The 72,089-nt window shown below is 39.7% G+C and overlaps 2 non-coding genes across 2 annotated transcripts; one reads left to right on the top strand and one right to left on the bottom strand.

Moving 5' to 3' along the window:
- Positions 1 to 31,856: 31,856 nt before the first annotated feature.
- LOC130955275 (small nucleolar RNA R71) lies at positions 31,857 to 31,964 on the bottom strand. Its single transcript, XR_009076699.1, has one exon. It is a non-coding gene; the product is annotated as a small nucleolar RNA R71 (small nucleolar RNA).
- A 35,967-nt stretch (positions 31,965 to 67,931) lies between these two features.
- LOC130955160 (small nucleolar RNA R71) lies at positions 67,932 to 68,039 on the top strand. The gene has a single exon (XR_009076621.1). It is a non-coding gene; the product is annotated as a small nucleolar RNA R71 (small nucleolar RNA).
- The last annotated feature ends 4,050 nt before the right edge of the window (positions 68,040 to 72,089 follow it).

The raw sequence follows: 72,089 nt of genomic DNA, 5'->3' as shown, positions 1-72,089 counted from the left end.
AGACAGACTTTGAGAAATCATATTGACTTGCTGAGTCAATATTTTGTTCTGAGCCAATATGGCATTCAGAGTATCAATCTCAAGAACTCCTTTCTTCTGATTGGTCCCATTGTTCACAGGATTCCTTTCAGAAGTGTACATGAATTGGTTATTTGAAACAATTTCAATGAGTTCTTGAGCTTCTGCAGGCATCTTCTTCAGATGAAGAGATCCTCCAGCAGAGCTGTCCAATGACATCTTGGACAGTTCAGACAGACCATCATAGAAGATACCTATGATGCTCCATTCAGAAAGCATGTCAGAGGGACACTTTCTGATCAATTGTTTGTATCTTTCCCAAGCTTCATAGAGGGATTCACCTTCCTTCTGTCTGAAGGTTTGGACTTCCACTCTAAGCATACTCAATTTTTGAGGTGGAAAGAACTTTGCCAAGAAGGCATTGACTAGCTTTTCTCAAGAGTTCAGGCTTTTTTTAGGTTGTGAGTCTAACCATATCCTAGCTCTGTCTCTTACAGCAAAAGGGAATAGCATAAATCTGTAGACCTCAGAGTCAACCCCATTAGTCTTGACAGTGTCACAGATTTGCAAGAATTTAGCTAAAAAATGATGAGGATCTTCCAATGGAAGTTCATGGAACTTGCAATTCTATTGCATTAGAGAAACTAATTGAGGATTAAGCTCAAAGTTGTTTGCTCCAATGGCAGGGATAGAGATGCTTCTCCCATAGAAGTCGGGAGTAGGTGCAGTAAAGTCACCCAGCACCTTCCTTGCATTGTTGGCATTGTTGTTGTTTTCGGCTGCCATGTCTTCTTCTTGTTTGAAGATATTTGTTAGGTCCTCTACAGAGAGTTGTGCCTTAGCTTCTCTTAGCTTTCGTTTCAAGGTCCTTTCAGGTTTAGGGTCAGCCTCAACAAGAATGCTTTTGTCTTTGCTCCTGCTCATATGAAAGAGAAGAAAACAAGAAAGTATGGAATCCTCTATGTCACAGTATAGAGATTCCTTGAGGTGTCAGAGGAAAAGAAAAATAGAAGGAAGAGGTAGAAGAATTCGAACTTATCAAGAAAGATAGAGTTCGAATTGTGCATTGAGGAGGAGTGTTAGTCCATAAATAGAAGGATGTCAGAAGAGGGGAAGAATTTTTGAAAATAAATTAAAAAGATTTTAAAAACATTTTGAAAAAGACTAATTGATTTTCGAAAACTAAGAGTGGAAAAGAAATCAAGTGATTTTGAAAAAGATTTTGAAATAAGAAATTAAAAAGATATGATTGAAAACTATTTTGAAAAAGATGTGATTAAAAAGATATGATTGAAAAGATGTGGTTTTTTAAAAAAATATGATTGAGAAGATATGATTTGAAAAACAATTTAAAAAGATTTGATTTTAATAATTAATGACTTGGCTAACAAGAAAGATATGATTCAGACATTAAACCTTTCTCAACAGAAAAGGCAACATGCTTGAAATGTTGAATCAAATCATTAATTGTTAGAAAGTATTTTTGAAAATGGAAAGAAATTGATTTTGAAAATATATGATTGAAAAGATATGATTTGAAAAAGATTTGATTTTGAAAAATTTTGAAAACTTGAAAAAAAAATTTTGAGTTAAAAACAAAATATTCCCTCTTGTGCCATCCTAGCGTTAAACGCCCAGAATGGTGCACATTTTGGCGTTTAACGCCCAAAACACTACCCTTTTGGGCGTTAAACGCCCAGCCAGGAACCCTGGCTGGCGTTTAAACGCCAGTTTTCCTTCCTCACTGGGCGTTTTGAACGCCCAGCTTTTTCTGTGTAATTCCTCTACTGTATATTCTGAATCTTCAATTCTCTGTATTATTGACTTGAAAAGACACAAATTAAATTTTTTTGGATTTTTAATAATCAAAATGCAACTAAAATCAAATAAACAATGCATGCAAGACACCAAACTTAGAAGTTTGTATACTATTGACACTAACAAAATGAGAATGCATATGAGAAACAACAAAACACTCAAGACAAGAGAACTTAAAGATCAGAACAAGGAAATTATCAAGAACAACTTGAAGATCAATTAAGACACATGAATGAATTCGAAAAATGCAAGAAGAACAGAAACATGCAATTGACACCAAACTTAAAATGAGACACTAGACTCAACAAGAAACATAAAATATTTTTGGTTTTTATGATTTTGTAAATTTTTTTTTGGATTTTTTGAAAATTAAGTGGAAAAGAAAATAAAGATATCAAAATTCTTAATGAGAATTCCAGGAATCATGCAATGTTAGTCTAAAGCTTCAGTCTAAAGAAATTAGACATGGCTAGCCAAGCTTCAGCAGGACATTGCATTCAAGAGCTAAATTGATGAGAATAAATCAGCTTTGGTGATGATAAGAACATCACCCTGAAACACTAGAATTCATTCTTAAGAACTCTGAAGAAAAATACCTAATCTAAGCAACAAGATGAACTGTCAGTTGTCCAAACTCAAACAATCCCCGGCAACGGCGCCAAAAACTTGGTGCACGAAATTGTGATCATCAATGGCGCCATCAACATGGTACGCTCAATTGCAATCTCAACTCTTTATCACAACTTCGCACAACTAACCAGCAAGTGCACTGGGTCGTCGAAGTAATAAACCTTACGCGAGTAAGGGTCGATCCCACGGAGATTGTTGGTATGAAGCAAGCTATGGTCATCTTGTAAATCTCAGTCAGGTAGATTCAAATGGTTATGGATGATTTATGAATAAAGCATAAAATAAAGATAGAGATACTTATGTAATTCATTGGTGAGAGCTTCAGATAAGCGTATGGAGATGCTTTGTCCCTTCCGTCTCTCTGCTTTCCTACTGTCTTCATCCAATCCTTCTTACTCCTTTCCATGGTGGTGCGCGAAATTGTGAACAATACTTTTTCACAACTCTCATAATCCCTGGTCATGAACTCCAAGAACTTGGTAGTTCAATTCCATGGCATTACACAACTTCGCACAACTAACCAGCAAGTGCACTGGGTCGTCCAAGTAATACCTTACGTGAGTAAGGGTCGATCCCACGGAGATTGTTAGCATTGAAGCAAGCTATGGTCATCTTGTAAATCTTAGTCAGGCAAACTCAAATGTATATGATGATGAACGAAAATAACATAAAAGATAAAGATAGTGATACTTATGTATATCATTGGTGTAAGAGCTTCAGACAAGCGTATGAAGATGCCTTCCCTTCCGTCTCTCTGCTTTCCTATTGCCTTCATCCAATCCTTCTTACTCCTTTCCATGGCAAGCTCGTGTAGGGTTTCACCGTTGTCAGTGGCTACCTCCCATCCTCGCAGTGAAAGCTAATGCTCACGCACTCTGTCACAGTGCGGCCAATCACCGGTTCGGTTCCCGCTCCTACTGGAATAGAATCCCTCTTTTGCGTCTGTCACTAACGCCCAGCAGGTTAGAGTTTGAAGCACGTCACAGTCATTCAATCATTGAATCCTACTCAGAATACCACAGACAAGGTTAGACCTTCCGGATTCTCTTGAATGCCGCCATCAGTTCTTGCCTATACCACGAAGACTCTGATCTCACGGAATGGCTGGCTCGTTTGTCAGGCGAGCACTCGGTTGTCAGGCGATCAACCATGCATCGTGCAATCAGAAATCCAAGAGATATTCACTAAGCCTCAGATGCGTGTAGAACAAGAGTGGTTGTCAGTCACTTTGTTCATGGGTGAGAATGGTGATGGGCGTCAATCATCACCTTCATCAAGTTGAAGAACAAGTGATATCTTGGACAAAGAACAAGTGGAATTGAATAGAAGAACAATAGTAATTGCATTAATACTCGAGGTACAACAGAGCTCCACACCTTAATCTATGGTGTGTAGAAACTCCACCGTTGAAAATACATAAGCATAAGGTCTAGGCATGGCCGAATGGCCAGCCTCCCAATGATCTAAGATAGCATAAAACGAAGATAGCTACCAAAAGTCTCTAATACAATAGTAAAAGGTCCTACTTATAGATAACTAGTAGCCTAAGGTGTACAAAGATGAGTAAATGTCATAAAAATCCACTTCCGGGCCCACTTTGGTGTGTGCTTGGGCTGAGCAATGAAGCATTTTCGTGTAGAGACTCTCCTTGGAGTTAAACGCCAGCTTTAGTGCCAGTTTGGGCGTTTAACTCCCAATTAGGTGCCAGTTCCGGCGTTTAACGCTGGAATTTCTGTAGGTGACTTTGAACGCCGGTTTGGGCCATCAAATCTTGGGCAAAGTATAGACTATCATATATTGCTGGAAAGCCCAGGATGTCTACTTTCCAACGCCGTTGAGAGCGCGCCAATTGGGCTTCTGTAGCTCCAGAAAATCCACTTCGAGTGCAGGGAGGTCAGAATCCAACAGCATCTGCAGTCCTTTTGAGTCTCTGGATCAGATTTTTGCTCAGATCCCTCAATTTCAGCCAGAAAATACCTGAAATCACAGAAAAACACACAAACTCATAGTAAAGTCCAGAAAAGTGAATTTTAATTAAAAACTAATAAAAATATACTAAAAACTAACTAAAAGATACTAAAAACATACTAAAAACAATGCCAAAAAGCGTACAAATTATCCGCTCATCACAACACCAAACTTAAATTGTTGCTTGTCCCCAAGCAACTGAAAATCAAATAGGATAAAAAAGAAGAGAATATGCAATGAATTCCAAAAACATCTATGAAGATCAGTATTAATTAGATGAGCGGGGCTTTCAGCTTTTTACCTCTGAACAGTTTTGGCATCTCACTCTATCCTTTGAAATTCAGAATGATTGGCTTCTTTAGGAACTTAGAATCCAGATAGTGTTATTGATTCTCCTAGTTAAGTATGATGATTCTTGAACACAGCTACTTTATGAGTCTTGGCCGTGGCCCAAAGCACTCTGTCTTCCAGTATTACCACCGGATACATACATGCCACAGACACATAATTGGGTGAACCTTTTCAGATTGTGACTCAGCTTTGCTAAAGTCCCCAATTAGAGGTGTCCAGGGTTCTTAAGCACACTCTTTTTGCCTTGGATCACAACTTTATTTCTTTTCTTTTTCTTTCTTTTTCTCTTTTTTTTTTCTTTTTCGGTTTTTTTTTTCGCTTGCTTTCTTTCTTTTTTTTTTTTTTGTATTCACTGCTTTTTCTTGCTTCAAGAATCATTTTATGATTCTTCAGATCCTCAGTAACATGTCTCCTTTTTCATCATTCTTTCAAGAGCCAACATTCATGAACCTCAAATTCAAAAGACATATGCACTGTTCAAGCATACATTCAGAAGACAAAAGTATTGCCACCACATCAAAGTAATTAAACTGTTATAAAATTCAGAATTCATGTAATTCTTTTCTTTTCAATTAAGCACATTTTTATTCAAGAAAGGTGATGGATTCATAGGACATTCATAACTTTAAGGCATGGACACTAAGACACTAATGATCACAAGACACAAACATGGATAAACATAAAGCATAAAATTCGAAAAACAGAAGAATAAAGAACAAGGAAATCAAGGAACGGGTCCACCTTAGTGATGGCGGCTCTTCCTTCCTCTTGAAGATCCTATGGAGTGCTTGAGCTCCTCAATGTCTCTTCCTTGTCTTTGTTGCTCCTCTCTCATGATTCTTTGATCTTCTCTAATTTCATGGAGGAGAATGGAGTGTTCTTGGTGCTCCACCCTTAGTTGTCCCATGTTGGAACTTAGTTCTCCTAGGGAGGTGTTTACTTGCTCCCAATAGTCTTGTGGAGGAAAGTGCATCCCTTGAGGCATCTCAGGGATCTCTTGATGAGAGGGGTCTCTTGTGTACTCCATCCTTTTCTTGGTGATGGGCTTGTCCTCATCAATGGGGTTATCTCCTTCTATGTCAACTCCTACTGAATAACAGAGGTGACAAATGAGATGAGGAAAGGCTAACCTTGCCAAGGTGGAGGTCTTGTCCGCCACCTTATAGAGTTCTTGGGCTATAACCTCATGAACCTCTATTTCTTCTCCAATCATGATGTTTTGAATCATGATGGCCCGGTCTAGAGTAACTTCGGACCGGTTGCTAGTGGGAATGATTGAGCGTTGAATGAACTCTAACCATCCTCTAGCCACGGGCTTGAGGTCATGCCTTCTCAATTGGACCGGCTTGCCTCTTGAATCTCTCTTCCATTGTGCGCCCTCTTCACATATGATTGTGAGGACTTGGTCTAACCTTTGATCAAAGTTGACCCTTCTAGTGTAAGGATGTTCATCTCCTTGCATCATAGGCAAGTTGAACGCCACCCTCACACTTTCCGGACTAAAATCCAAGTATTTCCCCCGAACCATAGTGAGATAATTCTTTGGATTCGGGTTCACACTTTGGTCATGGTTCTTGGTGATCCATGCATTGGCATAGAACTCTTGAACCATCAAGATTCCGACTTGTTGAATGGGGTTGGTAAGCACTTCCCAACCTCTTCTTCGGATCTCATGGCGGATCTCCGGATATTCACCCTTTTTGAGTGAAAAGGGGACCTCGGGGATCACCTTCTTCAAGGCCACAACTTCATAGAAGTGGACTTGATGCACCCTTGAGAGGAATCTATCCATCTCCCATGACTCGGAGGTGGAAGCTTTTGCCTTCCCTTTCCTCTTTTTAGAGGTTTCTCCGGCCTTGGATGCCATAAATGGTTATGGAAAATGAAAAAGCAACGCTTTTACCACACCAAACTTAAAATGTTTGCTCGTCCTCGAGCAAAAAGAAGAAAGAAGAGAGTAGAAGAAGAAGAAATGAGGAGGAGGGAGATGGTGGTGTATTCGGCCAAAGAGGGGGAGAAGTGGTTTTTAGGTTGTGTGAAAATGAAGAAGGGAAGAAGGGTATTTATAGGAGGGAGGGGAGAAGGAGTTCGGCCATGTATGGGTGGGTTTGGGAGGGAAAGTGGTTTGAATTTGAAGGGTGAGGTTGGTGGGGATTTATGAAGGATGGATGTGAGTGGTGAAGAGAAAGATGGGATTTGATAGGTGAAGGGTTTATGGGGAAGAGGTATTGAGGTGATTGGTGAATGGGGGAAGAAGAGAGAGAGTGATGGTGGGGTCCTGTGGGGTCCACAGATCCTGTGTTGTCAAGGAAAAGTCATCCCTGCACCAAATGGCATCAAAATTCACGTTTTAAGCCATTTCTGGCGTTAAACGCCGGGCTGGTGCCCATTCCTGGCGTTTAACGCCAGGTTCTAGCCCTTTTCTGGCGTTTAACACCAGTCTGGTGCCCCTTTCTGGCGTTAAACGCCCAGAATGGTGCCAGACTGGGCGTTAAACGCCCAACTGCTAGGCTTACTGGCGTTTGAACGCCAGCAGCTTCTTCTTCCAGGGTGTGCTGTTTTTCTTTCTGTTTTTCATTCTGTTTTTGCTTTTTTTATTGTTTTTGTGACTTCTTATGATCATCAACCTACAAAAAAGATAAAATAACAAAACAAAATAGTTAACTATAAAACATTGGGTTGCCTCCCAACAAGCGCTTCTTTAATGTCATTAGCTTGACAAAGGACTCTCATGGAGCCTCAGAAATACTCAGAACCGTGTTGGAACCTCCCAACACCAAACTTAGAGTTTGAATGTGGGGGTTTAACACCAAACTTAGAGTTTGGTTGTGGCCTCCCAACACCAAACTTAGAGTTTGACTGTGGGGGCTCTGCTTGGCTCTGTTTTGAGAGAAGCTCTTCATGCTTCCTCTCCATGATGACAGAGGGATATCCTTGAGCCTTAAATACCAAGGATTTTTCATTCATTTGTATGATCAGTTCACCTCTATCAACATCAATCACAGCCTTTGCTGTGGCTAGGAAGGGTCTGCCAAGGATGATGGATTCATCCATGCACTTCCCAGTCTCTAGGACTATGAAATCAGTAGGGATGTAATGGTCTTCAACTTTTACCAAAACATTCTCTACAAGTCCATGAGCTTGTTTTCTTGAGTTGTCTGCCATCTCCAATGAGATTCTTGCAGCTTGTACCTCAAAGATCCCTAGCTTCTCCATTACAGAGAGAGGCATGAGGTTCACACTTGACCCTAAGTCACACAAGGCCTTCTTGAAGGTCATGGTGCCTATGGTACAAGGTATAGAAAACTTCCCAGGATCCTGCCTCTTTTGAGGTAATTTCTGCCTAGACAAGTCATCCAGTTCTTTGGTGAGCAAAGGGGGTTCATCCTCCCAAGTCTCATTTCCAAACAACTTGTCATTCAGCTTCATGATTGCTCCAAGGTATTTAGCAACTTGCTCTTCAGTGATATACTCATCCTCTTCAGAGGAAGAATACTCATCAGAGCTCATGAAAGGCAGAAGTAAGTCCAATGGAATCTCTATGGTCTCATTTTGAGCCTCAAATTCCCATGGTTCCTCATTGGGGAACACAGAGGAGGTTGGTGCACGCCCATTGAGGTCTTCCTCAGTGGCGTCCACCTCCTCTCTTTCCTCTCCACATTCGGCCATGGTTATGGCTTTGCACTCTCCTTTTGGATTTTCTTCTGTATTACTTGGGGGAGTACTAGGAGGGAGTTCAGTAACTTTCTTACTTAGCTGACCCACTTGTCCTTCCAAATTCCTAATGGAGGACCTTGTTTCAGTCATGAAACTTTGAGTGGTCTTTATTAGATCAGAGACCATTGTTGCTAAGTCAGAAGTACTCTGCTTAGAACTCTCTGTCTGTTGCTGAGAAGATGATGGAAAAGGCTTGCCATTGCCAAGCCTGTTTCTTCCACCATTATTATTGAAACCTTGTTGAGGTCTCTCTTGATTCTTCCATGAGAAATTTGGGTGATTTCTCCATGAAGAATTATAGGTGTTTCCATAGGGTTCTCCTAGGTAATTCACCTCTTCCATTGAAGGGTTCTCAGGATCATAAGCTTCTTCCTCAGATGAAGCTTCCTTAGTACTGCCAGGTGCATTTTGCATTCCAGACAGACTTTGAGAAATCAAATTGACTTGTTGAGTCAATATTTTATTCTGAGCCAAGATGGCGTTCAGAGTGTCAATCTCAAGAACTCCTTTTTTCTGATTAGTCCCATTATTCACAGGATTCCTTTTAGAAGTGTACATGAATTGGTTATTTGCAACCATTTCAATTAGCTCTTGAGCCTCTGCAGGCGTCTTCTTCAGATGAAGAGATCCTCCAGCCGAGCTATCCAAAGACATCTTGGATAGTTCAGAGAGACCATCATAGAAAATACCTATGATGCTCCATTCAGAAAGCATGTCTGAGGGACACTTCCTGATTAATTGTTTGTATCTTTCCCAAGCTTCATAGAGGGATTCTCCATCCTTCTGCCTGAAGGTTTGGACTTCCACTCTAAGCTTACTCCATCTTTGTGGTGGAAAGAACTTTGCCAAGAAGGCATTGACTAGCTTTTCCCAAGAGTCCAGGCTTTCTTTAGGTTGAGAGTCCAACCATATTCTAGCTCTGTCTCTTACAGCAAAAGGGAATAGCATCAGTCTATAGACCTCAGGGTCTACCCCATTAGTCTTGACTGTGTCACAGATTTGCAAGAATTCAGCTAAGAACTGATGAGGATCTTCCATTGGAAGTCCATGGAACTTGCAATTCTGTTGCATTAGAGAAACTAATTGAGGCTTAAGCTCAAAGTTGTTTGCTCCAATGGCAGGGATAGAGATGCTTCTCCCATAGAAATCAGGAGTAGGTGCAGTAAAGTCACCCAGGACCTTCCTTGCATTGTTGGCATTGTTGTTGTTTTCGGCTGCCATGTGTTCTTTTTCCTTGAAGAATTCGGTCAGGTCCTCTAAAGAGAGTTGTGCTTTGGCTTCTCTTAGCTTTCTCTTCAGGGTCCTTTCGGGTTCAGGGTCAGCTTCAACAAGAATGCCTTTGTCTCTGCTCCTGCTCATATGAAAGAGAAGAGAAAAAGAAAATGTGGAATCCTCTATGTCACAGTATAGAGATTCCTTGAGGTGTCAGAGGAAAAGAAAAATAGAAGAAAGAAGGTAGAAGAATTCGAACTTGGTGAGGTAGAGTTCGAATTGTGCATTAAGAAGGAGCAGTACTCCATAAATAGAAGGATGTGAGAGAGAGGGAAGAGGGTTTTCGAAAATTAAATTAAAAAGATGTTGATAATTTTCGAAAATTGGAAGTGGAGAAGAAATCAAGTGATTTTTGAAAAAGATTTTGAAATTAGAAATCAAAAAGATTTGATTGAAAACCATTTTGAAAAAGATGTGATTGAGAAGATATGATTGGAAAACAATTTTAAAAGATATGATTTTAAAAATTAATGACTTGCCTAACAAGAAAAGATATGATTCAAACATAAAACCTTCCTCAACAGAAAAGGCAAAAAATGTTCAATCAAATCATTAATTGTTAGTAAGTATCTTTGAAAAAGGAAAGAAATTGATTTTGAAAACATTTGATTGAAAAGATATGATTTGAAAAAGATTTGATTTTGAAAAACTTTGAAAACTTGAAAAAAAATTGAATTTGAAAACAAAATCTTCCCCCTAGCACCATCCTGGCGTTAAACGCCCAGAATGGTATACATTCTGGCGTTTAACGCCCAAAATGCTACCTCTTTGGGCGTTAAACGCCCAACCAGGTACCCTGGCTGGCGTTTAAACGCCAGTCTGTCTTCTTCACTGGGCATTTTTGAATGCTCAGCTTTTTCTGTATAATTCCTCTACAGTATGTTCTGAATCTTCAATTCTTTGTATCATTGACTTGAAAAGACACAAATTAAAAATATTTTTGGATTTTTAATAATAAGAACTAATCAAAATGCAACAAAAATCAAATAACAATGCATGCAAGACACCAAACTTAGCAGTTTGTATACTATTGACACTAACAAAATGAGAATGCACAACAAAACACTCAAGTCAATAGAATTCAAAGATCAAAACAAGGAAATCATCAAGAACAACTTGAAGATCAATGAGGACACATGCATGAATGCTATAAGAATAGAAACATGCAATTGATACTAAACTTAAGATGAGACTCTAGACTCAAACAAGACATATTTTTGGATTTTATGATTTTGTAATTTTTTTGTGCTTTTTCGAAAATTAAGTGAAAAGGAAAATAAAGGTATCAAAATTCTTAATGAGAATTCCAGGAATCATGCAATGTTAGTCTAAAGCTTTAGTCTAAAGGAATTAGACATGGCCGGCCAAGCTTCAGCAGGACATTGCATTCAAGAGCTAAATTGATGAGAATCAATCAGCCTTGGTGATGATAAGAACATCACCTTGAAACACTAGAATTCATTCTTAAGAACTCTGAAAAAAAATACCTAATCTAAGCAACAAGATGAACCGTCAGTTGTCCATACTCGAACAATCCCCGGCATTGTTACCAAAAGCTTGCTCAAAACTTGAACAATCCCCGGCAACGGCGCCAAAAACTTGGTGCGCGAAATTGTGAACAATACTTTTTCACAACTCTCATAATCCCTGGTCATGAACTCCAAGAACTTGGTAGTTCAATTCCATGGCATTACACAACTTCGCACAACTAACCAGCAAGTGCACTGGGTCGTCCAAGTAATACCTTACGTGAGTAAGGGTCGATCCCACGGAGATTGTTAGCATTGAAGCAAGCTATGGTCATCTTGTAAATCTTAGTCAGGCAAACTCAAATGTATATGATGATGAACGAAAATAACATAAAAGATAAGATAGTGATACTTATGTATATCATTGGTGTAAGAGCTTCAGACAAGCGTATGAAGATGCCTTCCCTTCCGTCTCTCTGCTTTCCTACTGCCTTCATCCAATCCTTCTTACTCCTTTCCATGGCAAGCTCGTGTAGGGTTTCACCGTTGTCAGTGGCTACCTCCCATCCTCGCAGTGAAAGCTAATGCTCACACACTCTGTCACAGTGCGGCCAATCACCGGTTCGGTTCCCGCTCCTACTGGAATAGAATCCCTCTTTTGCGTCTGTCACTAACGCCCAGCAGGTTAGAGTTTGAAGCACGTCACAGTCATTCAATCATTGAATCCTACTCAGAATACCACAGACAAGGTTAGACCTTCAGGATTCTCTTGAATGCCGCCATCAGTTCTTGCCTATACCACGAAGACTCTGATCTCACGGAATGGCTGGCTCGTTTGTCAGGCGAGCACTCGGTTGTCAGGCGATCAACCATGCATCGTGCAATCAGAAATCCAAGAGATATTCACTAAGCCTCAGATGCGTGTAGAACAAGAGTGGTTGTCAGTCACTTTGTTCATGGGTGAGAATGGTGATGGGCGTCAATCATCACCTTCATCAAGTTGAAGAACAAGTGATATCTTGGACAAAGAACAAGTGGAATTGAATAGAAGAACAATAGTAATTGCATTAATACTCGAGGTACAGCAGAGCTCCACACCTTAATCTATGGTGTGTAGAAACTCCACCGTTGAAAATACATAAGCATAAGGTCTAGGCATGGCCGAATGGCCAGCCTCCCAATGATCTAAGATAGCATAAAACGAAGATAGCTACCAAAAGTCTCTAATACAATAGTAAAAGGTCCTACTTATAGATAACTAGTAGCCTAAGGTGTACAAAGATGAGTAAATGTCATAAAAATCCACTTCCGGGCCCACTTTGGTGTGTGCTTGGGCTGAGCAATGAAGCATTTTCGTGTAGAGACTCTCCTTGGAGTTAAACGCCAGCTTTAGTGCCAGTTTGGGCGTTTAACTCCCAATTAGGTGCCAGTTCCGGCGTTTAACGCTGGAATTTCTGTAGGTGACTTTGAACGCCGGTTTGGGCCATCAAATCTTGGGCAAAGTATAGACTATCATATATTGCTGGAAAGCCCAGGATGTCTACTTTCCAACGCCATTGAGAGCGCGCCAATTGGGCTTCTGTAGCTCCAGAAAATCCACTTCGAGTGCAGGGAGGTCAGAATCCAACAGCATCTGCAGTCCTTTTGAGTCTCTGGATCAGATTTTTGCTCAGATCCCTCAATTTCAGCCAGAAAATACCTGAAATCACAGAAAAACACACAAACTCATAGTAAAGTCCAGAAAAGTGAATTTTAATTAAAAACTAATAAAAATATACTAAAAACTAACTAAAAGATACTAAAAACATACTAAAAACAATGCCAAAAAGCGTACAAATTATCCGCTCATCACATGGCAAGCTGTATGTTGGGCATCACCGTTGTCAATGGCTACAGTCCCGTCCTCTCAGTGAAAATGTTCAACGCGCTCTGTCACAGCACAGCTAATCATCTGTCGGTTCTCAATCAGGTTGGAGTAGAATCCATTGATTCTTTTGCGTCTGTCACTAACGCCCAGCCTTCAGGAGTTTGAAGCTCGTCACAGTCATTCAATCATTGAATCCTACTCAGAATACCAAAGACAAGGTTTAGACCTTCCGGATTCTCTTGAATGCCGCCATCAATTCTAGCTTATACCACGAAGATTCCGATTAAGGGATCCAAGAGATACACATTCAAGCCTTGTTTGCTTGTAGAACGGAAGTGGTTGTCAGGCACGCGTTCATAAGTGAGAATGATGATGAGCGTCACATAATCATCACATTCATCATGTTCTTGGGTACGAATGAATATCTTAGAACAAGAATAAGCTGAATTGAATAGAAGAACAATAGTAATTGCATTAATACTCGAGGTACAGCAGAGCTCCACACCTTAATCTATGGTGTGTAGAAACTCCACCGTTGAAAATACATAAGAACAAGGTTCAGGCATGGCCGTGAGGCCAGCCCCCATGATCTGAGAACTAGACGTCCAAAGATGATCCTAAGATCTAAAGTGATCAAAAGATGAAAATACAATAGCAAAAGGTCCTATTTGTAGAGATCTAGTAGCCTAGGGTTTACAGAAATGAGTAAATGACATAAAAATCCACTTCCGGGCCCACTTGGTGTGTACTTGGGCTGAGCATTGAAGTTTTCATGTGTAGAGACTTTTCTTGGAGTTAAACGCCAGCTTTTGTGCCAGTTTGGGCGTTTAACTCCCATTCTTGTGCCAGTTCCGGCGTTTAACGCCGGGCAGTTTTGAACTGATTTGGAACGCCAGTTTGGGCCATCAAATCTCGGGCAAAGTATGGACTATTATACATTTCTGGAAAGCCCAGGATGTCTACTTTCCAACGCAATTGAGAGAGCGCTAATTGGGCTTCTGTAGCTCCAAAAAATCCACTTCGAGTGCAGGGAGGTCAGAATCCAACAGCATCTGCAGTCCAGAAAATACCTGAAATCACAGAAAAATACACAAACTCATAGTAAAGTCCAGAAAAGTGAATTTTAACTAAAAACTAATAAAAATATAATAAAAACTAACTAAAACTTACTAAAAACATACTAAAAACAATGCCAAAAAGCGTATAAATTCTCCGCTCATCACACGGTGATGGAAGGGCAGCGTTGCTTCCTCGCGACTCATCCCTTTCCCTCTTCTCTATTCGCAGCTTCAACGGCGGCGGCAAGGGACGGGTTTGACGGCGGCGACGAGACGGGCTGGTCGGCGAGGAGGAGAATGGTCCATGCAAGACGCGGCAGACGGTGACGGGGGCACGGCCTCCTCTCCCTTCTCTCTCAGATCTCCCCTCTGGTCGCGACGCTGACCACGTGCCTCTCTCTTCCTTCGATCGACTAGACGGCGGACTCCAGGGCGGCGGCGACAGCTCAAGGCGTAGCCTCCCACCAACACCCAGCGACGACGCGGCGGTAGTGGGCTCCTCGCCGGCGCCGCTCTTTCTCTCTTCCTTCTCCCAATTTCTGCCTCCCATTACTTTCCCTTCATTGGTTTCTCAAGCGATAGTGTGTGTGTGTGTGTTTCGCATAGGTCTGCACAGAAGGAGGATGAAGGAAAGCCTGAAGGCTGCGCAGCGTGAAGGAGATTAGTTTTAGGGAATAGGTGTATCAAAATTAGGGTTAGGGTTACTTTTGTAATTTCAAATAAAAGTAGGGGTAATATAGTAATTGAAACTCAATTATATCCAACACTAATTGTATATGGAAAAATACTATTTGCTCATCAATTTTACAAATTATTTTCAATAAAATGCCCAAATCTAAAGATTAGAAATAATATAATTAATTTCTCTATTTTCCAAAATAGCAACATTAATATTTAAAATACTAATTATTTAATCCAAATCATATAAAAATCCTTATTATTTTACAACTACCAACTTTATAATTTGAATATAGAAAATAATCTAAAAATTGTAAAATTGGATAATAATCTCAATTTATTTCAAATTCAATAAATCAAAACTTGCTTTAATTTTCTTTAATAAAATAATTTCTGAAATCAAGGCTATAAATAACTATATGATTTGAGACTTGATCATGATAAGACTTTTCAAAAGTTCTGGGTCTTACATACCGGATCGAACAAGTAATACTATGATGAGTGGATATTATTATTACGAGGATTAAAAGATTGAGTAAGTAAATATCAAATTAGATACTTAATTAGATTAAAAAACCTGGATTGAAAGGAAAGATTGTGTCTTGCTGAGAGTTTGAGAACCTTAAATGCTTGAATGCTTATGGACAGAAAGCTTGAATGTTAATTTGAGAGAAGACAGTGATGGTGAGAGTCAAAGATTTCGGAGATATTTATACTTTTAGATAAATTAAACCTTGTTCACCTATCTTAAAGTTTGCAAAGATCTTTCACAACAAATCTTTAGTAATTGATTTTCGATTCCTTGGCTTCTTAGTTTTTCAAGCATTAATTAGTCGTTGATGAGCGGATAATATGTACGCTTTTTGGCATTGTTTTTAGTATGTTTTTGGTAGTTTTAGTTGAGTTCTTAGTATATTTTTATTAGTTTTTAGTTAAAATTCACTTTTCTGGACTTTACTATGAGTTTGTGTGTTTTTCTGTGATTTCAGGTATTTTCTGGCTGAAATTGAGGGACCTGAGCGAAAATCTGATTCAGAGACTGAAAAGGACTGCAGATGCTGTTGGATTCTGACCTCCCTGCACTCGAAGTGGATTTTCTGGAGCTACAGAAGCCCAATTGGCGCGCTCTCAACGGCGTTGGAAAGTAGACATCCTGGGCTTTCCAGCAATATATAATAGTCCATACTTTGCCCAAGATTTGATGGCCCAAACCGGCGTTCAAAGTCACCTACAGAAATTCCAGCGTTAAACGCCGGAACTGGCACCTAAATGGGAGTTAAACGCCCAAACTGGAATAAAAGCTGGCGTTTAACTCCAAGAAGAGTCTCTACTCGAAAATTCTTCATTGCTCAGCCCAAGCACACACCAAGTGGGCCCGGAAGTGGATTTTTATGTCATTTACTCATCTCTGTACACCCTAGGCTACTAGTTCTCTATATATAGGACCTTTTACTATTGTATTTTTCATCTTTGGACATCTAGTTCTTAGATCAGATCTTGGTCCTTCTGGTTCCCTCTCTGGGGCCGAAACCAATGATCACTTTTGTTCTTATGTATTTTCAACGGTGGAGCCTCTACACACCATAGATTAAGGTGTGGAGCTCTGCTGTACCTCGAGTATTAATGCAATTACTATTGTTCTTCTATTCAATTCCGCTTGTTCTTGTTCCAAGATATCACTTGTTCTTCAACTTGATGAATGTGATGATCCGTGACACTCATCATCATTCTCACCTATGAACAAGGTGACTGACAACCACTCTTGTTCTACAAGCAATCAAGGCTCTAGTGAATATCTCTTGGATTCTTTAATCGGAATCTTCGTGGTATAGGCAGGACCTGATGGCGGCATTCAAGAGAATCCGGAAGGTCTAAACCTTGTCTGTGGTATTCTGAGTAGGATTCAATGATTGAATGACTGTGACGCACTTCAAACCTGTAACCTACTGGGCGTTAGTGACAGACGCAAAAGAGGGATTCTATTCTGGTAGGGGAGGGAACCAAACCGGTGATTGGCAGTACTGTGACAGAGTGCGTGCATTAGCTTTCACTGCGAGGATGGGAGGTAGCTGCTGACAACAGTGAAACCCTACACGAGCTTGCCATGGAAAGGAGTAAGAAGGATTGGATGAAGGCAGTAGGAAAGCAGAGAGACGGAAGGGAAGGCATCTTCATGCGCTTATCTGAAGTTCCTACCAATGAATTACATAAGTATCTCTATCTTTATCTTTATGTTATTTTCGTTCATCATCATTATACATTTGAGTCTGCCTGACTGAGATTTACAAGGTGACCATAGCTTGCTTCATACCAACAATCTCCGTGGGATCGACCCTTACTCACGTAAGGTATTACTTGGACGACCCAGTGCACTTGCTGGTTAGTTGTGCGAAGTTGTAGTGATCACAATTTCGCGCACCAGTCGTCAATTAATTAATCAAGAGATTAAGAACAAAAACTGGTTTATTTTTCTAATAAGATTTAAAAGTAGTCCTTAGGTCAAATTACATGTCACATATTCAAGCAAGTCCTATCCAGTTAAATCTTTAAAAGAAAAGCATAATTTTCAAAAGTTGTTTTAATCCGAATTATATGTCACTTATTCAAAATTAGAGTGATTAAAAACCATGCATGTGTCACACACTAATTGAACCACTATTTCTAGCCGAATTCAAAGAGCAATGTGAAAAAGTTTTCAATCTTTAATTCAAATATCAAAATTTTCAATTATAATAAAATAATTGAAAATAGATTAGCATACTTTTCGATACCACTAATTCGAATGAAGAATAAATCACTCAAGTATGAAATAGATCAATGCAAAACTTCAAAATAAAATAAGTGTAGAATAATAACCTATAGAAAACATAAAGAGAGCTCCTAACCCTTTGACAAAGTATTAGTTACCCATGAAAAAGGAAAGAAAACAATGAAAATAGATCATGGAGGAGCTGGGTGTCGCTCCCTGTGAACTATATTCACTTATTTATATCATAATTCTAGAATTCAAATTCAAACTAAAACTAATCTTATCTTTCGGAGAGGAAGATAAGATAACTATCCTAATCTTATTTTTTGGATAGAATGATAAGCTAATTAATTACTAACTTGTAAATTCAAATTCAAATAATAATTCAAATCAATTACGACAATTGAATCTCTTATGTTTCTAGAAAGAATTAATAACTAATATTCTAGAGTCTTCCATATTTTGGATGTGATTAAGGCCTCTAATGATGTGAATAATTAAGCTTGGGCCTTAATTATGCTTCTTGAGAGTTGTAACTATGTTTAACTCGGGTTTGTATTAGAGAAAATTGAACAAAAAGTCCAAAATTCTGCCTTCCAAGAGAAAGTGCACGCTAGGCATGGAGCATAGGCCACCATGTCTGCATGAAGCATGCATAGGAGTCCGCCTTGGCGTGGAAGGAGGCCACCGGACCTGGATCAAGGCTGCTGGGCATGGTGCCCCATCCACCTGGCGTGCATGTTGTTTGCTAGGCGTGCGTATTGCATTTCCACTTCTTAGGGCACGCTTCTGTTCTTTGGGTCGCGGTTTTGTTGCTTTTATGTTGGTTTTTTTTTAAAAGCCTTGATTTTTTCTAGTTTTTAGGCCAAAATTTTTGAAAATATAAAATAACTATCCCAACTCCACATATTTGATTGTTTATTAAATTCTTTTAGAAAACATAAGAAATTTGATTAAATCGTAAGAAAATAAATGAAAAAGAAATTTAAAAATAGCTTAAGATAACGTGTCATCACAACACCAAGCTTAAAATTTTGCTTGTCCTCAAGCAAAAAAAGAAAGATAAACGGAGTTTAGCTTAATGAAAAACATTTGAAAACTTTTTAAGATTGAAAACAAAAAGTTGGATTTATGATCATTCTTGTGGTTAAATTTGGCTCTCTTATCCTTCATGAATCTTGCATACTTAGGATTTAGGAATTTTCAAACCTAAAATTTGAATTGTATTATGAGAATTCTTTTAAATTTGAATGACTTGAAGGCAGTTTATTTCTTATTTGATTTAGGAAAAAGATTTTTTGCAGGCTTTTGACTCTTAGTGCTTTGACATAAGATAACTCTTAATGGACTTTCAATCAATAATCCAAGGTCAGTTGGCCCAAGTCACCAGGTGATAAAACACCTTTCGGATCTAATTATCTAAGCCTCTCTTTGACACAGTCATACCACAAGTACATAACTAGGATTTTTACCGAGACATCGACGTTCAGAACCTCTTTGGACTTCTTAAGTTTTGTTTTAAGGAGACTCTCTTAACGAACTTTCAATCATTAATATCGGTCCAGTTGGCCTAAGTTATCGGGTGATAAAGTACCCCTCAAACTTACTAGCCCAAGTCTATCCTTAAAATAGAAATATTACAGGCACATAACTGTGCCCTAATTATTAATGCTCACTTGGAACTTTTGATTTCATTGATCTTTTTAGATTTTTTTTTCAAACTGCTTCAAGGAGTTGATTGGTCGAATCCTCATAATACTTCTTTAAATTTCTGTTCTTGAAGATTCTTTTTCTGTTTTCTCAAGATTCAAGTATTTCAGATTTTTTCAAATGTAACCGCATATATTTAAGCACCTCCACTGTTTATTTTTGAATTATTTAATTTAATCTTTTCATCAAGATATCCTCCATAAAAATATTTACTGGAGGAACAAGCATTCAAATTTAAGTTTAAGATGAGAAAAGAAAGATAGAATATGCTATGTATGTAAGGAAGGAAAAAGTAAATAAAAGAGAAAAACAAGAAAAATGAAAATAGAAAGGATAAAAGTAAAGGAGAAAAAAATAACCAACTACCAGTAGAAAATTTATCTTTTATGATCTTACCCAAGTTTATTCAGTTATCATCACTACTTTTTGTATCGGGTTTTCAAGATCCATGGTGTTACCAACACTAAGCTTAAGGGTTTACACCAAATATAGAGATTTACATTAAACTTAAATATTGACAGAATAATGGATGTAAATTATGGACAAAAGCATATGTGCATGAAAAGAAAAAAGGATAAGATAAAACCTTAATCAACATGATTTTAAATGAGGGGTATTTGATTTGAAAATGCCTGACATCGGTTAAGGACGCCGAGCGTCCTTGCATGCATGCTCCCATGGGAGCTTCATTATTCATACGCCAGCCGTGGGTCATCGCCGCCTAGCGTACAACCCAATTTTTTTTGGAATAAACTTAAAACAAAGGAACATAAATATGCATGTAAAAGAGGAGGAAGAAGGGGAAGAAGATGATGATGATGATTATGAGCTCTTAAACAAAAGAAACAATGAAGAAAAGGGAAATACTAACCATGGTTGGGGTACTGGTGCACGCGTACGCAAAACCCACACTATTTCGTACAGCAACAGACCAGCAAGTGCACTGGGTCGTCCAAGTAATACCTGAGCGAGTCAGGGTCGATCCCACGAGGATTGTGGCTTGAAGCAAGCTATGGTTGTCTTGCAGGTCTTAGTCAAGCGGAATCAGAAGGAGTTGTATTATGTAAACCTTGAATGATTATATGTCATAAATGTTGAAAGGGGTAAAACCAATTGGATTAAATAATAGGAATTATATGATGGGAATAGAGTTGAGAGTTGGAGTTGCTTTGTCTTTTTGAATTAACTCTGGTACTACTGTCTTTTTTGCTTGTGAATGATCTTCTTATATGGCAGGCTGTAAGTGATCAAAGCCATTGCCTGTGGTCATTGATCTCCTCTGCTACAGAATGAATGCTATTGGCCATGGCCATTGGCCGTGATCATTCAATCTGACGAAGGGTGAAGCGCTTAGCAAGTCATTCTACGGGCGATCCTACTCAAAACGCCACAGACAAGGTCGAATCTTCCGGATCAAAGAACGCTGCTTCTTTGGATTCTAGCCTATACCACGGAGACCCTAATCTCCCTGGAAATTGGCTGAACTGGTGTCTCAAAAAATCTCCAATGAAGTCGTGGATTAACCGTCTGAGAGATGTATAAACATAGCTGTTAGCTCGTGCTTTCCTTCCAGGTACTCACACAAACCCAAGTAGACGCGGGTGTTTGTCAGGCACGTTCGTCTTAATGTGATTAACAGAGCTAATTTGTCAGATCATCCTATTCACCACGATGAAGATCGGGATATACATCTTAGAGATAGATCAAACACGGATCGAAGAAGAAACAGTAATACTTTTATTAATTCATAGGACTCAGCAGGGCTCCTCCCCTCAACCTAGGAGGTTTAGAAACTCATACTAAAGTAAAAACACAAAGTAAATGAAAATATGGCAAACCTCCCTCAGTGAGAGGTGTAAAAGTTCTTTAAATACTAGGTTAATGACTAAGGATTACACAGAAAGGGTAAAATGTTCTATTTAGTGCTAAAATGCACTTCTGGGACCCACTTGGTGAGTGTTTGGACTGAGCTTTGATGAGATCCACGTGCTGTGAGGCTCCTTGGGCATGGAACGCCAGCTAGGGGGTCCTCTCTGGGCATTTGTACATTGGTCTCTCCAACTCCTCAATTTCAGCCAGAAAATACCTAAAATTGTAAAAACACACAAAAACTCGTAGTAGAATTCAAAAATGTGAATTTAACACTAAAACCTATAAAAACTCAATAAAAACTAAATAAAAACTACTAAAAACTATATGAAAATGATGTCAAAAAGCGTATAAAATATCCGCTCATCAGTTACCTCCCAACAAGCACTTCTTTATCGTCACTAGGTTAACGTTGAGCTTCTTAGGTTGGTGGTTGGAGTGTGTCACAACCCCTCTCAATGTCATCTTTCACGAAGCATGCATTGTCTAATTCCTCTTTAGATTTAGAATCTCTAGGATATGGAGGATCTTCAAGGGTTCCTTCATCCACAACTTCTTGGACTATAGTATCAATCAAATCAATGGACATGCAATCTTCTGATTCCTCTAATTCGCTTGGGCATTGTATGGCTTGAAAGACATTAAAAATTATTTATTCTTCATGAACTCTCAGTTTGAGCTCTCATCTTTCAACATCAACAAGTGTCCGTCTGGTGGCCAAGAATGAAACACCCTAACTTTTAGCACCTCATGATCGTACCAAAAGTTCAGGCGTTACTTACCTCTAAACCATTTTATTCTATACTATCTTTATTTAATATTGAGCATTTGTGAATACGAACTAAAACTTTAATTAAGATAACAAAATAGTTTTTTACTTTTAATTACTTAATCACAAAGATATATACATCCACAGAGCATTATATACATAGACTTAATCAAAGATCCTCAACTACAAGTCCGACCCCTCTAAAAATAAAAAATAATAAACGACGAGGGGAAAATAAAATCTAACAACGCAACTTGTAAACATAATCTTCTATGTTTTCATAGCTCTGCGTAAACTTTCGCACCTGTAGCTAAAAGGGAGTGAAAATAGGGGGTAAGAATTTGGGAGTTCTTAGTAGGATTGGGGTTAGAAGTTAAGTTTGTTTCATTAAGTTCTCAATCAATAACAACAATCAACAAAGTATAATCCAACACAGCAATTACAGAACATAGAATCCAATTGCAAGCACGCACAATCATAGAAAATACAATCACAAACAAATATGCACAAACAAGTATTATACATGTCTAGTCCTCTACAGGCTATGAACTCATGTGTCTGTTTGTTGCCTGATTCCCGATACTGGTCCTAAGATAAGCATTTCGTACTGCTGTCCTTATCTCAGCCAACGTCCCTGATGAGCGGATAATTTGTACGCTTTTTGGCATTGTTTTTAGTATGTTTCTAGTAGGATTTAGTTAGTTTTTAGTATATTTTTATTAGTTTTTAGTTAAAATTCACTTTTCTGGACTTTACTATGAGTTTGTGTGTTTTTCTGTGATTTCAGGTATTTTCTGGCTGAAATTGAGGGACCTGAGCAAAAATCTGATTCAGAGACTGAAAAGGACTGCAGATGCTGTTGGATTCTGACCTCCCTGCACTTGAAGTGGATTTTCTGGAGCTACAGATACCCAATTGGCGCGCTCTCAACGGCGTTGGAAAGTAGATATCCTGGGCTTTCCAGCAATATATGATAGTCCATACTTTGCCCAAGATTTGATGGCCCAAACCAGCGTTCAAAGTCACCTTCAGAATTCTCAGCGTTAAACGCCGGAACTGGCACCAAAGTGGGAGTTAAACGCCCAAACTAGCACAAAAGCTGGCGTTTAACTCCAAGAGAAGTCTCTACACGAAAATGCTTCAATGCTCAGCCCAAGCACACACCCAGTGGGCCCGGAAGTGGATTTTTATGTCATTTACTCATCTTTGTAATTCTTAAGCTACTAGTTCCCTATAAATAGGACCTTTTACTATTGTATTTTCATCGGGGGGATCTTAGATCATCTTTAGGTCTTTGAATCCTTTGATCATGTTTTGGGGGCTGGCCTCACGGCCATGCCTAGACCTTGTTCTTATGTATTTTCAACGGTGGAGTTTCTACACACCATAGATTAAGGTGTGGAGCTCTGCTGTACCTCGAGTATTAATGCAATTACTATTGTTCTTCTATTCAATTCAGCTTGTTCTTATTCCAAGATATCACTTGTTCTTCAACTTGATGAATGTGATGATCCGTGACACTCATCATCATTCTCACCTATGAACGTGTGACTGACAACCACCTCCGTTCTACTTTAGATTGGGTGGATATCTCTTGGATTCCTGATACACGACGCATGGTTGCTGCTCGCCTGACAAATGAGCGCTCGCCTGACAACCGAGCCATCCATTCCGTGAGATCAGAGTCTTCGTGGTATAAGCCAGAATTGATGGCAGCATTCAAGAGAATCCAGAAGGTCTAAACCTTGTCTGTGGTATTCTGAGTAGGATTCAATGATTGAATGACTGTGACGAGCTTCAAACTCGCGATTGTGGGGCGTTAGTGACAGACGCAAAAGAATCACTGGATTCTATTCCGACATGATCGAGAACCGACAGCTGGATAGCCGTGCCGTGACAGGGTGCGTTGAACATTTCCACTGAGAGGATGGGAAGTAGCCATTGACAACGGTGAAACCCTAAATACAGCTTGCCATGGAAAGGAGTAAGAAGGATTGGATGAAGACAGTAGGAAAGCAGAGAGACGGAATGGACAAAGCATCTCCATTCGCTTATCTGAAGTTCTCACCAATGAATTGCATAAGTATCTCTATCTTTATCTTTATGTTTAATTCATATATCATCCATAACCAATTGAGTCTGCCTGACTGAGATTTACAAGGTGACCATAGCTTGCTTCATACCAACAATCTCCGTGGGATCGACCCTTACTCGCGTAAGGTTTATTACTTGGACGACCCAGTGCACTTGCTGGTTAGTTGTGCGAAGTTGTGTTTATGCCATGGTATTGAGCACCAAGTCTTTGGGGCCATTACTAGGGATTATTTGAGTGTTGAAAAGTAGTGATCACAATTTTGTGCACCAAGTTTTTGGTGCCGTTGCCGGGGATTGTTGAGTTTGGACAACTGACGGTTCATCTTGTTGCTTAGATTAGGTATTTATCTTCAGAGTTCTTAAGAATGAATTCTAGTGTTTCAAGGTGATGTTCTTATCATCACCAAAGCTGATTGATTCTCATCAATTTAGCTCTTGAATGCAATGTCCTGCTGAAGCTTGGCTATCCATGTCTAATTCCTTTAGACTAAAGCTTTAGACTAACATTGCATGATTCCTGGAATTCTCATTAAGAATTTTGATACCTTTATTTTCTTTTCCACTTAATTTTCGAAAAAGCACAAAAAAATTACAAAATCATAAAAACCAAAAAAATTTTATGTTTCTTGTTTGAGTCTAGTGTCTTATTTTAAGTTTGGTCTTGCATGCATTGTTTATTTGATCTTGTTTCTATTTTCAAGTCAATAATACAGAGAACTGAAGATTCAGTACATGCAGCAGAGGAATTATACAGAAAAAGCTGGGCGTTTGAAACGCCCAGTGAAGAAGGAAAACTGGCGTTTAAACGCCAGCCAGGGTGCCTGGCTGGGCGTTTAACGCCCAAAAGGGTAGCATTTTGGGCGTTTAACGCCAGGATGGCACAAGAGGGAAGATTTTGTTTTTAATGCAATTTTTTTTCAAGTTTTTAAAGTTTTTCAAAATCAAATCTTTTTCAAAATCAATTTCTTTCCTTTTTCAAAAATACTTGCTATCAATTAATGATTTGATTCAACATTTCAAGTAAGTTGCCTTTTCTGTTGAGAAAGGTTTAATGTTTGAATCAAATCTTTTCTTGTTAGGCAAGTCATTAATATTTTAAAATCAAATCTTTTTAAATTGTTTTTCAAATCATATCTTTTCAATCATATCTTCTTAATCACATCTTTTTCAAAAATAGTTTTCAATCATATCTTTTTGATTTCTAATTTCAAAATCTTTTTCAAAAAATCACTTGATTTTTTTTCCACACTTAATTTTCGAAAATCTCTTCCTCTCTTCTCACATCCTTCTATTTATGGAGTAACACTCCTCCTCAATGCACAATTCGAACTCTATCTCACTAAGTTCAAATTTTTCTACCTCTTCCTTCTATTTTTCTGTTCCTCTGACACCTCAAGGAATCTCTATACTGTAACATAGAGGATTCCATACTTTCTTGTTCTCTTCTCTTTCATATGAGCAGGAGCAAAGACAAAGGCATTCTTGTTGAAGCTGACCCTGAACCTGAAAGGACCTTGAAGCGAAAGCTAAGAGAAGCTAAAGCACAATTCTCTGTAGAGGACCTAACAGAAATCTTCAAAGAAGAAGAACCTATGGCAGCCGAAAATAACAACAATGCCAACAATGCAAGGAAGGTGCTAGGTGACTTTACTGCACCTACTCCCGACTTCTATGGGAGAAGCATCTCTATCCCTGCCATTGGAGCAAACAACTTTGAGCTTAAGCCTCAATTAGTTTCTCTAATGCAACAGAATTGCAAGTTCCATGGACTTCCACTGGAAGATCCTGGTGGACGAAATTGTGATCCATATTCTTTTGTATTTGTATGAAATCATTATTATGACACCAGTTGAATTCACAACTCCGTTCAACTAACCAGCAAGTGTACTGGGTCGTCCAAGTAATAAACCTTACGTGAGTAAGGGTCGATCCCACAGAGATTGTTGGTATGAAGCAAGCTATGGTCATCTTGTACATCCTAGTCAGGGGGATAAAATTATGGAATTTAGAAAATCAAATATAAAAAGAAAATAAAAGGGATAGAAATACTTATGTAAATCAAGAGTGGGAATTTCAGACAAGCGTATGGAGATGCTGTGCTCCTCTTGAAACTCTACTTCACTACTCTCTCTTCCAATCCTTCTTACTCCTTTCCATGGCAAGCTGTATGTAGGGCCTCACTATCATCAATGGCTACTTTCAATCCTCTCGGGAAAATGGTCCTATGCGCTGTCACTGCACAGCTAATCGTCTGGAGGCATCACCCTTGGTTGATAGCTACATCCCATCCTCTCAGTGAAAACGTTCCAAATGCTCTGTCACAGCACGGCTAATCATCTGTCGGTTCTCAATCAGGTTGGAATAGAATCCATTGATTCTTTTGCGTCTGTCACTAACGCCCAGCCTTCAGGAGTTTGAAGCTCGTCACAGTCATTCAATACCGGAATCCTACTCGGAATACCACAGACAAGGTAGATTTTCCGGATTCTCAGGATCCTACTTGGAATACCACAAACAAGGTTAGACTTTCCGGATCCTCATGAATGCCGCCATCTTTCTAGCTTATACGACGAAGATTCTGTTGGGGAATCTAAGAGATATGCGCCCGGCCTAAGGTAGAACGGAAGTGGTTGTCAATCACGCACGTTCATAGGTGAGAATGATGATGAGTGTCACGGATCATCACATTCATCAAGTTGAAGTGCAACGTATATCTTGGAATAAGAATAAAAGAGAATTGAATAGAAAGTAATAGTAATTGTATTGAAACTTGAGGTACAGCAGAGCTCCACACCCTTAATCTATGGTGTGCAGAAACTCCACTGTTGAAAATACATAAGTGAAAGGTTCAGGCATGGCCGAATGGCCAGCCCCCAAAACATGATCACAGGATTCAAAATACAATCCAGGATCAAAACCAAGATGATAATATGATAGTAAAGAGTTCTATTTATAATAAACTAGCTACTAGGGTTTACATAAGTAAGTAATTGATGCATAAATCCACTTCCGGGGCCCACTTGGTGTATGTTGGGCTGAGCTTGATCTATCCACGAGCTGAGGCTTCTCTTGGAGTTGAACTCCAAGTTATAACGTGTTTTGGGCGTTCAACTCTAGATCATGACGTTTTTCTGGCGTTTAACTCCAGACAGCAGCATGTACTTGGCGTTCAACGCCAAGTTATGTCGTCAATTTCTGAATAAAGTATGGACTATTATATATTGCTGGAAAGCCCTGGATGTCTACTTTCCAACGCCGTTGAGATCGCGCCAATTAGAGTTATGTAGCTCCAGAAAATCCATTTTGAGTGTAGGGAGGTCAGATTCCAACAGCATCAGCAGTCCTTTTGTCAGCCTTTTTTAGAGTTTTGCTCAAGTCCCTCAATTTTAGCCAGAATTTACCTGAAATCACAGAAAAACACATAAACTCATAGTAAAGTCCAGAAATGTGAATTTAACATAAAAACTAATGAAAACATCCCTAAAAGTAGCTTGAACTTTCTAAAAACTACATAAAAACAATGCCAAAAAGCATATAAATTATCCGCTCATCACAACACCAAACTTAAATTGTTGCTTGTCCCCAAGCAACTGAAAATCAAATAGGATAAAAAGAAGAGAATATACTATAAATTCCAAAATATCAATGAATATTAATTCTAATTAGATGAGCGGGACTTGTAGCTTTTTGCCTCTGAATAGTTTTGGCATCTCACTTTTTCCTTTGAAGTTTAGAATGATTGGCATCTCTAGGAACTTAGAATTTCAGATAGTGTTATTGATTCTCCTAGTTAAAAGTATGTTGATTCTTGAACATAGCTACTTTTATGAGTCTTGGCCGTGGCCCTAAGCACTTTGTTTTCCAGTATTACCACCGGATACATAAATGCCACAGACACATAACTGGGTGAACCTTTTCAGATTGTGACTTAGCTTTGCTAAAGTCCCCAGTTAGAGGTGTCCAGAGCTCTTAAGCACACTCTTTTTGCTTTGGATCACGACTTTAACCACTCAGTCTCAAGCTTTTCACTTGGACCTGCATGCCACAAGCACATGGTTAGGGACAGCTTGAATTAGCCGCTTAGGCCTGGATTTTATTTCCTTGGGCCCTCCTATCCATTGATGCTCAAAGCCTTGGATCCTTTTTATCCTTGCCTTTTGGTTTTAAGGGCTATTGGCTTTTTCTGCTTGCTTTTTCTTTTTCTTTCTAAATATTTTTTTCGCCAATTAATTTTTTATTATTTTTTTTGCCATTCACTGCTTTTTCTTGCTTCAAGAATCAAATTTATGATTCTTCAGATTGTCAATAACATTTCTCCTTATTCATCATTCTTTCAAGAGCCAACAATTTTAACATTCATAAACAACAAGATCAAAAGATATATGCACTGTTCAAGCATTCATTTAGAAAGCAAGAAGTATTGTCACCACATCAATATAATTAAACTAAATTCAAGGATAAATTCGAAATTCATGTACTTCTTGTTCTTTTGAATTAAAACATTTTTCTTTTAAGAGAGGTGAAGGATTCATGAAATTATTCATAATCTTTAAGGCATAGTTACTACATACTAATGATCATGAAGTAGAGACACAAAATATAGATAAACATGAAGGATAAAAACCGAAAAAGCAGAGAAAATAAGAACAAGGAATGAGTCCACCTGAGTGAGGGTGGCGCCTTCTTGAAGATCCAATGGTGCTTTTTGAGCTCCTTTATGTCTTTTCCTTGCTTCTGTTGCATGATCCCTAGTGATTTTGGTGTTTTTATCTTTATTTGCTCCCAATAGTTGTGCGGAGGATAATTTATCTCCTGAGGTATCTCAGGGATCTCTTGATTTGTAGTCAAATATTCTACCACTGAGCTATAAACCCTTTAGATGAGTCTTTCCATCTCCCATGACTCGAAGGTGGAAGCTTTTTGTCTTTCCTTTTTCTCTTTTTTTTTTCTTCTTTTTTTTTTGAGGTTTCTCTGAATTGTTGATTTTTAGTTTCTCTTGACTTCCTCTTCAGAGTCTTTTCTGGTTCATGATCTGCTTCAATAAGAATGTTCTTGTCCTTGCTCCTGCTCATATAGGGAAGAAGAGAACAAGAAAAGAAAGAGGAATCCTCTATGTCACAGTAAAGAGGTTCCTTATTGTTAGTAGAAGAAGAAAGGAATAAAAGTGGAGAATCCAATCACAATGGTGAGGATAGAGGCAGTGATTGGAGATGAAGAGAGGTGAAGAGAAGTGTTAGTAAATAAATAAAATAAATAGAAAGAGATGAGGGGGAGAGAAATTCGAAAATAATTTTGAAAAATGGGTAAGTAATTTTCGAAAATTAAAACTAAAATTTGAAACAATTAATTAATTAAAAAGAATTTTTGGAAAAGAGGGAGGTATTTTCAAAAATTAGAGAGGGAAAAGTAGTTAGGTGGTTTTGAAAAAGATAAGAAACAAACAAAAAGTTAATTAGTTAGTTGAAAAAAAGATATTAAAATCAATTTTGAAAAGATAAGAAGAAAAGAAGTTAGAAAAGATATTTTAAAATTTTTTGAAAAAGATAAAATTTTGAGAAGGATAAGATAAAAAGATAAGATAAAAATTTTAATAAAAAGATATTTTGAAAAAGATTTAATTTTTAAAATGACTTGACTAACAAGAAACTACAAGATAAGATTCTAGAACTTAAAGATTAAACCTTTCTTAACAAGAAAGTAACAAACTTCAAATTTTTGAACCAATCACATTAATTGTTAGCTAATTTTCGAAAATTAGATGTAAAGATAAGAAAAAGATTTTGAAAATATTTTGAAAAAGATTTTTCAAAAATCATATCTTTTTCATTTTTTTTATAATTTTCGAAATTGTGATCCATATTCTTTTGTATTTGTATGAAATCATTATTATGGCACCAGTTGAATTCACAACTCCGTTCAACTAACCAGCAAGTGTACTGGGTCGTCCAAGTAATAAACCTTACGTGAGTAAGGGTCGATCCCACAGAGATTGTTGGTATGAAGCAAGCTATGGTCATCTTGTACATCCCAGTCAGGGGGATAAAATTATGGAATTTAGAAAATCAAATATAAAAAGAAAATAAAAGGGATAGAAATACTTATGTAAATCAAGAGTGGGAATTTCAGACAAGCGTATGGAGATGCTGTGCTCCTCTTGAAACTCTACTTCACTACTCTCTCTTCCAATCCTTCTTACTCCTTTCCATGGCAAGCTGTATGTAGGGCCTCACTATCATCAATGGCTACTTTCAATCCTCTCGGGAAAATGGTCTTATGCGCTGTCACTGCACGGCTAATCGTCTGGAGGCATCACCCTTGGTTGATAGCTACATCCCATCCTCTCAGTGAAAACGTTCCAAATGCTCTATCACAGCACGGCTAATCATCTGTCGGTTCTCAATCAGGTTGGAATAGAATCCATTGATTCTTTTGCGTCTGTCACTAACGCCCAGCCTTCAGGAGTTTGAAGCTCGTCACAGTCATTCAATACCGGAATCCTACTCGGAATACCACAGACAAGGTAGACTTTCCGGATTCCCAGGATCCTACTCGGAATACCACAAACAAGGTTAGACTTTCCGGATCCTCATGAATGCCGCCATCTTTCTAGCTTATACCACGAAGATTCTGTTGGGGAATCTAAGAGATATGCGCCCGGCCTAAGGTAGAACGGAAGTGGTTGTCAATCACGCGCGTTCATAGGTGAGAATGATGATGAGTGTCACGGATCATCACATTCATCAAGTTGAAGTGCAACGTATATCTTGGAATAAGAATAAAAGAGAATTGAATAGAAAGTAATAGTAATTGTATTGAAACTTGAGGTACAGCAGAGCTCCACACCCTTAATCTATGGTGTGCAGAAACTCCACTGTTGAAAATACATAAGTGAAAGGTTCAGGCATGGCCGAATGGCCAGCCCCCAAAACGTGATCACAGGATTCAAAATACAATCCTGGATCAAAACCAAGATGATAATATGATAGTAAAGAGTTCTATTTATAATAAACTAGCTACTAGGGTTTACATAAGTAAGTAATTGATGCATAAATCCACTTCCGGGGCCCACTTGGTGTATGTTTGGGCTGAGCTTGATCTATCCACGAGCTGAGGCTTCTCTTGGAGTTGAACTCCAAGTTATAACGTGTTTTGGGCGTTCAACTCCGGATCATGACGTTTTTCTGGCGTTTAACTCCAGACAGCAGCATGTACTTGGCGTTCAACGCCAAGTTATGTCGTCAATTTCCGAATAAAGTATGGACTATTATATATTGCTGGAAAGCCCTGGATATCTACTTTCCAACGCCGTTGAGACCGCTTCAATTAGAGTTCTGTAGCTCTAGAAAATCTATTTTGAGTGCAGGGAGGTCAGATTCCAACAGCATCAGCAGTCCTTTTGTCAGCCTTTTTCAGAGTTTTGCTCAAGTCCCTCAATTTCAGCCAGAATTTATCTGAAATCACAGAAAAACACACAAACTCATAGTAAAGTCCAGAAATGTGAATTTAACATAAAAACTAATGAAAACATCCCTAAAAGTAGCTTGAACTTACTAAAAATTACCTAAAAACAATGCCAAAAAGCGTATAAATTATCCGCTCATCAGATCCTCATCAGTTCTTAGCTGAATTCTTACAAATCTGTGACACTGTCAAGACTAATGGGGTTAACCCTGAGGTCTATAGACTTATGCTATTCCCTTTTGCTGTAAGAGACAGAGCTAGGATATGGTTGGACTCACAACCTAAAGAAAGCCTGAACTCTTGGGAAAAGCTAGTCAATTCCTTCTTGGCAAAGTTCTTTCCACCTCAAAAATTGAGTAAGCTTAGAGTGGAAGTCCAAATCTTCAGACAGAAGGAAGGTGAATCCCTCTATGAAGCTTGGGAAAGATACAAACAATTGATCAGAAAATGTCCTTCTGACATGCTTTCTGAATGGAGCATCATAGGTATTTTCTATGATGGTCTATCTGAACTGTCCAAGATGTCTTTGGATAGCTCTGCTGGAGGATCTCTTCATCTGAAGAAGACGCCTACAGAAGCTCAAGAACTAATTGAAATGGTTGCAAATAACCAATTCATGTACACTTCTGAAAGAAATCCTGTGAACAATGGGACAAATCAGAAGAAAGGAGTTCTTGAGATTGATACTCTGAATGCCATATTAGCTCAGAATAAAATATTGACTCGGCAAGTCAATTTGATTTCTCAAAGTCTGTCTGGAATGCAAAATGCGCCAGGCAGTACTAAAGATGCTTCATCTGAAGAAGAAGCTTATGATCCTGAGAACCCATCAATGGAAGAGGTGAATTACATGGGAGAACCCTATGGAAACACCTATAATTCTTCATGGAGAAATCATCCAAATTTCTCATGGAAGGATCAACAGAGACCTCAACAAGGTTTCAACAATAATAATGGTGGAAGAAACAGGTTTAGCAATGGCAAGCCTTTTCCATCATCTTCTCAGCAACAGACAGAGAATTCTAAGCAGAACCACTCTGACTTAGCAACCATGGTCTCTGATCTAATCAAAACCACTCAAAGTTTCATGACTGAAACAAGGTCCTCCATTAGAAATTTGGAGGCACAAGTGGGACAGCTGAGCAAGAAAATTACTGAACTCCCTCCTAGTACCCTTCCAAGCAATACAGAAGAAAATCCAAAAGGAGAGTGCAAGGCCATCAACATGGCTGAATCTGGAGAGGAGGAAGAGGCAGTGAACGCCACTGAGGAAGACCTCAATGGACGTCCACTGGCCTCCAATGAGTTCCCCAATGAGGAACCATGGGAATCTGAGGCTCAAAATGAAACCATAGAGATTCTATTAGACTTACTTATGCCATTCATGAGCTCTGATGAGTATTCTTCCTCTGAAGAGGATGAGTATGTCACTGAAGAGCAAGTTGCTAAATACCTTAGAGCAATCATGAAGCTAAATGACAAGTTATTTGGAAATGAGACTTGGGAGGAGGAACCTCCTTTGCTCACCAAAGAACTGGATGACTTGTTTAGGCAGAGATTACCTCAAAAGAGACAAGATCCTGGGAAGTTTTCAATACCTTGTACCATAGGCACCATGACCTTTAAAAAGGCTCTGTGTGACTTAGGGTCAAGTGTAAACCTCATGCCTCTCTCTGTAATGGAGAAGCTAGGGATCTTTGAGGTACAAGCTGCAAGAATCTCACTAAAGATGGCAGACAATTCAAGAAAACAAGCTTATGGGCTAGTAGAGGATGTTCTGGTGAAGATTGAAGACCAGTACATCCCTGCTGATTTCATAGTCCTAGAGACTGGGAGGAGCATGGATGAATCCATCATCCTTGGCAGACCCTTCCTAGCCACAGCAAAGGCTGTGATTGATGTGGACAGAGGAGAATTGATCATTCAAGTGAATGAAGAATCCTTCGTGTTTAAGGCTCAAGGATATCCCTCTGTCACCATGGAGAGGAAGCATGAAGAGCTTCTCTTAAAACAGAGTCAAACAGAGCCCCCACAGTCAAACTCTAAGTTTGGTGTTGGGAGGCCACAACCAAACTCTAAGTTTGGTGTTGAACCCCCACATTCAAACTCTAAGTTTGGTGTTGGGAGGTTCCAACATTGCTCTGACTATCTGTGAGGCTCCATGAGAGCCCACTGTCAAGCTACTGACATTAAAGAAGCGCTTGTTGGGAGGCAACCCAATGTTATATTTAATCTATTTTCCTTTGTTATTTTATGTTTCCTGTAGGTTGATGATCATGAGAAGTCACAAAATCAATTGAAAAAGCAAAAACAGAATGAAAAACAGAAAGAAAAACAGCACACCCTGGAGGAGAACTTACTGGCGTTTAAACGCCAGTAAGGCTAGCAGATGGGCGTTTAACGCCCAGTCTGGCACCATTCTGGGCGTTTAACGCCAGAAAGGGGCACCAGACTGGTGTTAAACGCTAGAAAAGGGCAAGCACTTGGCGTTAAACGCCAGAAATGGGCACCAGCCCGGCGTTTAACGCCAGAATTGGCACATAGTGCATTTTTGCACGCCACTTGGTGCAGGGATGACTTTTCCTTGACACCTCAGGATCTGTGGACCCCACAGGATCCCCACCTACCCCACCACCCTCTCTCTTCTTCTTCACCCTGGAGTTTCTACACACCATAGATTAAGGTGTGGAGCTCTGCTGTACCTCGAGTATTAATGCAATTACTATTGTTCTTCTATTCAATTCAGCTTGTTCTTATTCCAAGATATCACTTGTTCTTCAACTTGATGAATGTGATGATCCGTGACACTCATCATCATTCTCACCTATGAACGTGTGACTGACAACCACCTTCGTTCTACCTTAGATTGGGTGGATATCTCTTGGATTCCTGATACACGACGCATGGTTGCTGCTCGCCTGACAAACGAGCGCTCGCCTGACAACCGAGCCATCCATTCCGTGAGATCAGAGTCTTCGTGGTATAAGCCAGAATTGATAGCGGCATTCAAGAGAATCCGGAAGGTCTAAACCTTGTCTGTGATATTTTGAGTAGGATTCAATGATTGAATGACTGTGACGAGCTTCAAACTCGCGATTGTGGGGCGTTAGTGACAGACGCAAAAGAATCACTGGATTCTATTCCGACATGATCGAGAACCGACAGCTGGATAGCCGTGCCGTGACAGGGTGCGTTGAACATTTCCACTGAGAGGATGGGAAGTAGCCATTGACAACGGTGAAACCCTAAATACAGCTTGCCATGGAAAGGAGTAAGAAGGATTGGATGAAGACAGTAGGAAAGCAGAGAGACGGAAGGGACAAAGCATCTCCATTCGCTTATCTGAAGTTCTCACCAATGAATTGCATAAGTATCTCTATCTTTATCTTTATGTTTTATTCATATATCATCCATAACCAATTGAGTCTGCCTGACTGAGATTTACAAGGTGACCATAGCTTGCTTCATACCAACAATCTCCGTGGGATCGACCCTTACTCGCGTAAGGTTTATTACTTGGATGACCCAGTGCACTTGCTGGTTAGTTGTGCGAAGTTGTGTTTATGCCATGGTATTGAGCACCAAGTCTTTGGGGCCATTACTAGGGATTATTTGAGTGTTGAAAAGTAGTGATCACAATTTCGTGCACCAGTCCCCTCCACGAGCGTTACGCATCGCCGTCCCATTGGGAGAACCTTCCTTTCGGTCTCCAGTGAGCGTTATGCATCGCCGTTCTCACTGAGCCATCCCTATAGTATCAAGTGAGCGTTACGCATTGCTATCTTCACTAGATACTTGGCACTAAGGCCCAACATCACTCAATTTTTTTTCAATCTTCGCTATCTACTCTACTGCGGTAGAGATCCGTTTAATTAATAACTTCTTTTCTATCTGCTCTACTGTGGCAGACGTTCATTAAAATATTTTTAGTCACTGCTCTCTGCTCTTTTATCGCAGAGATCCTTTTACTTAATACATCCTTCTCGTCACTGCTCTCTACTCTTCTGTGGCAGAGATCCTTTTACTTAATACATCATTCACTTTTTGTTCTTTTTCTTTTCTTTTCTTTCTCATCTTTCTCTTTTATTTTCTTACTTATTTTCTTTGTCTCTTATTTTCTTCAATCTTTTAATTCTTTATCATAATTCAACTTCACATTCTTTCCTCGCCTTTCCCTAATGTCTTATGAAAAAGAATCATAAAATTCTTAAATCAACTGTGTCCTCTAAAGCTTTTAAGAGTTCTTCTATTTTCTCTTCTCTGACTTAAATATTCTTAATAAAATGATAACAATAATATAAATAAGATAATTTAAATGGTGAATAAATAATATTTAAAGCTTTTCTTAAAAAATTTAGCTTCATAAAACTTTTATTCTTAAACTCTTATTATCTGCGTATTAAACTTCAAACTTTTAAATATTTTATTTTTAACTCAATATTTATAAAACAACCTTAAACTTTTACAAAATACCTATTTTTACCCCTGTACTTTATTTATTATCCAAAATACCTAACTTACATAATTACAAATTCAACCTCGATTTTTATATATAAATACAATGTTACCCTTCAAAAATAAAATTTAATCACTAATCTTTCTTTTATACCAAAACCAAAACCCTTAACATTTTTCTCTTAAAATATTACTTATGCTTTAATCCGTTCTCGAGTTTTTTGATTACTGATTCTTCGTAACTTTTAATCTTTTCTCTTGGCCATCAAACCTCACCAAATTTATCTCAAAATAACACACCACAATAGTCCCAAATTCATGAGAATACCCCAAGTGACTGTTTATACATAGCCGACCCAAAATCTCAAGCAAACATCAATAATTCAACATAAACTTAATCAAACACAAACAGTAATCAATCAAACCAACATTCACTCATCTAATTCATATTTAATTATTATAAAATTACCAAATTCTATCTCCGTACAGAAATCACAACAACGAAAACTCCAGAGAAGCTTTCTGACCAACCTGCTGATGAAGAAAATGTCAGAAATCGTCTGTGCCTCCTAGAACTCCAATTGGCCGAACTCAAAGGGAAGAGGAGTTACATCACCGTCAACTTCTACCGGACAAAAGTAATGCCAACGTGTAGAGGAGGAGGACACGAACACTTTTACCGGATTATATTTTTTATTGGAGTTACAGATCTCAAGAAATCAAGCTCAGAAGGGTTGAGGTTCCATGGTTTTCTTTCTTTCGTTCTCACAGTTCTCTTTTCTTGTTCTCACCAAAATGAACATTTGCATGGCTGTTTTGATGATTAATGATGAAGAATTATTTGTTAGATGACACATGTGGGGTTGGGTGTCACATTGTAAGGCTGCTGAGTCAGCAATTCAAGTTATAAATATAACACCCTACCACACAGAATCTTATGCTTAGGTCATAAGACAGAGGTGGTGAGGTATTACGACCTCTAAAAATAATATATATATAATATAGTTGCAAAAGTTTTATATCTAGGATCCTTTGAAGAAATGGTAAAGCAAAGTCGTGAAACCGAAAAGTGCAATGCTCGTGAATAACGTTTATTTGCGTTTGAAGAAAAGTTTAAGCGCAAATAAATACATATATAGTATAAGAGTAGAGGATCAAAGATACTAAATAGTCAAGCTCCAAACTCAACCTACGAAGCTAAGGCTGGCCGGAGAATATTTACAAACACACATACATATAATCCCATATCTAAAGTTCTCAAAATAAACCCTAGTTCTCCAACAAAAGCCTCTATGAGGCACCAAGGTATAATACATAAAAGGAGAAGTCTTAGCATTTATATATCCATAACAAAATATAAAAGCCCAACTCCTATCTTCGCTACAATAGAACTCCAAACGCCTAGCGAGGTGCATCTCGACCTGCATCTGAAAAACAATAATATCGTATGAGATGAGAAATAGGGGTTCTCAGTATAGTTAAAGTACCCAAATATATAATAAACAAGGTCCCAAAAAAGCTAGAGGCAATCGTAGAATGCTGACACTCAGATTATAAAACTTAAGGGACTAAAACACAAACCATAAACAGGTGGTTATCTAAGGTCCTAACTTAACCAAAAACGAACTAAAACCCTCAATCTCTTTGCATTTCCTCCATTCCTCCAACTCCGATGAAATTGCATAGATAGATGGTGCACGAAATTGTGATCATCAATGGCGCCATCAACATAGTACGCTCAATTAAAATCTCAACTCTTTATCACAACTTCGCACAACTAACCAGCAAGTGCACTGGGTCGTCCAAGTAATAAACCTTACGCGAGTAAGGGTCGATCCCACGGAGATTGTTGGTATGAAGCAAGCTATGGTCACCTTGTAAATCTCAGTCAGGCAGATTCAAATGGTTATGGATGATATATGAATAAAGCATAAAATAAAGATAGAGATACTTATGTAATTCATTGGTGAGAATTTCAGATAAGCGTATGGAGATGCTTTGTCCCTTCCGTCTCTCTGCTTTCCTACTGTCTTCATCCAATCCTTCTTACTCCTTTCCATGGCAAGCTGTATGTTGGGCATCACCGTTGTCAGTGGCTACAGTCCCGTCCTCTTAGTGAAAATGTTCAACGCGCTCTGTCACAGCACGGCTAATCATCTGTCGGTTCTCAATCAGGTTGGAATAGAATCCATTGATTCTTTTGCGTCTGTCACTAACGCCCAGCCTTCAGGAGTTTGAAGCTCGTCACAGTCATTCAATCCTTGAATCCTACTCAGAATACCACAGACAAGGTGATAAACCTCATTTTGAGGGTTTATCTTGTGTTGATTTCAGGGGTTTTATCAATGATTCCACACACTTTCTATATGAAAATACAAGATTTTATATTCCTTTCCTAGTTTTGTCCCATGGATGAAAACATGCTTATTTTGCACTAAAATAGATACATTTCTAATCTTCTCTTGATGCCATTCGATGCCGTGACCCGTGTGTTAAGTGGTTTCAGAATATAGGGCAGGGATGGACTGGAAGAGAGAAGGAGGATGGGAGCAAAGGAAGCGAGCATGAGAATTGAGCCTTGGAAATCTCAGCATGGGCGCGTGCGCGCACTTGACGCGTCCACGTGGATAGAATAATTGGAAGCCGAAGCCAAGAGTCAAGCCAGGAGTCGGCTTGCGTAGCGGCTAAGCCATGATCTTCATGGGCGCGCACGCGTACATCACGCCTCTGCGCACATTACAAGATGCATCGGTGGCGCGCGCGCGTACCTTGCGCGTGCGCGCCGATGTTCGAATGTGATTTTTTTTTAAGAAGCCACGTGACTTAGGCGTGGAGTTAGTTGGGAATCCCATTTTTGGGGAATGCCTTGGCGGGAAAAGCTTAAGAAGACCAAAGGAGCAAGGGTTAAGGACTTTTAGTTCATTTTCTAGATTTTAGATATTTTTTAGGGATAGTTAGTTACACTCTTGGAGAAGGAGAGAGAGACTCCAAGCTTTCACTAGGGATTCATCTTCATCCAATTTCTGAAATTTCAATCACTCTTTGGTGAGATCCATTGCAATTCTCACTTCATTTTGTTCATGTTATAGATCTTCTTCTCCAATTTCAAGTAGTGGTTGTAATTGCTCAATTCTCATAGATCTAGAATTCAACTTTGTAGTTTTGGATTTTATCAATACTTTGAGAATTTGATTTTCATTGTTGCTCTTTGATACTTGTTGTTAGTTCCTTGTGTTGCAATACTTTTAATTCTACTTTTCTTCTCACTTCACTATGACTTTCTTTCTCGCTCATCAAATGTTTGATAAAATGTCAACACTAGTTATGGAGTAGAAATTTCTCACTTGGCATAGGGTTGGGCCATTAGAAGAAGTTGAATAGTTGTGTCAATTGTTGATTTGGAATTAGGGATTGCTAATTGACTTGGAGTGCACTAAAGCTAGATTCCCATGAGGTGAAGCTAGGACTTGTGACTCAAGTTGATTATTTTCATTTGACTTTCCTCTATACCTAGGGGATAACTAAATGAAGCAAGGCCTAATTGTTGTCATCATTGAATGAACTATAAGGATAGAAATTCTAATGCCAACCCTAAGCCAAGTCTTTTAATGATTGATTGTTTGTTTCCTATTACCTTGCTAAAACCTTCAAAGAATCCTAACAAGGCTTTCTAATCAATAAGATGCACACTTTGGCAATTTCAAGGGAGGACGACTCGGGAGACTAGTACTCTCGGATATAGATTGTAGGATTGTTTGGTACGAAATTTAAGTGTCGATTAGACTATACTCACGATCATATTCATCTTTGAATTCTAAATCGGCATGCTAAATTTCGTTTATCAAAATGGCGCCGTTGCCGGGGAATTTGCTTAGTGTGCCATGTTATTGTTTGGAATAAGTGTGTATATATGTACATAGTTACATTTCATTGTAAATTGTTCAAGTGACTAACCCCTCATCGTTACCATGAATCTCATTTTCCCTTCATTGCATGACGCGTTCACAACCGAATCCGAGCTTAGTCCCTTTTGATCCGGAAATAGAACGAACTTTGTTTCATATTAGACAAGCTCGGAGGCGGCTAAAGTTTGGGAAAGGTGAAGAGGTTTTCACCACCTCAACCACCTTACTAAAAGTGAACATTGAACCGTCACTCAAGGAAGGCATTAGTCATACTTCCATCAATCTCACTAACAATTCTTCTTTTGTTTTAGGTACTAATACCATGGATGCTCCGAGGAGAGTTACCATCAAGGAAGCGGGTGCACCGGATTATGTCCTTCAACCCCTTCATGTAACTCACCCCAACTTGAATGCAAACTTTGAATTGAAGACCGCTTTGATCAACCTCCTACCTAAGTTTCACGGACTTCCCGCACAAGACCCTATTCGACATCTCAAGGACTTCCATCGCATATGCTCAACTACTAGACGGGAAGGGTCCGATGAAGTTGCTATATGGTTGTTTGCTTTCCCTTTCTCTCTTGAGGACAAGGCTAAAGAATGGTTCTACACTCTATCTAGTGAAGTCACCTCCGATTGGGACTTACTTAGAAGAGGATTCCTGGATAAATTCTTACCCCCGGAAAAGATGGATAGGCTAAGGAAGGAAATGTCTTGTATAGTGCAAGGTGAAACGGAACCACTATACGAGTATTGGGAACGGTTTCGCAAGCTACTAGACGCATGCCCTAATCACATGCTTGACACTCAAGTATTGCTTGGATACATATGTCAAGGGATGCGAGAGCAAGATAGAACTCTCTTGGACACCTCTAGCAATGGTTCTTTGTCCAAATATAAAACAGCGGAGGAGGCATGGCAACTTATCATTGACTTAGCCGAATCCAATCAACATATGAGACGAAGGGTCAACCGCCCTAGGACCGTGAATGAGGTATCAACAAGTAGTGAAACCACCGCTCTAACTCAATCCTTGAGCGAGATGACATCCATCTTGAGGCAACTCCAATTGAACCAACAACAACCACAACAACCTCAATCATACCAACAACACCCTCCACCACCTCAACAACACAACCAACAATTGGTTCCTCAAAAAGTATGTGGCATTTGTTCTTGCTACTCCCACTACACGGATGAGTGCCCAAGCCTTCAAGAAGATAACACCTTGGCGGCTACCCATAATTTCTATGACCGGCCAAATCAAGGGTATTACCAAGGCGGTAATCCTAACCAAGGGCACCCTTATCAAGGAGGAGGCTACAACCAAGGGAATGGATACCACAATCAAAATTGGAGAGACAATCATCAACAAGGGAATAGGGACAACAACAACAATTGAGGAGGTCAAAGATGGAGCAACAACTCACAAAACCGACCATACAACTCACAAAATCAACCATACAACCAACAAAACCCACAAAGAAACTACCAAACATACCAACCACCACATCAAAGACCACCACCCAACCAATCACAAACTCCTCAACTCACATATGCAACCACCCCCTCCAACCAAGATGAAACACTCCGGACCATTATCCAAGGCCAAAAGGAACTACAAAACACATTTGCTTCCGGTCTCACTGGCCTCACCTCTACACTACAAGCTCTTCTTGCACGCATGGATACACCATTAAATCCCACTCCTCAACCCCCAATCCAAAGTGTCATTCCCTCTCAACCTCAACCAAATCCAAAGGGGGGCATCAATGCCATCACCCTTAGATCCGGAACACAACTAAAATAGAAAGAAGCAAAGGACTCAAATCCTATCACAACCGCCCAAGAGGAGGAGAGAATAGATATAGAAGAGGTAGTGAAAGAGGAGACACCGCAAGTCATAGTGGAGGATGAAGCCCAACCAACAAAGGAGACAACCAAGGCCAAGAGAACCTTGGAAGAAGAGATTGCTCAACCACTTCCATTTCCAACACTTGCAAAGAAAGCTAGAAAGCGCATAGAACTCGACCCCAAAATGGTAGAAATGTTCAAGAAAGTTGAGGTAACCATCCCCCTCTTTGATGCTATCCATCAAGTTCCTAGATATGCAAAATTCCTCAAAGATCTATGCATAAACAAGGATAGAATTCTTGAATTGGAAACCATCCCATTGGGGAGTTCTATTTCCGCTTTAATGGGAGCATTGCCCGAGAAGTGTGATGATCCGGGCCCTTGTATGGTCACTTACACCGTTAATGGAGTTCAATTTATAGATTGTATGTGTGACCTCGGAGCATGTGTTAGCATCATGCCGCTCTCCGTCTACCGGGTATTGAAGTTGCCACCACTAAAAAGGTCGACGGCAAGATTTGTCCTAGTGGATAAAAGCATAATAACCGTGACGGGTGTTGCGAAAGATGTATTGGTGAATATCAAAGGGTTGGTGTTTCCGATTGACTTCTATGTCCTTGAAATACCATCAAGCGAGACCGAGAGAGCATCATCTATCCTACTTGGAAGACCATTTTTGAGAACTTCTAGATTTAAGCTTGATGCCTACTCGGGGAAATACTCATTTGAAATAGATGGGAGAATTGTAAGTTTTAGCCTAGAAGAAGCAATGAAGCATCCACCGGAGAATCACTCTCTATTTCGGTGTGACCCAATTGATAACATGGTTGCCGAAGTGCACCTTGCAAAGTTAGATGAGAAGTACATGATCGAAGAAGCAAATGAAGGTCCAAGCGAACTAAACACCACACACCATACAAACCATCCGGAAACTCAAACTTCAAAGAATGACAAAAAGATAGAATTGAAGCCACTACCACCCCACTTAAGATACTCATATCTTGATGAAGCCCAAAAGCTCTCCGTGATAATTGCAAAAGAGTTAACTCCTCAACAAGAAGAAAAATTGCTAGATGTATTGAGGAAGAACAAAAGGGCAATTGGGTGGAGTTTGGCGGATCTAGTGGGAATAAGCCCCCAAGTATGCGAGCACCGCATATTTCTTGAAGAAGGAGCAAGACCGGTCCGACAACCTCAAAGGAGACTTAATCCAACCATTCTTGAGGTAGTAAAGAAAGAAGTCACTAAGCTACTTGAAGCGGACATCATCTATCCTATCTCGGATAGCGAATGGGTAAGCCCGGTCCAAGTAGTGCCAAAGAAGTCCGGGGTGACAACAATCAAAAACGAAAGTGGTGAACTTATAGCAACAAGAGTGCAAAATTCTTGGAGAGTATGCATAGACTACCGAAGGTTGAATGCGGCCACAAGAAAAGATCACTTTCCACTACCATTCATTGATCAAATGCTTGATCGATTAGCCGGTAAATCATATTATTGCTTTCTTGATGGTTACTCCGGTTACTTCCAAATTCACATTGCTCTAGAGGACCAAGAAAAAACCACATTTACTTGCCCCTTTGGAATGTATGCTTACAAGCGTATGCCGTTTGGCCTATGCAATGCACCGGCAACGTTTCAAAGATGCATGATGAGCTTATTTGCGGACTTTCTAGAGCAATCTATGGAAGTTTTCATGGACGACTTTAGTGTGTACGGTGATTCATTTGAGCATTGCTTAGGTAACCTTGAAAAAGTCTTAGAGAGATGCACCAAAACAAACCTTGTCTTAAATTTTGAAAAATGTCATTTCATGGTCAAACAAGGCATTGTTTTGGGACACATAGTATCAAAAGAAGGCATCTCCGTAGATCCGGCAAAAATAAATATCATATCTAGTTTACCTTACCCCTCCTCCAAGAGGGAAGTCCGCTCTTTTTTTGGACATGCAGGATTCTACCGGAGATTCATCAAAGACTTTAGCAAGGTGGCCTTACCTCTCTCTCGACTACTACAAAAGGACACGGAATTTGAGCTGAGCAAGGAGTGTATGGAAGCATATGACAAACTTAAAGTAGCATTGACACAAGCTCCTATTGTGCGAGGACCAAATTGGACTCAACCATTTGAAATCATGTGTGATGCTTCGAATTACGCGATAGGAGCCGCGTTAGCACAACGCGAGGGTAAGATTCCCTATGTCATAGCTTATGCTTCCAAAACACTAGACGGAGCCCAATCCAACTACACTACTACCGAAAAGGAACTCCTAGCTATTGTTTTTGCTTTGGACAAGTTCTGAGCCTATCTTCTTGGTTCCAAGGTTGTAGTGTACTCGGATCACGCGGCACTAAAGTACTTGTTGGCCAAAAAGGAATCAAAACCGAGATTAATTCGTTGGGTGCTTTTGTTATAAGAATTTGACTTGGAGATCAAGGATAGGAGTAGTTCCCAAAACCTAGTGGCGGACCATTTAAGTCGCCTCGAACACACAAAAGGCGACACCACTCCTATCAATGACTCTTTTCCTTTAGATGCTTTGCACGCAATCTCGGAAGTAGTTCCTTGGTATGCCCCAATAGCAAACTACTTGGTTTCACGCACTTTCCCTCCCAATCTCAACAAACACAAAAAGGATAAGCTGAAAAGCGAATCCAAATACTATGTTTGGGATGATCCCTATTTGTGGAGGCTTGGAGCGGACCAAATAGTGCGACGGTGCATACCTCAAACCGAATTCCAAGCAATCTTGGAAGCTTGCCATGCTTCCGAAGGAGGTGGCCACTATGGCCCCCAAAGAACGGCAAGAAAGGTCCTTGATTGCGGATTTTGGTGGCCAACTCTTCTCAAAGATGCTTCCCTCTATTGCAAATCTTGTCCCCAATGCATTCGGTTTGGAAATATTTCCAAGAAGGACGAAATTCCCCAACAAAGTATGCTTTTTTGTGAAATCTTTGACGTATGGGGAATCGACTTCATGGGACCATTTCCAAATTCCAATGGCTTCCTCTACATCTTGTTAGCCGTCGATTATGTGTCAAAATGGGTGGAGGCAATCCCCACCCGAACGGATGACGCTCATGTTGTTTATTCTTTTGTGAAGAACAATATCATTTGTCGCTTTGGCTCCCCAAGAGCAATCATAAGTGACCAAAGATCCCACTTTTGCAACAAAAAAATGGACGGCCTCATGAGAAAATATGGCATCATACACAAAGTCGCCACGGCCTACCACCCTCAGACAAATGGCCAAGCCGAAGTTTCTAACCGGGAAATCAAGCATGTGTTGGAAAGGATTGTGAAGCCGAATAGGAAGGATTGGAGCACTAAACTCTCCGATGCACTTTGGGCCTATCGAACGGCTTACAAGACACCCATTGGCATGAGCCCCTTTAGGCTTGTATATGGTAAAGCATGCCACTTACCGGTAGAAATTGAACACAAAGCTTATTGGGCCGTAAAGGAATGTAATATGAGCTTGGGTGGGGCCGGAGTAGAGAGAAAGCTTCAATTAGCGGAATTGGAATGCTTGAGATTAGAAGCTTATGACAACTCTAGACTTTACAAGGAAAAGATGAAAGCCATCCATGACAAGAACATTAGGAGAAGAGAATTCCGACCCGGTGAACTAGTCCTTCTCTACAACTCAAGGTTGAGATTACTACCCGGAAAGCTTAGATCAAGGTGGGATGGACCCTACCAAGTGGAGAAAGTAGAACCTTATGGGGTCTACCACTTGCGCCACCCATCAAGTCCGGACATTTTCAAGGTAAACGGGCACCGTCTCAAATTGTATCATGGTGAGCAAAGAAAGAACTCTAAGGAATTTGAAGTGTTCCTCTTGAGGGATGCACCTCTTGAACAAGAACTTTGAACTATTGAAAGTCCAACTTAAGGACGGTAAACAAAAGTGCTAGGTGGGAGACACCCCACCATGGTAAGATCTTCCTTTGTACATAGCCATTGCATCATTCTTTGATTGACACTTGCTTAAACACTTGACTTCATGTTTGTTAGCTAGATTTCAATTCTAATTCTGCCTCATTTGTTGAGTTCATTGGTAGTTTATCAAGTTAAAACACCCTGCTGTAGGGCTTAAGTGGCTGTTTGGGGGGGGTTGGAATGTTATAAGTGGTGCAAAAACATGCAAACTTTTGAAAAGGGCAGCCTTCTGCGCGTGCGTGCACCTGGCGCGTGCGCGCCCTTGAGGCATTTGACGGCCACCCACGCGGACGCGCACCGTACGCGGACGCGTGGGTTGCGAAAAACACCCCTCCATATATTTACCCGAGAGTTACGCCCACACCATGCCAGCACCATGCCTGAAGCATAGGCCACCCGCGCGTGCGCGCCCATGGAGCGTACGCGCGCTTAGGCGAAATCAGTAGATCGACGCGCTAGCGTACTGTGCGCGTCCACGTCGATCACCTTGTTGCACTCCTGGTACATATTCCAGAGAGTTAAGCCACTCTCGAGCCCGCACTAAGCCACCGGCCCAGTACTTCTGCCACGAGCGCGCACTTGGCGCGCACGCGTCCATACACAAACCACACGAGGTGCGCGCGCGCCTTAGCCGCGCACGCGTCCCCTGTGCTGCACTCTCCTCTAGGCCACTCCACAGAGAGTTAGGCCCACCCCAGGCCCATCTCATGCCTGGGGCATAACCACATTGACGCGTACGCGCACCGTGCGCGCGCGCGCCAATAGCCCTGCAGCCAACTTCTGGCACCTCATCCAGAGAGTTATGCCACCTCTATGCCACCACTGTGCTACCAGCCCAAGTGCATGGGCGCGTGCGCGCAGCGTACGCGCGCGCGCCCCCACACCACCTCGCTCCCTTGCGCGAGCGCGCACCATGCGCGCACGCGCAGGTGATCGACGCCAACTTAAGAGGGAGCTTACTTGCCCCCTTCATTCTTCTCCTCCTTTCCCTCTTCTTCTCATTCTTTCTACTACCCATCCACTTACTACCATCTCTTCTTCCAGTCAACCACCTCCCACCACCTACCTCCGGTGGCCCCACATCACCCCTCCACCCTCCATCACTCTACTCTACAACTTCTTCTTCCATATCCTCTTCCATCTCTCAAGGTACTATACTAAGCTACCCTCTTACTCCGCCTATCTCTTTTGATTCTCAATTATTTAGTTTCATTTTCTTCTAGGTAGCTTCTTTCCTTTTCTCCTCCCCCTTTTTAGTTACTTCTTTAGGGTGTTTTTGTTTTTCTTTCTCTCTTTTTCAATTTAACTCTTCATTGGCATTTGGGTCTCAACTTCTCTTGCATTGGTAAATGAGATGTGTTGCTTGTTTTTCTTACAATCACTGTGCACTGTAGTCATTGATAATGGATTGTGGAATGTTACATTGCTTTCACCTTCACCTAATCACATACTATAAAAAGGGTGCACGCCAAGTGTTCGACGAAAGGCATACTTGAGTTTTGAGCTCATTTTGACTACATTGCCTCTCAACTAATCACTTTTGCATGCATCCCCACATTCTCCAATCCATCCACTCACTTTTCTTAACTTGCTTCCCATTTTAGATATTTAAGGGTGTATGCTTCTCATGCTTCTTACTTGCATGCTTCAACTACCCTTGTACCACATGCAATTGAATTGCCTTGCTCTTCACATGTTATCTTAGTTACATGTTGCAGCTGTCGTGTAATAGTGATACCCATATTCTATGGCATAACTTTTTATTGCATCATCACATTTTAATTACGCTTCTTTGGGTTTGACGTTATTCCCTTTCTTTACTATCACAGGATGGTAATCAAAAAGAACAAAGGGAAGGCTCCAAAGAAGCCAGCTTCCAATAAAGCGCGCCAAGAACTAACGGCCAAGCCACTCTTAAAGAAGACTAAGGGCCCCGTTGATGTTCTAGAGAAGGACAACCCTCCAAAGGATTCAAATAAGTTCCCCAACCGCTACTGCGAACTTGTTTACTCAAGAATGATTGAAAGGAATTATCACCCGGAGCCCCTCCTAGTCCTACCGGCTCACCTCAATCCGATTGTGATGCCACACATTGACCGGAGGCATTGGAGGTTCCTCTTGAGGCAACCAAAGGAGGCCAATCTCTCATGGGTGGTGGAATTCTACTCCAACTACCACTCACCCCTTCTCACATCAATCTTTGTGCGCCGGAAGCAAGTGCCAGTCACAGTGGAAACTATCCGAGAAGTCCTTGGGATTGGGCCATTGTCGGATGGATATGATGCCTACCAAGAAGTCTTGGCTACATGCGATGACCGTGCATTCGATTGGGGCGCGATCCTCCGCGTAATTGCTTTACCCGACGCATATTGGATTCGGGGAACCATAAAGCAAAGACCAAAGGGTTTAGATGTCCGCCACCTCACTCAAGAAGCCACGGCATGGGCCCAAATTCTAGCTCACTACGTGCTCCCAAGCACCCATGGGTCATCCATTACCGCCGAGCTTGCCTTATTAATATGGTGCATCTTAACCGAGAAACCGGTCGACATTTCGCATGCCATTCGCCAATCCATGGGGCGCATTCATGCCAAAGGAAATCTACCATTCCCCGCTATGGTGACCGAATTAGTTGCAAAGGCCGGCGTCAACAGAGAGGCAAAGGATAGGAGAACCTCAATTCCGGTCGAAGGCGATGTCATTCCGACTAAGAGGTGCCTCAAGCCTCCGGAATTCACCAAGGACATTGGGCTACCCACACCAACACGCAACACTTCCACATCATCTACACCACCAAAATCAGCCACCCAACGCCTTGAAGACCTTCACAAGAAATTGGACCGTTATGAGAGGCGTAACCAACGCCGATATGCTCATGTGAAGAGACTTCTAAGCGTAGTCACCCCACCTATGGAGGAACCAGATATCTCCACATCCACCGCAACTTCAAGCGGAGATAGCGATGACATTGGAGATGAGGGACACTCGGGACTCGACCACCCATTGCTCCTAACCTATAGCACGGAGGATCGTGCTAAGTTTTAAGTGTGGGGAGGTCGGCCGACCAATCTCCGTAGGTAACATCCGAATAAATTTTTGTTCCTTGAACTCCATTGTAATTAGGATAGGTTGCATGATTAGGTTTTAGTTGACACCATTCGCATGATAAGTTTACTTGGTTGGAACAATGAAACTCTTTCTTAGGAAACCAATACTTTGGGACAACTGTGGCATCGCCAATTTTAAATACTTGATGCCAAATTTGCATGAAGAATTATATTTTGGAACATGGATTTTGAAGTTAAGAACACAAGCTAGTGAGTTTTGAGCCTAATTGCGTGGTTACATCTTATAACCACTTATTCTCCTTCTTGTGTGCATTATTCTCTTTCTATGATTGTAATCTTTGATTTGTTTGATTCTTTATGTCCATTATTTTATGTATTCATGCATTTATATGATTGAGGCCATCATTTCATTAGCTCACTTACCCAAATGGCTTTACCTTTTATCTCCCCTTGTTAACCAAATTTGAGCCTGCGATTAACCCGCTTGTTCTTAATTTTAGCACATTACAAGCCGTAAAGCAAAAAACAATAAATGTCCTTATTTGGATCTTTGATTAGCTTAGGCTAGAGTGTGTGAGTATCATTCAAGTGTGGGAACCTTGGGACATTAGGTGAATAAAAGGGTAGTTTTGTATTGTTACTGAAAATATTGGGAATTGGGTACATACTCATGTATTGATCAAATGTAAAACCTTATGCATTGATGTTCTTGTATATAAAAAAAATGAGAAAAAGAAAAGAAAAAAAAAAGAGAAAAGAAAAGGAAAGAAATAAATATGCAAAAGAAAAGGAAATAGAAAAAGAAAGACATAAAAAGGGGACAAAACGCCCCAAGGTAAAGTGTAGCTCAATAAAATCAATGCATAAGTGTTGTGAAGTGAAAAGAAAGTGCATGAGTATGTGGAAAAGTGAAGGATGGGTAGCTAGGTTAGCACTTAATTGTATAGGTTATTATATAGGTTAGGTTGGAAGTTTAAGCTTATCAAAGATTCAAATTTCAAACTCACTTAACCAAATATGCACCCTACCTGAACCCTAGCCCCATTACAACCTAAAGAAAAGACCTCATGATAATTGTATGCATGCATTGAATAAGTGTTGATTGTTAGAAGAGAAACAAATCTTGGAAAGCATGATTAGGGGAGAATTGAGTGAATCAACCCTAAACACCGAGCGGTTAGAGTGTAAATACTTCCGGTGAGGGTTCGATGCTCAATCCATTGATTCCCGGCTCTCACGAGCATTCCTCATGCAAGGTTGCATATATCGCATTTGATGCTTAAAATTGGCAAGTGGTGGACGAAATTGTGATCCATATTCTTTTGTATTTGTATGAAATCATTATTATGGCACCAGTTGAATTCACAACTCCGTTCAACTAACCAGCAAGTGTACTAGGTCATCCAAGTCATAAACCTTACGCGAGTAAGGGTCGATCCCACAGAGATTGTTGGTATGAAGCAAGCTATGGTCACCTTGTAAATCTCAGTTAGGCAGATTAAATTGGTTTATGGTTTCGAAAATAGAAATAAGAAAATAGAAAAAATAATAAAAGGGATAGAATACTTATGCAGATTCATTGGTGGGAATTTCAGATAAGCGAATGGAGATACTGTATGGCTTAAGAACGCCTACTTTCCTATTGCTTCAACTCAATCCTTCTTACTCCTTTCCATGGCAAGCTGTGTATAGGGGTTCACCGTTCGACGATGGCTACTTTGTATCCTCTCTGGAAAATGGTCCTCTGCGGCTGTCACTCGCATGGCTAATCGTCTGGAGGCATCACACTGGCCGAAGGCTACATCCCATCCTCGCAGTGAAAACTACGCTCACGCGCTCTGTCACAGCACGGCTAATCACTGGTTGGTTCCCGCTCCTACTGGAATAGAATCCCTTGATTCTTTTGCGTCTGTCACTAACGCCCAGCACTTGCAAGTTTGAAGCACGTCACAGTCATTCATTACCGGAATCCTACTCGGAATACCACAGACAAGGTTAGACTTTCCGGAATCCCAGGATCCTACTCGAAATACCACAGACAAGGTGAGACTTTCCGGATCCTCATAAATGCCGCCATCTATCTAGCTTATACCACGAAGATTCTGTTGGGGAATCTAAGAGATACACATTCTAGCTCTGTTGCATGTAGAACGTAGGTGGTTGTCAATCACGTGTGTTCATAGGTGAGAATGATGATGAGCGTCACATAATCATCACATTCATCATGTTCTTGGGTGCGAATGAATATCTTGGAATAAGAATAAGAGAGATTTGAATAAAAGAAAATAGAATTGCATTAATACTTGAGGTACAGCAGAGCTCCACACCCTTAATCTATGGTGTGCAGAAACTCCACCGTTGAAAATACATAAGTAAAAGGTTCAGGCATGGCCGAATGGCCAGCCCCCATGGTCTAAGGACTAGGCGTCCCAAGATGTCAAATACATTAGTTAAATGTTCTATTTATAATAAACTAGCTCCTAGGGTTTACATGAGTAAGTAATTGATGTATAAATCCACTTCCGGGGCCCACTTGGTGTATGCTTGGGCTGAGCTTGATCAATCCACGAGCTGAGGCTTCTCTTGGAGTTGAACTCCGAGTTATGACATGTTTTGGGCGTTCAACTCCGGATCATGACGTTTTTCTGGCGTTTAACTCAAGACAGCAGCATGTACTTGGCGTTCAACGCCAAGTTACGTCGTCAATTTCCGAATAAAGTATGAACTATTATATATTGATGGAAAGCCCTGGATGTCTACTTTCCAACGCCGTTGAGAGCGCTTCATTTGGAGTTCTGTAGCTCCAGAAAATCCATTTTGAGTGCAGGGAGGTCAGATTCCAACAGCATCAGCAGTCCTTTTGTCAGCCTTTTTCAGAGTTTTGCTCAAATCCCTCAATTTCAGCCAGAAATTACCTGAAATCACAAAAAAACACACAAACTCATAGTAAAGTCCAGAAATGTGAATTTAACATAAAAACTAATGAAAACATCCCTAAAAGTAGCTTGAACTTACTAAAAACTACCTAAAAATAATGCCAAAAAGCGTATAAATTATCCGCTCATCACAACACCAAACTTAAATTGTTGCTTGTCCCCAAGCAACTGAAAATAAAATAGGATAAAAAGAAGAGAATATACTATAAATTTCAGAATATCAATGAATATTAATTATAATTAGATGAGCGGGACTTGTAGCTTTTTGCTTCTGAACAGTTTTGGCATCTCACTTTTTCCTTTGAAGTTCTGAATGATTGGCTTCTTTAGGAACTTAGAATTTCGGATAGTGTTATTGATTCTCCTAGTCAAGTATGTTGATTCTTGAACACAGCTACTTATGAGTCTTGGCCGTGGCCCTAAGCACTTTGTTTTCCAGTATTACCACCAGATACATAAATGCCACAGACACATAACTGGGTGAACCTTTTCAGATTGTGACTTAGCTTTGCTAGAGTCCCCAATTAGTGGTGTCCAGAGCTCTTAAGCACACTCTTTTGCTTTGGATCACGACTTTAACCACTTAGTCTCAAGCTTTTCACTTGGACCTTCATGACACAAGCACATGGTTAGGGACAGCTTGATTTAGCCGCTTAGGCCTGGATTTAATTTCCTTGGGCCCTCCTATCCATTGATGCTCAAAGCCTTGGATCCTTTTTACCCTTGCCTTTTGGTTTTAAGGGCTATTGGCTTTTTCTGCTTGCTTTTTCTTTTTCTTTCTATTTTTTTTTCGCCACTTTTTTTTTCGCAAGCTTTCTTTTTCACCGCTTTTTCTTGCTTCAAGAATCAATTTCATGATTTTTCAGATTGTCAATAACATTTCTCTTTGTTCATCATTCTTTCAAGAGCCAACAATTTTAACATTCATAAACAACAAGATCAAAAATATGCACTGTTTAAGCATTCATTCAGAAAACAAAAAGTATTGTCACCACATCAATATAATTAAATTAAATTCAAGGATAAATTCGAAATTCATATACTTCTTGTTTTTTTGAATTAAAACATTTTTCTTTTTAAGAGAGGTGAAGGATTAATGGAATTTATTCATAGCTTTAAGGCATGGTTACATACTAATGATCATGAAATAAAGACACAAAACATAGATAAACACAATATTAAAAACCGAAAAACAGAAAGAAGTAAAGAACAAGGAATGAATCCACCTCTAGTGGCGTCTTCTTCTTGAAGGTCCAACAATGTCCTTAAGCTCTTCTATGTCCCTTCCTTGCCTTTGTTGCTCCTCCCTCATTGCTCTTTGATCTTCTCTTATTTCTTGGAGAATAATGGAGTGCTCATGATGTTCCACCCTTAATTGTTCCACATTGTGGTTTAAATCTTCTAAGGAGGTGTTGAGTTACTCCCAATAGTTGTTGGGAGGAAAGTGCATCCCTTGAGGCATCTCAGGGATTTCTTGATGATGAGCTTCCTCATGCATCTCTTGAGAACCGTGATGGGCTTCTCTTGCTTGCTCCATCCTCTTCTTGGTGATGGGCTTATCCTCTTCAATGAGGATGTCTCCTTCGATGATGACTCCAGCTGAGTAACATAGATGGCAAATAAGGTGAGGAAAAGCTAGCCGTGCCATAGGTGAGGGCTTGTCGGCTATTTTGTAGATTTCATTGGAGATGACTTCATGAACTTCTACTTCCTCTCCAATCATGATGCCATGAATCATGATGGCCCGATCCACAGTAACTTCAGATCGGTTGCTTGTAGGAATGATGGAGCGTTGAATGAACTCCAACCATCCTCTAGCCACAGGCTTGAGGTCCAGTCTTCTTAGTTGGACTGGCTTGCCTTTGGAGTCTCTCTTCCACTGAGCTCCTTCCACACATATGTCCATAAGGACTTGGTCCAACCTTTGATCAAAGTTGACCCTTCTAGTTTAGGGGCGTTCATCACCTTGCATCATGGGCAAGTGAAACGCCAACCTCACATTTTTCGGACTAAAATCCAAGTATTTCCCCCGAACCATTGTGAGATAATTCTTTGGACTCGGGTTCATACCTTGATCATGGTTCCTATTGATCCATGCATTGGCATAGAACTCTTGAACCATTAAGATTCCGACTTGTTGCATGGGGTTGGTTAAGACTTCCCAACCTCTTCTTCGGACTTCATGTCGGATCTCCGGATACTCATTTTTCTTGAGCTTGAAAGGGACCTCAGGGATCACCTTCTTCTTTGCCACAACATCATAGAAGTGGTCTTGATGGCTCTTGGAGATGAATCTTTCCATCTCCCATGACTCGGAGGTGGAAGCTTTTGTCTTCCCTTTTCCTTTTCTAGAGGATACTCTGGCCTTAGGTGCCATTGATGGTAATGGAAAAACAAAAAGCTTATGCTTTTACCACACCAAACTTAAAATATTGCTCGCCCTCGAGCAAGAGAAGAAAGAAGAGAAGAAGAAGAAGAAGAACATATGGTAGAGAAGGGGGAGTGATGGTTCGGCCAAGGGTGAGAAGAAGGGGTTGTGTTGTGTGAAAATGAAGTAGAATGGAAGGGTATTTATAGGGAGAGGGGGGAGGTTATGTTCGGCCATTTTGGGTGGGAATGGGTGGGAAAATGGTTTTGAATTTTTGAAGGTAGGTGGGGTTTATGGGGAAGAGTGGATGGATGTGAGTGGTGAATGGGGTAATTGGGAAGAGGAATTGAGGTGATTGGTGAAGAGTGTTGGGAAGTGTGGCATGGGGAATAGGAGAGTGTGATTAGGATTAAAAGGTAAGGTGGGAATATGTTAGGTGGGGATCCTGTGGAGTCCACAGATCCTGAGGTGTCAAGGAATTCCATTCCTGCACCAAATAGGCATGTAAAATGCCTTCGTGCATCATTCTGGCATTTAAACGCCCATTGGTGCACATTCTGGGCATTCAACGCCCATGTAAAGCATGTTTCTGGCGTTGAACACCAGTTTCATGCTTGTTACTGGCGTTCAGCGCCAGCTTTTCTCTTCTGGGCACATTCCTGGCGTTCAGCGCCAGAATGTTGCTTGTTTCTGGTGTTCAGCGCCAGAATGGTGCTCTGTTCTGGCGTTGAACGCCAGCCAGATGCATCTTACTGGCGTTGAACGCCAGTCTGTGCGTCCTCCAGGGTGAAAATTTTTTCTTCTGCTGTTTTTGATTTTGTTTTTAATTTTTATGATTTTTTTCGTGACTCCTCATGATCATGTACCTAATAAAACATAAAATAAAAATTAGATAAATAAAATTGGGTTGCCTCCCAACAAGCGCTTCTTTAATGTCAATAGCTTGACAGTGGCTCTCATGGAGCCACAAGGTGATCAGGTCAATGTTGTATAGTTGTCCACACCAAACTTAGAGTTTGGATATAGGATTTTATCACCAAACTTAGAGTTTGGTTGTGGCCTCCCAACACCAAACTTAGAGTTTGACTATGGGGGCTCTTCTTGACTCTGAACTGAGAGAAGCTCTTCATGCTTACTCTCTTTTGTCACAGAGGGATGGCCATGTGCCTTAAACACAAGGTATTCCCCATTCAATTGAAGGACTAATTCTCCTCTGTTGACATCTATCACAGCTTCTGCTGTGGCTAGGAAAGGTCTTCCAAGGATGATACATTCATCATCTTCCTTCCTAGTGTCTAGGATTATGATATCAGTAGGGATGTAAAGGCCTTCAACCTTTACTAGAACGTCCTCTACTAACCCATAAGCTTGTCTCAATGACTTGTCTGCCAATTGCAATGAGAACAAGGCAGGCTGTACCTCAATGATCCCCAGCTTCTCCATTAAAGAGAGTGGCATAAGATTTATCCCTGACCCCAGATCACACAGAGCTTTTGCAAAGTTCATGGTGCCTATGGTGCAAGGTATTAAGAACTTGCCAGGATCTTGTTTCTTTTGAGGTAGAGTTTTCTGAATCCAAGAATCCAGTTCATTAATGAGCAAGGGAGGTTCACTTCCCCAAGTCTCATTACCAAATAACTTGGCATTCAGCTTCATGATAGCTCCTAAATATTGAGCAACTTGCTCTCCAATTACATCTTCATCTTCTTCTGAGGAAGAATAGTCTTCAGAGCTCATGAATGGCAGAAGGAGATTCAATGGAATCTCTATGGTCTCTATATGAGCCTCAGATTCCTTTGGATCCTTAATAGGAAACTCCTTCTTGCTTGAGGGACGTCCCAGGAGATCTTTCTCACTAGGATTTTCGTCCTCCTCCTCCCTTGTGCATTCGGCCATATTGACTATGTCAATGGCCTTGCACTCTCCTTTTGGATTCTCTTCTGTATTGCTTGGGAGAATACTGGGAGGAGTTTCAATGATTTTCTTACTCAGCTGGCCCACTTGTGCCTCCAGATTTCTAATGGAGGATCTTGTTTCTCTCATGCAACTGAAAGTGGCCTTTGACAGATCAGAGACTATGTTGGCTAAAATAGAAGTGTTTTGTTCAGAATTCTCTGTCTGTTGCTGAGAAGATGATGGATATGGCTTACTATTGCCCAGCCTATTGCGTCCACCATTGTTGAAACCTTGTTGAGGTTTTTGTTGATCCTTCTAGGAGAAATTTGGATGATTTCTCCATGATGAGTTATAGGTGTTTCCATAAGGTTCACCCATGTAATTAACCTCTGCCATGACAGGGTTCTCAGGATCATAAGCTTCTTCAGAAGCTACCTCTCTAGTACTGTTGGATGCATGTTGCCATCCATTCAGATTTCGAGAGATCATGTTGACCTGTTGAGTTAACACTTTGTTCTGAGCCAATATGGCATTCAGAGCATCAATTTCAAGAACTCATTTCTTCTGAGGTATCCCATTATTCACGGAATTCCTCTCAGAGGTGTACATGAATCGGTTGTTTACAACCATGTCAATGAGTTCTTGAGCCTCTTCAGGCATTTTCTTCAGGTGAATAGATCCACCTGCAGAATGGTCCAATGATATTTTCGAAAATTTAGAGAGACCATAATAGAATATATCTAAAATGGTCCATTCTGAAAACATGTCAGATGGACATCTTTTGGTCAGCTGCTTGTATCTTTCCCAAGCTTCATAGAGGGATTCACCATCTTTTTGTTTGAAGGTTTGAACATCCACTCACAGCTTGCTCAGCTTTTGAGGAGGAAAGAATTTATCCAAGAAGGCAGTGACCAACTTATCCCATGAGTCCAGGCTATCCTTGGGTTGTGAATCCAACCATATTCTAGCTCTGTCTCTTACAGCAAAAGGGAAAAGCATGAGTCTGTAGACTTCAGGATCAACTCCATTCGTCTTTACAGTCTCACAGATCTGCAAGAACTCAGTTAAAAACTGATAAGGATCTTCAGATGGAAGTCCATAAAACTTGCAGTTTTGTTGCATTAAGGCAACTAGTTGAGGCTTAAGCTCAAAATTATTGGCTCCAATGGCAGGAATGGAGATGCTTCTTCCATCAAATTTGGACGTTGGCTTTGTGAAGTCACCAAGCATTCTCCTTGCATTATTATTATTTTCGGCTGCCATCTCCTTTTCTTGTTCGAAAATTTCTAAAAGGTTGTTTCTGGATTGTTGTAACTTAGCTTCTCTTAATTTTCTCTTCAAAGTCCTTTCAGGTTCTGGATCAATTTCAACAAGAGTGCCTTTATCCTTGTTCCTGCTCATATGAAAGAGGAGAAAACAAGAAAAGAAGAGGAATCCTCTATGTCACAGTATAGAGATTCCTTTATGTTAGTAGAAGAAGAAAGGGGAGAAGAATGTAGAAGAGGGGATTCGGATAATTAGATGGAGAGAGGTGAAGAGAAGTGTTAGTAAATAAAATAATTAAATAGAATAAGAAAAGAGAGGGAAAATTTTCGAAAATTAAAGACAAAATATAATTGAAATTAAAATTTAAAACAATTAATTAATTAAAAAGAATTTTTGAAAAAGAGAGAGTAATTTTCGAAAATTAGAGAGGGATAGGTAGTTAGTTGGTTTTGAAAAAGATAAGAAACAAACAAAAAGTTAGTTAGTTGATTGAAAAAGATATTAAAATCAAATTTGAAAAAGATAAGAAGATAAGAAGTTAGATAAGATATTTTGAAATCAAATTTTGAAAAAGATAAAGTTTTGAAAAAGATAAGATAAAAGATAAAAAGATTTAATTCAAAAATTTTGAAATTATTTACTTCACTAACAAGAAACTACAAGATAAGATTCTAGAACTTAAAGATTGAACATTTCTTAACAAGAAAGTAACAAACTTCAAATTTTTGAACCAATCACATTAATTATTAGTGAATTTTCGAAAATATGATATAAAGATAAGAAAAAGATTTTGAAAATATTTTTGAAAAAGATTTTTTTGAAATTTTCGAAAATATAAAAAAAATTGAAAAAGATATGATTTTTGAAAAAGATTTTAAAAAAGATAAGATTTTTAAAATTGAAATTTTGACTTGACTTGTAAGAAACAACTAATTTTTTAAAAATTTTTGACCAAGTCAACCCAAAATTTCGAAAATTTAGAGGGAAATAAGGAAAAGATATTTTTTTATTTTTGAATTTTTAATTATGAGAGAGAGAAATAACAAAAATATTCAATGCATGAAATTTTTAGATCAAAACAATGAATGCATGCAAGAATGCTATGAATGTCAAGATGAACATCAAGAACACTTTGAAGATCATGATGAACATCAAGAACATAATTTTGAAAAAATTTTTGATGCAAAGAAAACATGCAAGACACCAAACTTAGAAATCTTTAATGCATGGACTTTAACAAACAAAAATGCATATGAAAAACAACATAAGACACAAAACAAGAAATCATCAAGATCAAACAAGAGGACTTATCAAGAACAACTTGAAGATCATGAAGAACACTATGAATGCATGGATTTTTTTGAAAAATGCAAGGAAAGATTTTTAAAGCATGCAATTGACACCAAACTTAAAAATTGACTCAAAACTCAAACAAGAAACACAAAATATTTTTGGTTTTTATGATTTTATGATTTTTTTGTATTTTTATTTTTTTTATTTTTTTTTTCGAAAATATAGTTTTGAAAAACAAAAAATAAAAAGAAAAATTTTGAAAGAGATTTTTGAAAAGAAATTACCTAATCTGAGCAACAAGATGAACCGTCAGTTGTCCATACTCAAACAATCCCGGCAACGGCGCCAAAAACTTGGTGGACGAAATTGTGATCCATATTCTTTTGTATTTGTATGAAATCATTATTATGGCACCAGTTGAATTCACAACTCCGTTCAACTAACCAGCAAGTGTACTGGGTCGTCCAAGTAATAAACCTTACACGAGTAAGGATCGATCCCACAGAGATTGTTGGTATGAAGCAAGCTATGGTCACCTTGTAAATCTCAGTTAGGCAGATTAAATTGGTTTATGGTTTCGAAAATAGAAATAAGAAAATAGAAAAAATAATAAAAGGGATAGAATACTTATGCAGATTCATTGGTGGGAATTTCAGATAAGCGAATGGAGATACTGTATGGCTCAAGAACGCCTACTTTCCTATTGCTTCAACTCAATCCTTCTTACTCCTTTCCATGGCAAGCTGTGTATAGGGGTTCACCGTTCGACGATGGCTACTTTGTATCCTCTCTGGAAAATGGTCCTCTGCGGCTGTCACTCGCATGGCTAATCGTCTGGAGGCATCACACTGGCCGAAGGCTACATCCCATCCTCGCAATGAAAACTACGCTCACGCGCTCTATCACAGCATGGCTAATCACTGGTTGGTTCCTGCTCCTACTGGAATAGAATCCCTTGATTCTTTTGCGTCTATCACTAACGCCCAGCACTTGCAAGTTTGAAGCACGTCATAGTCATTCATTACCAGAATCCTACTCGGAATACCACAGACAAGGTTAGACTTTCCGGATTCCCAGGATCCTACTCGGAATACCACAGACAAGGTGAGACTTTCCAGATCCTCATAAATGCCGCCATCTATCTAGCTTATACCACGAAGATTCTGTTGGGGAATCTAAGAGATACACATTCTAGCTCTGTTGCATGTAGAACGTAGGTGGTTGTCAATCACGTGTGTTCATAGGTGAGAATGATGATGAGCGTCACATAATCATCACATTCATCATGTTTTTGGGTGCGAATGAATATCTTGGAATAAGAATAAGAGAGATTTGAATAAAAGAAAATAGAATTGCATTAATACTTGAGGTACAGCAGAGCTCCACACCCTTAATCTATGGTGTGCAGAAACTCCACCGTTGAAAATACATAAGTAAAAGGTTCAGGCATGGCCGAATGGCCAGCCCCCATGGTCTAAGGACTAGGCATCCCAAGATGTCAAATACATTAGTTAAATGTTCTATTTATAATAAACTAGCTCCTAGGGTTTACATGAGTAAGTAATTGATGCATAAATCCACTTCCGGGGCCCACTTGGTGTATGCTTGGGCTGAGCTTGATCAATCCACGAGCTGAGACTTCTCTTGGAGTTGAACTCTGAGTTATGACGTGTTTTGGGCGTTCAACTCCGGATCATGACGTTTTTCTGGCGTTTAACTCCAGACAGCAGCATGTACTTGGCGTTCAACGCCAAGTTACGTCGTCAATTTCCGAATAAAGTATAGACTATTATATATTGCTGGAAAGCTCTAGATGTCTACTTTCCAACGCCGTTGAGAGCGCGCCATTTGGAGTTCTGTAGCTCCAGAAAATCCATTTTGAGTGCAGGGAGGTCAGATTCCAACAGCATCAGCAGTCCTTTTGTCAGCCTTTTTCAGAGTTTTGCTCAAGTCCCTCAATTTCAGCCAGAAATTACCTGAAATTACAAAAAAACACACAAACTCATAGTAAAGTCCAGAAATGTGAATTTAACATAAAAACTAATGAAAATATCCCTAAAAGTAGCTTGAACTTACTAAAAACTACCTAAAAACAATGCCAAAAAGCATATAAATTATCTGCTCATCAGCAAGTCCCACACATTGACCACCATCGTGTCCCATATGCTCGCATATATCATGGGAAGGTTGATTTGTTCCTAACCAAGTAGATAATAGCACTAGTCATAGTTGCATTCATATAAGTAGGTTGCACTTCATGAGTCTTATACTTTTGTGATCCCTCAGTCTTCTGTGTTCTTTTGCGTTTCTCTAAGCATGAGGACATGCTAGAATCTAAGTGTGGGGAGGTTGATAAACCCCATTTTGAGGGTTTATCTTGTGTTGATTTCAGGGGTTTTATCAATGATTCCACACACTTTCTATATGAAAATACAAGATTTTGTATTCCTTTCCTAGTTTTGCCCCATGGATGAAAACATGCTTATTTTGCACTAAAATAGATACATTTCTAATATTCTCTTGATGCCATTCGATGCCGTGACCCGTGTGTTAAGTGGTTTCAGAATATAGGGCAGGGATGGACCGGAAGAGAGAAGGAGGATGGGAGCAAAGGAAGGGAGCATGAGAATTGAGCCTTGGAAATCTCAGCATGGGCGCGTGCGCGCACTTGACGCGTCCGCGTGGATAGAACAATTGGAAGCCGAAGCCAAGAGTCAAGCCACGAGTCGGCTTGCGTAGCGGCTAAGCCATGATCTTCATGGGCGCGCACGCGTACATCACGCCTCCGCGCACATTACAAGATGCATCGGTGGCGCGCGCGCGTACCTTGCGCGTGCGCGCCGATGTTCGAATGTGATTTTTTTTAAGAAGCCACGTGACTTAGGCGTGGAGTTAGTTGGGAATCCCATTTTTGGGGAATGCCTTGGCGGGAAAAGCTTAAGAAGACCAAAGGAGCAAGGGTTAAGGACTTTTAGTTCATTTTCTAGATTTTAGATATTTTTGAGGGATAGTTAGTTACACTCTTGGAGAAGGAGAGAGAGACTCCAAGCTTTCACTAGGGATTCATCTTCATCCAATTTCTGAAATTTCAATCACTCTTTGGTGAGATCCATTGCAATTCTCACTTCATTTTGTTCATGTCATAGATCTTCTTCTCCAATTTCAAGTAGTGGTTGTAATTGCTCAATTCTCATAGATCTAGAATTCAACTTTGTAGTTTTGGATTTTATCAATACTTTGAGAATTTGATTTTCATTGTTGCTCTTTGATACTTGTTGTTAGTTCCTTGTGTGCAATACTTTTAATTCTACTTTCTTCTCACTTCACTATGACTTTCTTTCTCGCTCATCAAATGTTTGATAAAATGTCAACACTAGTTATGGAGTAGAAATTTCTCACTTGGCATAGGGTTGGGCCATTAGAAGAAGTTGAATAGTTGTGTCAATTGTTGATTTGGAATTAGGGATTGCTAATTGACTTGGAGTGCACTAAAGCTAGATTCCCATGAGGTGAAGCTAGGACTTGTGACTCAAGTTGATTATTTTCATTTGACTTTCCTCTATACCTAGGGGATAACTAAATGAAGCAAGGCCTAATTGTTGTCATCATTGAATGAACTATAAGGATAGAAATTCTAATGTCAACCCTAAGCCAAGTCTTTTAATGATTGATTGTTTGTTTCCTATCACTTTGCTAAAACCTTCAAAGAATCCTAACAAGGCTTTCTAATCAATAAGATGCACACTTTGGCAATTCCAAGGGAGGACGACTCGGGAGACTAGTACTCTCGGATATAGATTGTAGGATTGTTTGGTACGAAATTTAAGTGTCGATTAGACTATACTCACGATCATATTCATCTTTGAATTCTAAATCGGCATGCTAAATTTTGTTTATCACAAGGTTTAGACCTTTCAGATTCTCTTGAATGCCGCCATCAGTTCTAGCTTATACCACGAAGATTCCGATTAAGGGATCCAAGAGATATCCACTCAATCTAAGGTAGAACGGAGGTGGTTGTCAGGCACACGTTCATAGGTGAGAATGATGATGAGTGTCACGGATCATCACATTCATCAACTTGAGGAACAAGTGATATCTTAGAACAAGAACAAGCTGAATTGAATAGAAGAACAATAGTAATTGCATTAATACTCAAGGTACAGCAGAGATCCACACCTTAATCTATGGTGTGTAGAAACTCCACCGTTGAAAATACATAAGAACAAGGTCTAGGCATGGCCAAGAGGCCAGCCTCCCAAAGAGGATTCAGTCATAAAAACATGATCAAAAGATCTAAAATGATCAAAAGATTCAAAGATCTAAAGATCTGATCTAAGAACTAGATGTCCAAAGATGAAAATACAATAGCAAAAGGTCCTATTTGTAGAGAACTAGTAACCTAGGGTTTACAGAAATGAGTAAATGACATAAAAATCCACTTCCGGGCCCACTTGGTGTGTGCTTGGGCTGAGCATTTAAGCTTTCATGTATAGAGACTTTTCTTGGAGTTAAACGCCAGCTTTTGTGCCAGTTTGGGCGTTTAACTCCCATTCTTGTGCCAGTTCCGGCGTTTAACGCCGGGCAGTTTTGAGCTGATTTGGAACGCCGGTTTGGGCCATCAAATCTCGGGCAAAGTATGGACTATTATACATTGCTGGAAAGCCCAGGATGTCTACTTTCCAACGCAGTTGAGAGTGCACCAATTTGGCTTCTGTAACTCCATAAAATCCACTTCGAGTGCAGAGAGGTCAGAATCCAATAGCATCTGCAGTCCTTTTCAGCCTCTGAATCAGATTTTTGCTCAGGTCCCTCAATTTCAGCCAGAAAATACCTGAAATCATAGAAAAACATACAAACTCATAGTAAAGTCCAGAAAAGTGAATTTTAACTAAAAACTAATAAAAATATAATAAAAACTAACTAAAACAAACTAAAAACATACTAAAAACAATGCCAAAAAGCGTATAAATTATCCGCTCATCAATAGACAAAACAGACAAGACAAACACATACAAAAAGCATATAATAAGTAGGCAATTAGCAATTAACATGAATAAACAATTAAGTATGATTGGCTTCTATAGGAACTCAGAATCCAGATAGTGTTATTGATTCTCCTAGTTAAGTATGATGATTCTTGAACACAGCTACTTTATGAGTCTTGGCCGTGGCCCAAAGCACTCTGTCTTCCAGTATTACCACCGGATACATACATGCCACAGACACATAATTGGGTGAACCTTTTCAGATTGTGACTCAGCTTTGCTAGAGTCCCCAATTAGAGGTGTCCAGGGTTCTTAAGCACACTCTTTTTGCCTTGGATCACGACTTTATTTCTTTCTTTTTTTTCTTTTCATTTTTTTCCACTGCTTTTTCTTGCTTCAAGAATCATTTTTATGATTTTTCAGATCCTCAGTAACATGTCTCCTTTCTCATCATTCTTTCAAGAGCCAACCATTCATGAACAACAAATTTAAAAGACATATGCACTGTTCAAGCATACATTCAGAAGTCAAAGTATTGCCACCACATCAAAATAATTAATCTGTTATAAAATTCAAAATTCATGCAATTCTTCTCTTTTTCAATTAAGAACATTTTTCATTCAAGAAAGGTGATGGATTCATAGGACATTCATAGCTTTAAGGCATAGACACTAAGACACTAATGATCATGAGACACAAACATAGATAAACATAAGCATGAAAATTCAAAAAATAGGAAAATAAAGAACAAGAAAATTAAAGAATGGGTCCACCTTAGTGATGGCGGCTTGTTCTTCCTCTTGAAGATCTTATGGAGTGCTTGAGCTCCAAAATGTCTCTTCCTTGCCTTTGTTGCTCCTCTCTCATGATTCTTTGATCTTCTCTAATTTCATAGAGGAGGATGGAATGTTCTTGGTGCTCCACCCTTAGTTGTCCCATGTTGGAACTTAATTCTCCTAGGGAGGTGTTGATTTGCTCCCAATAGTTTTGTGGAGGAAAGTGCATCCCTTGAGGTATCTCAGGGATTTCATGATGAGTGGGATCTCTTGTTTGCTCCATCCTTTTCTTAGTGATGGGCTTGTCCTCATCAATGGGGATGTCTCCCTCTATGTCAATTCCAATTGAATAACAGGGGTGACAAATAAGATGAGGAAAGGCTAACCTTGCTAAGGTAGAGGACTTGTCCGCCACCTTATAAAGTTCTTGGGCTATAACCTCATGAACTTCTACTTCCTCTCCAATCATGATGCTATGAATCATGATGGCCCAGTCTATAGTAACTTCGGACCGGTTGCTAGTGGGAATGATTGAGCGTTGGATAAACTCCAACCATCCCCTAGCCACGGGCTTGAGGTCATGCCTTCTCAGTTGAACCGGCTTCCCTCTTGAATCTCTCTTTCATTGAGCGCCCTCTTCACAAATGTCTATGAGGACTTGGTCCAACCTTTGATCAAAGTTGACCCTTCTAGTGTAAGGGTGTTCATCTCCTTGCATCATGGGCAAGTTGAATGCCAACCTTACATTTTCCGGACTAAAATCTAAGCATTTCCCCCGAACCATTGTAAGCCAATTCTTTGGGTTCGGGTTCACACTTTGATCATGGCTCTTGGTGATCCATGCATTGGCATAGAACTCTTGAACCATTAAGACTCCGACTTGTTGAATGGGGTTGGTAAGAACTTCCCAACCTCTTTTTCAGATCTCATGTCGGATCTCCGGATATTCACTCTTTTTGAGTTTGAAAGGGACCTTGGGGATCACCTTCTTCATGGCCACAACTTCATAGAAGTGGTCTTGATGCACCCTTGAGATGAATCTCTCCATCTCCCATGACTCGGAGGTGGAAGCTTTTGCCTTCCCTTTCCTCTTTCTAGAGGTTTATCCGGCCTTGGATGCCATAAATGGTTATGGAAAAACAAAAAGCAATGCTTTTACCACACCAAACTTAGAAGGTTTGCTCGTCCTCGAGCAAAAGAAGGAAGAAGAGAGTAGAAGAAGAAGAAATAGAGGAGATGGAGATGGCTTTGTGGTTCGGCCAAAGGGGGAGAAGTAAAGTTTAGGTTGTGTGAAAATGAAGGAGTGAAGATGTGTTTATATAGGGGTGGAGAGAGGGGTAGGGTTCGGTTATGAATGGGTGGGTTTGGGAGGTAAAGTGGTTTGAATTTGAATGGTGAGGTAGGTGAGGTTTTATGAAGGATGGATGTGAGTGGTGAAGAGAATAGTGGGATTTGATAGGTGAGGGGTTTTTGGGGAAGAGTGGTTGAGGTGATTAGTGAATGAGTGGTGGTGGGGTAGGTCGGGATCCTGTGGGGTCCACAGATCCTGAGGTGTCAAGGAAAATTCATCCCTGCACCAAGTGGCGAGCAAAAATGCTCTTCATGCCAATTCTGGCGTCAAATGCTGGGCTGGTGCCCATTTCTGGCGTTTAATGCCAACTTCTTGCCCTTTCCTGGCGTTTAAAGCTAATCTGGTGCCCCTTTCTAGCGTTAAATGCCCAGAATGGTGCCAGACTGGGCGTTAAACGCCCATTTGCTATCCTTACTGGCGTTTAAACGCCAGCAAGATCTTCCTTTAGGGTGTGCTGTTTTTCTTTCTGTTTTTCATTCTATTTTTGCTTTTTCAATTGATTTTGTGACTTCCCATGATCATCAACCTACAGAAAACATAAAATAACAAAGGGAAATAGATTAAATATAACATTGGGTTGCCTCCCAACAAGCGCTTCTTTAATGTCAGTAGCTTGATAGAGGGCTCTCATGGAGCCTCACAGATACTCAGAGCAATGTTGGAACCTCCCAACACCAAACTTAGAGTTTGAATGTGGGGGTTCAACACCAAACTTAGAAGTTGGTTGTGGCCTCCCAACACCAAACTTAGAGTTTGACTGTGGGGGCTCTATTTGACTCTGTTTTGAGAGAAGCTCTTCATGCTTCCTCTCCATGGTTACAGAGGTGTATCCTTGAGCCTTAAACACAAAGGATTCTTCATTCACTTGAATGATCAATTCTCCTCTGTCAACATCAATCACAGCCTTTGCTGTGGCTAGGAAGGGTCTGCCAAGGATGATGGATTCATCCATGCACTTCCTAGTCTCTAGGACTATGAAATCAGCAGGGATGTAATGGTCTTCAATCTTTACCAGAACATCCTCTACAAGCCCATAAGCTTGTTTTCTTGAATTGTCTGCCATCTCTATTGAGATTCTTGCAGCTTGTACCTCAAAGATCCCTAGCTTCTCCATTATAGAGAGAGGCATGAGGTTTATACTTGACCCTAAGTCACACAGAGCCTTCTTAAAGGTCATGGTGCCTATGGTACAAGGTATTGAAAACTTCCCAGTATCCTGTCTCTTTTGAGGTAATCTCTGCATAGTCAAGTCATCCAGTTCTTTGGTGAACAAAGGGGATTCATCCTCCCAAGTCTCATTACCAAATAACTTGTTATTTAGCTTCATGACTGCTCCAAGGTATTTAGCAACTTGCTCTTCAGTGACATACTCATCCTCTTCAGAGGAAGAATACTCATCAGAGCTCATGAATGGCAGAAGTAAATTCAATGGAATCTCTATGGTCTCATTCTGAGCCTCAGATTCCCATGGTTTCTCATTAGGGAACTCATTAGAGGCCAGTGGACGTCCATTGAGGTCTTCCTCAGTGGCGCTCACTGCCTCTTCCTCCTCTCCAAGTCCGGCCATGTGGGTCATGTTAATGGCCTTGCATTCTTCTTTTGGATTCTCTTCTGTATTGCTTGGAAGAGTACTAGGAGGGAGTTCAGTAATTTTCTTGCTCAGCTATCCCACTTGTGCCTCCAAGTTTCTAATGGAGGACCTTGTTTCAGTCATGAAACTTTGAGTGGTTTTGATTAGATCAGAGACCATGGTTAATAAGTCAGAGTGGCTCTGCTTAGAATTCTCTGTCTGTTGCTGAGAAGATGATGGAAAAGGCTTGCCATTGCTAAACCTGTTTCTTCCACCATTATTGTTGTTGAAACCTTGTTGAGGTCTCTGTTGATCCTTCCATGAGAGATTTGGATGATTTCTCCATGAAGAATTATAGGTGTTTCCATAGGGTTCTCCCATGTAATTCACCTCTTCCATTGAAGGGTTCTCAGGATCATAAGCTTCTTCTTCAGATGAAGCGTCCTTAGTACTGCTTGGTGCAGCTTGCATTCCAGACAAACTTTGAGAAATCATATTGACTTGTTGAGACAATATTTTGTTCTGAGCCAATATGGCATTCAGAGTATCAATCTCAAGAACTCCTTTCTTCTGATTTGTCCCATTGTTCACAGGATTCCTTTCAGAAGTGTACATGAAATGGTTATTTACAACCATTTCAATGAGTTCTTGAGCTTCTGTAGGCGTCTTCTTCAGATGAAGAGATCCTCCAGCAGAGCTGTCCAATGACATCTTGGACAGTTCAGACAGACCATCATAGAAAATACCTATGATGCTCTATTCAGAAAGCATATCAGAAGGACACTTTCTGATTAATTGTTTGTATCTTTCCCAAGCTTCATAGAGGGATTCACCTTCCTTCTGTCTGAAGGTTTGGACTTCCACTCTAAGCTTACTCAATTTTTGAGGTGGAAAGAACTTTGCCAAGAAGGCATTGACTAGCTTTTCCCAAGAGTTCAGGCTTTCTTTAGGTTGTGAGTCCAACCATATCCTAGCTCTGTCTCTTACAGCAAAAAGGAATAGCATAAGTCTGTAGACCTCAGGGTCAACCCAATTAGTCTTGACAGTGTCACAGATTTGCAAGAATTCAGCTAAAAACTGATGAGGATCTTCCAATGGAAGTCCATGGAACTTGCAATTCTGTTGCATTAGAGAAACTAATTGAGGCTTAAGCTCAAAGTTGTTTGCTCCAATGGTAGGGATAGAGATGCTTCTCCCATAGAAGTCGGGAGTAGGTGCAGTAAAGTCACCCAGCACCTTCCTTGCATTGTTAGCATTGTTGTTGTTTTCGGCTGCCATGGGTTCTTCTTCTTTGAAGATTTCTGTTAGGTCCTCTACAGAGAGTTGTGCTTTAGCTTCTCTTAGCTTTCGCTTCAAGGTCCTTTCAGGTTCAGGGCCAGCCTCAACAAGAATGCTTTTGTCTTTGCTCCTGCTCATATGAAAGAGAAGAGAACAAGAAAATATGGAATCCTCTATGTCACAGTATAAAGATTCCTTGAGGTGTCAGAGGAAAAGAAAAATAGAAGGAAGAGGTAGAAAATTCGAACTTATCAAGGAAAGATGGAGTTTGAATTGTGCATTGAGGAGTAGTGTTAGTCCATAAATAGAAGGATGTGAGAAGAGGGGAAGAAATTTTTGAAAATAAATTAAAAACATTTTAAAAACATTTTGAAAAATACTAATTGATTTTCGAAAACTAAGAGTAGAAAAGAAATCAAGTGATTTTTGAAAAAGATTTTGAATTAGAAATCAAAAAGATATGATTGAAAACTATTTTGAAAAAGATGTGATTAAAAAGTTATGGTTTTAAAAAGATGTGATTGAGAAGATATGATTTGAAAAATAATTTAAAAAGATTTTATTTTAAAAATTGATAACCTGCCTAACAAGAAAGATATGATTCAGACATTAAACCTTTCTCAACAGAAAAGGCAACATACTTGAAATGTTGAATCAAATCATTAATTGTTAGCAAGTATTTTTAAAAATGGAAAGAAATTTATTTTGAAAATATATGATTGAAAAGATATGATTTGAAAAAGATTTGATTTTGAAAAATTTTGAAAACTTGAAAAAAATTTTGAGTTAAAAACAAAATCTTCCCTCTTGTGCCATCCTGGCGTTAAACGCCCAGAATGGTATCCATTCTGACATTTAACACCCAAAACACTACCCTTTTGGGCGTTAAACGCCCAACCAGGCACCCTGGTTGGCGTTTAAACGCCAGTTTGCCTTCCTCACTGGGCGTTTTGAACGCCCAGCTTTTTCTGTGTAATTCCTCTGCTGTATGTTCTGAATCTTCAATTCTCTGTATTATTGACTTGAAAAGACACAAATTAAAAATTTTTGGATTTTTAATGATGAGGAATAATCAAAATGCAACTAAAATCAAATAAACAATGCATGCAAGACACCAAACTTAGAAGTTTGTATACTATTGACACTAATAAAATGAGAATGCATATGAGAAACACAAAACACTCAAGACAAGAGAATTTTAAAGATCAGAGCAATGAAATCATCAAGAACATCTTGAAGATCACTTAAGACACATGCAAAAAAAACAGAAACATGCAATTGACACCAAACTTAACATGAGACACTAGACTCAACAAGAAACATACAATATTTTTGGTTTTTATGATTTTGTATTTTTTTTTTCAAAAATTATGTGGAAAAGAAAATAAGGATATCAAAATTCTTAATGAGAATTCCAAGAATCATGCAATGTTAGTCTAAAGCTTCAGTCTAAAGAAATTAGACATGGCTAGTGATGCCAAGGCATCTTAGGCTAGTTTCACTAGCATTTTTCTTTTAGTTTTAGTTGTTTTATGCATTTTCTTGAGCTTAAAGTAACCAAGAATGATTAAATGAACAACAAAGCAATGAACCATCCAAAACATTATGATTTTGATGCAAATTCATGAGTTTTTAGTTATATCACTTGAATGCTATGAATGGATGAATTCTCATGAAATTTTGCAAGACTTTGATGCAATTGTTTGGATGATTCCAGGGAAGAAGAGGCTAGGCAAGGAAGCAACAAAATCAATAAGGGAAGCTTGAATATCAAATGGGACGTTTAAGCTCCAGTTTAAGGTTAAACTGGAGCTTAAACGTTAAAAATCATGAGAAGAAAGGAAATGCTGTAACTGGCGTTTAACCTCCAGTTTGACCTCAAACTGGAAGTTAAACGCCAGAATGAGAAAGAGCACTAAGGAGCATTCCACGTTTAACCTCCAGTTTGACCTCAAACTGAAGGTTAAACGCCAGAATGAGAATGGCACCAAGGGAGTATTTCCACGTTTAACCTCCAGTTTGACCTCAAACTGGAGGTTAAACGTGTTCGACCCAAATTATGCACCAGGAAGCCATTTCCACGTTTAAGCTCCAGTTTAAGCTTAAACTGGAGTTTAAACGTGTTATATGGAACAGCTTGACCATGCCTTCTTCAAACATAAATAACTTGAGCTACAAAACTCCAAATGAGGTGATTCAAAATGCATTGGAAAGAAGACATCTAGAGCTTTCCAAACATATATGGAATGCATGGTGGAAACTAAAAATTGAGGGAGAAAACAGCCCCGTAATGTGCATAGAAGAGCATAGTACCAACATGCAATCAGGCCAGCTGACCTCTTCACCTTCCATGGAGTATAACTTGAGCTATAGAGATCCAATTGAGGTGTTTCCAGTTGCGTTAGAAAGCTGACATCCATAGCTTTCCAACGAGGTATAATAGTATATATTTGGCATCAAATTGGCAAGGTTGACAAGAGAACAAAGTGACGACTCAAGAAAGGGGGGTGCAACGTTTGAGTGTAGTTTAATGGATCATTATCCTTTTTGGATCAATTATGTCACTCTACCCTTCAAGCAAGCAAGGCCCATCAACAACACCAAATCAAGGCCACAAGAATCATCTAGAATAGTTTATTTTCATTTGAATGTAATTTGCTTTTAATTTCATTTTCATTTTGTAATTTAGGGAGCCTATTTAAAGGCCTTAGTTTCTGCATTTAAAAAAGGGGGGGTTGAAGGGGAATCCAGCCCCTGAGGGGGAACTTTTGAACATCTTTTGACACCTTTTGATACTTTAGAACTTTTCATCAGTTTTGTAATTGAATTCTGAGCTATGACACACTAAACCCCTTTCATTGGGTTAGGGAGCTCTATTGTAATTCAATGAATCAATAATAGTTTTATCTTCTTCTTCAATCTTTTCTCTTGAATTTTGTTAGAAAGCTTCTCGATCTAATTCCATTGGGTAATTGTCTTGGGAAAGAAATTACCCATAATTGGAATCCTTCGGAACCTTGGGAAAGGAATGATGGATTCATGCTAGAGAAGCTTTCTCACAGTGAATTGGATTGGGGTTTGGATGGATATTGTGACATGTAATCCTACCAAATTGTGGTCCATGAAATTGTGTGGTATAATCAGTGATCGAGCTTCATCTCTTCTTATGAACATTTAAACCAAGGGATTGGGAATTTGTTTGTTTTTAGAGAGAATTGGTGAGCCAAGGGATTGGGATCCAACCATATAAGATTGCCAAGCAAAATTCAATGAATGCATTGGTTGAGGAAGAGATAAAATGTTTTGATTCGGAGATCTCAATATCTCCTAACACCCAATGAACTCCACATCTCTGATCTACACTTTTCTATTTACATTCTGCAATTTCAATTCATGCAATCACCCCAATTCCCTTTTAATTTCAGCAATTTAATTTCTCGCACTTTCATTCTTGCAATTTTAAGATTCAGTCATTTCAATTCCTTGCAATTTACATTTCCCGCCAATTTACTTTATGCAATTCACAACCAATTCTTGATTCCGCTCAACTAATCAAACTTCTAATTCGAATTGCTCATTCAACCAATCCTTGTGGGATTCGACCTCACTCTATTGTGAGTTTTTACTTGACGATAACCGATGCAC

Source organism: Arachis stenosperma, chromosome 1 (assembly GCF_014773155.1).
Source record: "Arachis stenosperma cultivar V10309 chromosome 1, arast.V10309.gnm1.PFL2, whole genome shotgun sequence".
Classification (NCBI taxonomy): domain Eukaryota; kingdom Viridiplantae; phylum Streptophyta; class Magnoliopsida; order Fabales; family Fabaceae; genus Arachis; species Arachis stenosperma.
The sequence above is the reverse complement of the archived record's forward strand: the minus strand, read 5'-3'. Positions and strand labels throughout refer to the sequence as shown.